General features: G+C 44.9%; 2 protein-coding genes and 2 long non-coding RNA genes across 5 annotated transcripts in view; all 4 read right to left on the reverse strand.

The window, feature by feature from the left end:
• Positions 1–1,403: 1,403 nt before the first annotated feature.
• Positions 1,404–29,317, reverse strand: ACVRL1 (activin A receptor like type 1). 2 transcript variants are annotated; one of them, XM_056798191.1, is made up of 10 exons: positions 28,892–29,317; positions 18,420–18,486; positions 15,430–15,687; positions 14,777–14,988; positions 14,335–14,434; positions 13,580–13,726; positions 12,910–13,185; positions 11,768–11,965; positions 4,940–5,070; positions 1,404–3,518 (listed from the first exon to the last, which is right to left on the reverse strand). In XM_056798191.1, exons 2-10 carry the CDS (start codon positions 18,460–18,462, stop codon positions 3,384–3,386), a joined length of 1,500 nt encoding a protein of 499 aa, XP_056654169.1. In that variant the 5' UTR covers positions 18,463–18,486; positions 28,892–29,317; the 3' UTR covers positions 1,404–3,383. The 2 variants fall into 2 exon arrangements, with proteins under 2 accessions (XP_056654169.1, XP_056654168.1); XM_056798190.1 differs by lacking the exon at positions 28,892–29,317 and adding an exon at positions 20,462–21,361.
• A 3,573-nt stretch (positions 29,318–32,890) lies between these two features.
• Positions 32,891–35,574, reverse strand: LOC103102653 (uncharacterized). Its single transcript, XR_472273.2, has 2 exons — positions 35,324–35,574; positions 32,891–32,997 (listed from the first exon to the last, which is right to left on the reverse strand). It is a non-coding gene; the product is annotated as an uncharacterized LOC103102653 (long non-coding RNA).
• A 14,152-nt stretch (positions 35,575–49,726) lies between these two features.
• ANKRD33 (ankyrin repeat domain 33) lies at positions 49,727–55,772 on the reverse strand. Its single transcript, XM_056798192.1, has 3 exons — positions 55,643–55,772; positions 51,898–52,038; positions 49,727–50,446 (listed from the first exon to the last, which is right to left on the reverse strand). The coding sequence occupies exons 1-3, from the start codon at positions 55,761–55,763 to the stop codon at positions 49,743–49,745; spliced, it is 966 nt and encodes a 321-aa protein (XP_056654170.1). The 5' UTR covers positions 55,764–55,772; the 3' UTR covers positions 49,727–49,742.
• Positions 55,773–65,641: 9,869 nt separating this feature from the next.
• Positions 65,642–70,476, reverse strand: part of LOC130454438 (uncharacterized) — a 7,136-nt gene continuing 2,301 nt past the window's right edge. Inside the window, exons 2-3 of the long non-coding RNA XR_008912047.1 lie at positions 70,273–70,476; positions 65,642–68,882 (exon numbers count right to left, since the gene is read on the reverse strand). The exon at positions 70,273–70,476 is cut by the window's right edge and continues 1,035 nt beyond it. This is a non-coding gene — a long non-coding RNA (uncharacterized LOC130454438). The remainder of the gene's footprint in view (positions 68,883–70,272) is intronic.

Genomic DNA, 70,476 nt, shown 5'->3' on the forward strand with positions numbered 1-70,476 from the left:
AATTCTGGTTGCTGGGAAAACCCCTCTATGGATGGATGTACATCCCTCACGGATAAAGGCTCATAGGATAATAGGACCACAGATTTGGAGTGAGAAGGGGAAGGAAGAGGAGGGGAGGAAAATCTCATAATACTATCAAGAGGGTTTTGTTTTTCTTCTTCTGAGGAATGAGAGAGGTGAAATAGGGAAATCGGAAGATCCTTTCCCTCCCACTCTCCAGCTTTTAGAATGTACTCCCTACCCTTTTCTTTTAACTCCCCCATAGTAGATGCTTAATGATTGCTATTTCCTTCCTAACCTGGGAAATTAGAGTGACTTATAGGAGCGTGAAATCACAGTGTACCAGCTGGAATGGACCTTAGAAGTCTCCTGGTCTGAGAACAATGGGATGGCGAGAAGGCAAATGACCTCCCCAAGGACACAAAGCAAGTTAGTGCCAGAGCTGGGATGTGAGCCAAGGTCTCCTAACTCCCACTCCAACATCCTTTACCCGGTTCCAACATGATTTATTGCACAGCTTAGAGAGTGCTCTCTTAGAAAAGGGACCAACACCCAACCCCATTCTAGAGAGACTGGAAGCATTTCCTGGCTGGAGGGAGCCATTCTACTCCGGGAGTTAGGGACAACAAACCTGATCAGATTCAGGACGAATAGAGTTAGTGTTCCACCTCCACTACTTCCTAGCTAGATGGATCCCTCCTGCCAAAAGTATTCTCCTCAAGGTCGATCTTGCCATGTCAGTCTCTAATCAGTAAACTCCATTGGTTCCCTCTCATTTCTAGGATGAAAGAGAACTTCCTCTGTTGAGCTTTTAAAGCACGACTCTGAATTGAGAGCTGGACCTAGAGATGGCCTCAGACACTTCCCAGCTGTGTGACCCTGGGCAAGTCACTTCACCCCCATTGCCTAGCCCTTACCACTCTTCTGCCTTGGTTTACAACAGAAGGCAAGGAGTAAAAAATAAGTTCTTCACTACCTTGCCCAACCTAGGTCCTACGGTCAGTGATCCAGGCAAACCAGCCTTCTGTCTCCACCTCATATACATGATATTCCATCTCTTGTCTCTGCCATGGCCACCCCCCATCCCTCTTCATCTCTTCCCCATCAAACTCCTCTCTTCATTCAGAATGCACACGAAGCCTTTTCTCATCTCTTCAATGGTTAGTGCCCTCCCTCTGAAACTAGTACATGACACTGTGGATAGAGCTCTGGACCAGGATTCAGGAAGATCTGAGTTGGAATCTTGTTTCACTAGTTGTGTGGCCATGGGCAAGTTATTTGACCTTTACTTGCCTCAGTTTCTTCATGTATAAAATGCTGATAATAAGGCTTGTTGTGAAGATCAAGAAGCAATATAGGCATAGTGCTTCACCATCCTGAAAACAATACATAAATTCTAGCCATTATTATCACTATTATTCATATTTATTTTAAAATATTTATTCTGCTTACATACATATGTACTTCTTGTCTCTGTTAGAATGTAGACAACTTGTGAGTAGGAATTACTTCAGCATCGTATTTGTATCACCAGTGCCTGGTATAGTGCCTGGAACATAGTAGGAGCTTACTAAATGCTTGTTGATGGATTGATTTGCCTTGCCTTCCCTTTGACTTTCCTCAGGGAGCGTGGGTAATCTTCACGTCCCTCTCCAGTGCTAGACGCTACAACGCTATGAGAGAAGAGAGCGGTGCGGCTTCTCAAGGACCCAGGAAATGTTTCTTGGTGCGAGCTAGGCTCTGGACCTGGAGTTTCTGCAGCCTGGGGTTGTCCTGGACTTCCAACACACCTGCTACTCCCCACAACCACCCTGGTCAGATTTCCAGGTCTTTGCACTCCATCCTATGATGCTGAGTGTAGCAGGGGACCCTGAGCCAAAGTGTCATCATGTGACAAATAAGGGTCTTGGACCTTCTGACTTTAAGTCAATGATTGTGTGCATCCTCTAAGCTAAGGAGAACTTGGGTCAAGCACTTGGGAGCCTTGCCAAGGATGTGGCGACCAGCACTAGAGCTGGACACTTCTCAAGGTCAGGGCCTTAGCCTGGGTTGTTTGACTGGACGGGGCCCTAGAGAGGATCGAGTCCAATCTCTCCATTTTCTATCTTCGGGGGATGGTGTGGGCAGCTGCTTTTTCCAATGAGTGGGATGGCATCTTTAATGCCAACTTGATGGTGGGCTAAAAGGTCCCAGGATGGTACCCCAAAATGGCAAGGAGTAAATGCCATTAGCCTCAGCATTACAAAGTGGCCAAGGGTTTTTTGTCCTCTCCCTAACTCAGATGGGAAGCACTTTTAAATGGACTATGGGTGGGGAATGTTGGTAAAGGACAAGAGAAGGAGATGAATTTGTATTGGGGAGGTGGGTAGAGCCTTAGATTCGGTGATCTACAGGGAAGGCTCAGAAGGTTCTAAACCCCCCCTTCTGTTTATTTTGGAAGCCCCCTCAGGCTGGGCACGAGCATTTGGGGACCTTTTGACATCATCGCCATCTTTCTCGTAGCTTGCCAACAAAGGCACCAGTCCCACTCACACGCAGCATTGGCCTGGGAGAGGCTTGAAAATTTGAGGTTTCATTCTAAGGTAAGTGATTTGGGGTGCAGGTTGCCCCTTGGTCAAGGCAGGGTTTAGCGGCATTCTGTTTCCTATGAAGGGAGAGGAAGGATGCAGTGGGGCCCCTTGAAGTTGAGCACATGAGGTCCCTTGGGCTGGCTCAACCCCAGGCTTTGATGCAGCCATATGACAAGGTGTCCAGGTTCTCATGGCACAGGGGGCATATGACGTGGCATTGTGCCCAAGGTGCTTTGCTTTGGAAGAGTGCAGTCTGAAAGGGATTTGGGGGTCCGCGCCCCCTCTGCTGACCCTGGGAGGTAAGGACACAAGCAGCAGGTGAGATGGAGCAGCCTAGGGTTTCTGTCTCTGTTTGTTCATACATGTGCACCGGGGGATTGGGTGGCAGGGAGAATACAAACCTCCATCCCTTCCCCCAATTAGGTGTTGGTGGCTTCTCTATGGTCCCATCCTGGGGCAGTGTTCTCTTGCAGTTGGGGCCAGCTGGGATCTAGACTTCCCAGGGAAGGAGGGGTCAGTGTGGGTGTGCTGGGGGTGGGGAAGAGCCAGGCGTCAGGGAGACTGTTCCTTCAGACTGGGCTAAATGCCCTGGCATCAGATTACAGACCCAGCAATATTTTTGGCTGGGAGAGCTGGGGGCTGGAGGCGTGGAGTCCAGCAGCCGGGGCTGCCCTCTCAGGGGACCACCCTCCCCACTCCCCTCTTCCTGAGATCCCAGATAAGAAGGGAAGCAGACTCTGAGGTTGCAGAGGTCCAACCCAGACAGCTCCATGGAGCCCTCCCCAGGGCATAGAGGGTATGGGCACCAGACGGCTAATGAGTCACTTTGGATTTCTCTACATTGGCACAAAGTTTCTGTAGGGTCTTCTTGATGCGCAGAGCTGTGAGGCGAGCTGAAGGATTGGGGTACCAGCATTCCCGCATGGTTTGTGCCAGACCTGAAAGAAACTGGAAGGTGGAGACAGGGAGGGAGACGGATTGCAAAAGGGAATTAGGAAGCATGGGAAATGGGAATAACAGAGAAAGGTAAGGAGAGGGGGAAAGTGGGGAATGGAGGAGGGGGAAAAGCAGAGAGAGAAATAGAGGAAGAAAAGGAAGGAGACCGATTGAGTGGCAAGAGAGAGGAAACACACACAGGAGAGAAGGAGGGAAAGAGGGAAAGAGGAAGAGAGATAGAGAAAGACAACAGGAGAAGCATTATTTTGCCATCTGAATCCTGCCCCCATTAACAATCCCTTACAAGAGATCCAAATTCCCCATTGCACATCTTTCCTATCCTTGGGGATTCGGTCCTGTCCAGAGTGCCCCATGCAGGCAAAGATGCCACAAAAGTAGGAGTTTGCTGAGGGTCTTACTGGGCTGGCCACAGGTACCCCGGCCCCTCTGACGATGCCACAGACTTTGGCCCATGGGGAGGTGAGACGGACATAGGAAACGCCTGCTTAGGAAAATATTGGGGCTTGGATCCCAGAGGAGAGAAATGTGGCTACTCAGCTCATGCATTCAGGGCCAGGCAGGCTTGGCTTACCCCATTCCCAGAAGCAAAGGAGGCCCAGGGGGAGCTAGTTCCAAAGACCAACCCAGGGCTGTGTGGATGTGTGTATGGAGCTGTCCAAAAGGGAAAGAATGCCTGGAGTCAGGAAAACCTGAGCTCAAATCTGTAGCTGTGTGGCCTCAGGGAAGTCATTTCACCTGTTTGCCTCAGTCTCCACTTCTGTAAAATGGGGATCATAAGAGCACCCACCTCATAGATTTGTGAGGATCAGATAAGATAATCATATCTTTGCTCAGCTCAGTGTCTGGCACATAATAAGTACTATATAAATGTTAGCTGTTCTTATTAGTGGGCTCCATGTTGGTTGTCAAACTAAGGCTGGATGACCATATGGAAGCCATGTAGTAAAGGGTTACCAGTCCCATACCTAATGGACTAGATGATGTCTGAGATTCCTCAACAAGACCAAGATTCGAGGATCCTCAATCCCTCTAGTGGGGTAATCTTTCTTGGCCTTTCCCTGCCAAGCTCAGATGGGAAGAGATATGTGCCAATGTCTGAAATAGATGTGTGTGTACATATACACATGTATATACATGCAGGATATATGTCCATGCCAGTTCCTGGCACATAATCAATGCTTATTGACTTGGCTTGACACGTGTACTGATGGGTTAATCCAGTCTTCCAGGATGGCTCCCACTTTCTTAGACCAGTGAATTGTCCAGCATCTCCCCATCCCCAGCCCACCCCCCACTACCACCCTGGCACTTGTTCATGATAACATGAATCTTCAAGTATGTTCACTCAGAAATTCCTCCTCCTCTTCCCCCATTCCTCTGAGCTCTGTCTCCTTTTGCAGCTGCCAACTCACCGGATCTGCAACAAGCCGGTTGGGAATATTGGGTGTCTGCTGGTCCACACAAACCACCTTTTTCATTTCCTCAAAACTGGGGTCATTGGGAACCATGTCAAAGAAGGGTGGTCTGTAGTCCTCCACGATGCCTGGGAAACAGGGCAGAAAATGGTAACACCATGCCCTACGTGGGAGGTGGGGTACAGGATGGGAAAAGTAGCATCTATAGTGGACACCAATCTGAGTCACCATTTTTATTTATCTTTTAAACCCTTAATTTCTGCCTTGGAATCAATACTAAGGATCGATTCCAAGGCAGAGAGCCATAAGGGCTTAGGAATTGGGATCAAGTTACTTCTCCAAGGTCACATAGCTAGGAAGTGTCTGAGGTCAGATTTGAGCCCTGTTCCTCCTGACTCCATAATCGGTGTTTAATAAATGCATGTTGGACAGGATTGCAGACAACTTACTGGAGGAGAATTTTTGAGGCTAAATTTGGTTCTACTTGGTCGAATGCTTTCATTTGGAATCAATTGAACAAAAAACTCCACGGGATGTTGTATTCGCTATACCTTTAATTTAAACAAATATGAATTCATATTTATATACACTTCATAGTTGTCCAAAGAGCTTTTCCCACCACTGCCTTATGAGGTAGGCATTACAAGTATTTTAGCAGTAGCTAGATGGTACAGTGGATAGAGTCCTGAACCTGGAGTTTAGAGAACTTGAGTTCAAATGTGACCTCAGATACTTGCTGGCTGTGTGACCCTATGCAAGTCATTTAGCTTCTTTCTGCCTCAGTTTCCACATCTGAAAAATGGAAATAATAATAGTACCTGCCTCCCAGAGTTGTTGTGCAGATCAAATGAGATATTTGTAGAGTTCTTTGCAACTCTTAAAGCACTATGCAAATGCTAGCTGTTATTATTATTTTATAGTTGAGGAAACTGAGGCTTAGGGAAGGGAAGAGAATTACTCAAGGTCTCACAAACAGTAAGAGAAATGGCAGAATTAGAACTCAGGTCCATTGACTCAAAGTATTGGACTATTTCCATTATACCATAATGACTCAGATCAGACTAGTGGTTCAGTTTGCTTTCTGCTGCCCTGTATTTTAAATCCATTCTCCACACAGATGCAAAGTGATTTTCCTAAAATTTGACAATGTCACTGCCCTGCTCAATAAACTCTAGTGGCTCCCTATTAACTTTGCAATCAAATGTAAAATGGTTTGGTATTGAACATGCTTTATAACATGGCTACAACCTTAACCTACTCTATTTACCTCTATGTACTCTTTAGTCTAATGATACCATGTTTTTTAAGCCCTTACTTTCTAAGTAAATCAATGCTAAGTATTGATTTTTAAGACAGAAGAGTGGTAGAGACAATGTCGACTTCCGGTTAAGATGGCGGCTTAGAGAAAGCTGAAGTTCAGATCTCCGGAAAACCCTTCCCGACCAATCTCAAACTAGAAGCTCCTAAGGCGCCGAAATTCAAAACGATCAACAGCACAGACCCTGGGAACCCTCCTCCTGGACCTGGACCCGGTTCAAAAGGTACGGCTCCCCTTAAAAGCCAGAACCCGAGATCCCTCGGACCTCAGGGGTAGGAGCGCAGAGTCCAAGGCTCCCGGGCAGCCGCGCCGGGCTCAGAGAGCAGGGTCTGAGGAACAACAACCCTCAGGGTCTTCTATCCGAGTCCCAGTCCGGGTGAAAGTTACTGCCTGGGGCCTCCGCTGCAGAGAGCTGGTCAAAACAACAGCAACCCTCAGGGCAGGCAAGACAGCCTCACGGGCTGGATCCTGCTATCCAAGTCTCAGTGAAAGTCTGTGCTCTCGGAGCTTGGGGAAGCGGCAGCCCATCCCCCCGCAGGCCGACGAAACAGCCTCACGGCCAGGGATTCTGAAGGCAACTTCCGGAAATCGAGCCAGGGGGAGAGTGTGGCCTCGTGGTCCGACCCTTCCATTCCAGTTCCAGTGAGGCATATTCAGTTTAACCCAGGGAACGCTCATAGAACCAACATCTGCCCAGGACTAAAGCCTCTGATCACCAGACAAAGACAAGAAAAGCCAATCCTCCACGTTCAGAGATGACAAACTCCACAGAAGCACAGAAGCCCCAAAATACCAAGAAAAATAAGAAGAAAGGGGCGACTCTGGACACATTCTATGGAGCCAAAATACAAAATACAGAGCAGATAGAAGAAGATATACAAGAAAATTCTCCAGAAGAGTGGTAGAGACTAGGCAATTGGGGTTAAGTGACTTGCTCAGGATCATCTAAGAAGTGTCTGAGACCAGATCTGAACCAAGGACAATTCATCTCCAGGACTAGATCTATCCACTGAACCACCCAGTTGCCCCCACTTTTTTTTTTAACCCTTCCCTTCTGTCTTAGAATCAATACTGTGGATCAATTCCAAGGCAAAAGATTGATAAAGGCTAGGCAATTGGGGTTAAGTGATTTGCCCCCAGGGTCATACATCTAAGAAGTGTTTCAGGTCAGATCTGAACCCAGGATCTCCCATCTCCAGGCTTGACTCTCCCCCATATTTAAAGAAAGCAATCAATTAGCAAGTATGTAGCAGTAGCTTCCTAGGTGCCAGGCACTGTACTAAGGGCTAGGAGATGCGAAGAAGAAAGGCACAAAATCAATCCCTGCCCTCTTGGAAGTAAATAGGTTCATGCAAGATTCACCCAAGAAAGGAGGGAAGATCACTGCAGAGGGGAGGGCTCTCGCGGATTTGCTGCTCTTCCCATACAATACTCCATCTCTGTGCCTTGGTGAGAGGCTGTCCCTCTTTACTTTGCCTATTGGCATCTTTGGCTTCTGCCAAGGCTCACCTCCTGCAAGAAGCCTTTGGGATGCCCCCATGGACCACTGGAGCCCCTTCTTCTCTAAGTTTCCTTCCCGTCTTTTCTGTATGTACCCGGCGTGCACCTATGTCTTCTCAAGTTGTTTTTTCCATTAGAGCGTAAGCTCCTTGGAGTCAAAGACCTAACCCCCCACTCCCCCAGGGCTTAGTATAGTATCTGGCAAATATATGTTCGATCATCTAAGAAAGAGTCTTCCCCAGCTCCAAATACCCCATTGCCTAGGGCCTGGGGCCATTTGAAAATGCAATGAAGTAAACAGAATTAGGAAATGTGTAGCCATAATGATCATAACACTAAAAGGTGGCCCAATTCTGGTTCGCTAGAGAACAGATGATGAGATAGAATTCCCTCTTCTCAGAACTATAGCTGTGGGATCCTACACTCTCTGTCCGGTGCCAGTTGGTCTCCTTAGTGTGTGTGTGTGTGTGTGTGTGTGTGTGTGTGTGAGACAAGGTCCAGCTCAAAAGGGGAAGAATATTTGGAGTTATATCAAGAAAGACTGGGTGGGGGGGGGGGGTTAGGTGGCTCAGTGATTTGGTGTGACCCTGGACAAGTCACTTAACCCCCATTGCCTAGCCCTGACCACTCTTCTGCCTTGGAACCAACACACAGTCTTGATTCTAAGATGGAAGGGAAGGGTTGTTGTTTTTTTTTAAGGATTGTGAAATAAAAACTTAAGAAAAGAAAGAAAACGCTTCCTCTAGAGCCACAGAGGGTTCCTGGGAAATCCTCGTTCAAACCGAAAGGCCCTCTAGCCCTAGAGATGGCTAGCCTTCCTGCCCTGTCCTCCAGAATCTTGGATCACAGACTCCAAGCCGGGGGCCAAGACCACACAGGCCACATCCCCATCAGGGCTCTGCTCCAGCTGTTCTGGAGGTGGCTGCTTTCCAACCAGGCACCTCCTGACTTGCATGTCCTAATCAGCACTGCACTGAGGCCAGAGCATGTCTAATGGGCCTTTAATCAGAGCCGGGGCTGACACCAGATTACAGTGTTTATAATGAACACTGTCTGGGTGAAGCTGAATGAGCTTGCCTTCCCTTGCCCTGAGGAGCAATCGGGCTCCTCTGCTCCTTCTGCTGGCTGAGAATTCTTGCCTTCCAGGATTCTGGGGAAGGGAGATTCATCTGATGCCTCCATTCCCCTCTGTCCCCCTAAAACCACTCCAGGCTTCCCAGGACTTAGAAAAGGCAGATGTGGTACATGGAGGCAGAGGAGCTGGTGTGACCCAAGTATTGCTCCTTTCAATTTCAATTTCCTCATTTGCAAAGTGAGGGGTTAGATTTGCTCTCTGAAGTTCCTTTCAGCTCTAGAGCCTATGATCTTCAAAGTCCTAGTCCCTCCCCTAAGAGAGACTTCAGCCACTAGGGCTTCCCCCTCTCACATGCAAAGGATCCTGGTCTGATCAGGATGCCAGTGGGAGAAAGATTGACTAATAGACCCATGCCATAAGCTCCCACCCAATAGTGATTCCCAAGACCACTCCACTAGCGCTCATCATGGTGGAGAAATGGAAGAAGGCAAAAGAACTGGGTAGAATCACTGTAGACAAGATATCAGAGAACTTTCTTCTCTACAAAAATGGCGGCTGCGTGGCACAATGGAAAGATAGAACACTGGTCCTTGAGTCTTTGAATCTAGTCTTGGATATTTACTAGCTATGTGACCTTGATCAAGTCACTTCATCTCTTTTTGACTCAGTTTCTTCTCCTTTTAAATGGGGAAAATAAAGCATCTATCTCCTGGGACAATTATGAGGATAAGATGAGATCATACTTGTAAGGTACTTTGCAAACCTTAAAGTTCTATATAAATGCCGGTTACTTTGGAGTGTTATTGTGAGAAAAACACTTTGTAAAATTTTTTAAACTATAGAAATTTGAGACATTGATATTATTATTATTATTATTACTAGTCTCTGTCCTTCCTTGTTACCCTTGGATGCCTTTCAGGGATACGTGCTTTCATGGGCTCAGAGAGCAATGCCCTTAAATGCCTCTTAGCCAGGGTAGACCCTAGCAGGTACTAAAATCCATCAATAAGTCAGCTTTAATATCTGTTAAGAAGGCACAATAATGGGAGCAGCTAGGTGGCTCAATGGATAGAGAGACAGGTCCGGAGATGGGTGGTCTTGGGTTCAAATGTGACCTCAGATACTACCTAGATATATGACCCTGGGAAAGTCACTTAAATCCCATTGCCTACCCTTTGCTGCTCTTCTGCCTTGGAACTAGCATATAGTATTGATTCCAAGGAAAGTAAAGGGTTGAAAAAGTCACAATGATGATGATAATGAGAAGACTAGCTGTATAATTTCATTGGGCTAAGGAACTCCCAGATGAGGAAAATCCCCCTTCCAATACAGGTCAGCATCTTCTCTATAATTTGTAATCTAAGTCTCCAAGAGCAGTGGAATGTTTAATGCCTTGCCTAGAGGCAGGACAAAAGGACCCAAGTCTTCTTGACTTCAGGAAGGAGTTCTCTATCCAATACGGCACATTACTTCTCACTAATAGTAATACGACGTAAGGGAATAGTAGAAACTAGGCAAATATTACTGCAGAGTCTAATAATTTAGCATCTACCAAATCAGTTAACCTAGTTTCAACAACTAGGTGGTTCAGTGGCTAGTGCACTGGCCTTGAAATCTGGATGACTCATCTTCAGAGTTCAAATCCAACTAGCTATGTGACCCTGGGCAAGTCCTTCCACCCTGTTTGCCTCAGTTTCCTCATCTGTAAAATAAACCGAAGAAGGAAATGCTTAAGTATCTTTGCCAAGAAAACCCCAAATGGAGTCAGGAAGAGTCAGACCCAACTGCAGAAATAACAACCCAACAGCAGAATATCTAATCAGATAACTTGGTGGCTAGAATTACACAACTCTCTGGCTTCAGTGGACTTTCAGAGGAGGGAGAAATCCAAATTCTATAAATGGAGAACTCAGCTAAGAAGCTGGACCGATAGCACATCATTATCACAAACCAAAATATTGCCAGACAGAACATTGATCCACAAAACAACTAAAAGCCACATTTTCCTGAATATCACTGTTTCAGCTCTCTGAGCTTTCCTAAACAATAAGAGACAACAGAGAACGGCATTCTGTGTTTGTAGAGCAAGGTGTTCACCATCACCATCATCCTATCTGCTCCTGGGAAGGCACCGAAGATGCTTTCTGGGAGCATGTATAGGATGGGCTGCCCTCTTAATAGCATGATTCAAAACCAAAAAGCAACAGCATCAAAAAAAGATGAAACTTCAGATCCTTCTTAACTGTGTGACCCTGCACAAGTCACTTAACCACTGTTGCCTAGCCCTTATGGTTCTTCTGCCTTGGAACCAACACTCTAAGACAAAAGACAAGACGTTATTTTTCAACTCCTCGCCTTTTGTCTTAGAATTAATACTCACATCTTCTAACCTCAGCAGTCTGTTGTTCAGTAGTTTCAGTCATGTCCAACTCTTTGTGACCCCGTTTGGGGTTTTCTTGGCAAAGATAGTGGAGTGGTTTGTCATTTCTTTCTTTAGGTCATTTTACAGATTGGGAAACTGAGGCAAACTGGGTTAACTGATTTACCTAGAGTTAATCAGGTACACTACACTACAGATGGGAACTCAGATCTTCCTGATTCCAAGCCTGCTGTGCCACCTGAGACTGCCTGTAGTCTAGTGCTTCTTTTAAGAAAATGCCCCCTTGATTCTCCATTTTTTTTATCCTTGTAACCAAGAAATAAAGGCCAAATCAATGCTTGGGCCATAGGTGCCATTTTGTATCTACGATCTGTTCTTTCTCTGCTGTTCTTTCCAGCACCACCATGGACACCTCCCAGAGACACCATTCCACTGTGACTGAACCCCATCTGCCAATGGCTCCATCCTCTGGCACTGAAGTCTAAGCCAAATACAGGGAAGGGTTGTTGACCCCCGAGTCCATCAGTCAGGATGAAACAAAATGTCACTCACCATTCACTATGGTCCGCCGGGCTATCTCCCATAGCACCAGCCCAAAGGCCCAGATGTCTGTCCACTTGTAGGATTCAAAGGAGTCCGTTCGAAGCTGCTCCTCTAACACTTCTGGCGCCATGTACCTCTTGGTGCCTACCCGAGGGTTGTTGCCAATGTCCAGGGAGTCACTGCCCTGGGAGTGTATTACCGCCAGGCCTGTGGGTACCAGGGCCTCAGTACCCGGGGCTCTGGGCCCCAGCACCCCAACATGCTCCCCAGGGCTTCTCCTTGGGGCACTCCTCAAGGCCTAAGGCCCAGAAGGGAGAATCAGGGAGAAGAGAAGGGAGAAGGGAGATTGGAGAGAAAGAGAGAAAAAATAGAGACAGACTGAGAAATGGAGGTAGAATCCCCCACATGAGACACAGGAGGAAAAGGGAAAACTATAACATCTCCTTTTTTAAACCCTTCTCTTCTGTTTAGAATCAATACTGAGTATTAGTCCCAAGGCAGACGAGCAGCAAGGGCTAGGTAATGGAGGTTAAGTGACTTGCCCAGGGTCACCCAGCTAGGAAGTGTCTGAGGCCAGATTTGAACCCAGGACCTCCCCTCTCTAGGCCTGGCTATCGACTGAGCCACCCAGCTGCCCCTTAATATCTCATTTTTATAATTTTTCAAAGTGACTTTAACTGAGACGATCACACAGAGCGCCATGAGGTAATAACAGCTTCTTGCCCTGCTTCAAATTCCCATGGTTTGGCACAGTGCCTGACAGATAGTAAACACTCGGGTTTCTATAGCACTTGCAGCTTTAGAAGGCATTATCTGCACAGTAACCTTGGTGTCACTATAGCCATTTGGCAGATGAGGAAACTGGGCCCAGCGCAGGTGAGCGACTTGCCCAGAGTGCATCACTAGTTCATGGCAAAGGCGCAACTAGAACGCAGCTCTCTTGATTCTAAGCCTGGGGCTCTCCATCAGGCTGACTCTCTCTGCAGACTAAGGAAGTCCAAGACAGGCAGAGACTGAATCATAGAAGAGACAGAAACAAGCAAAGGGAGCCAGTGAGAACCCCCACTTCCGCCAGCCCATCTCCCTTCCCTGAGGGGAGCAGGCGAGTCCCCACTCCTTCACGGAGACAGCAGGACCCACAGACTTCTCACCCAGGTCTGCTATGCAACACTGTAGGTTGCTCTTGACTAGGACGTTGCGACTCTTCAGGTCTCGGTGGGCAATGGCTGGTTTGCCCTGGGTGCCAAAGATCTCCACATGAAGGTGGGCCAGGCCACAGGCAATGGAGTGGGCCAGCCTCAGAGCCAGCCCTCGGTCCAGTGGCTGCTGCTGCAGGAAGTCATACAGGGAGCCATGCTCGTGGTAGTGGGTGATCAGCCACAGCTGGGTGCTGGAATTGCGGGATGTCATGTCAGAAGCAATGAAGCCTGGGAGGGATAAAAGGGAGTCAGGCTCTCAACTGAGGAGTGCCAAGGACTGGCTAAGGCTTTGGGGGTTCCCTCTTCTACCTGAAGACTCAAAGCAAGCAAGTAGTTGGCCTTTATGGGTTTCCTAATAGTAGTCACTCCCATTTCTTTGGCATTTAAGATTTCCAAAATGGCATCTTCACAAAAGCCCTTTTAAATGGGCCATGCAAGGGTTTATTGGTTTTACACATGACGGAACTATGGTCTAGAGAGTTGGGGATTTTCCCAAGGTTTCCAACAGCAGAGGTCAGACTCCACTGGGCAGTGCTCTGTGCTCCACCTTGAGTGTGTGTGTGTGTGTGTGTGTGTGTGTGTGATTGAGTCGGTGGTGTTGGGGGTGACCCAATCTGCTCACCAAGAACATTGTCATGTCTGAGGAGAACTGTGTTGTAGATTTCAGTCTCCCGGAACCAGGACTGTTCATCCCTGGAGGAGAAAATCTTGACAGCCACATTCTCGCCATGCCACAGGCCCCTCCATACTTCACCATAGCGGCCCTTGCCTGTGGGAAGGGTGAGAGGGAGGCCAGAATGGAAGAGATAGCCTCCCACACAAAGCAGACACTCTCAGGAACAGACCCTCACCCATATCTTTATCCTGTGCCTTAATAGGACCAATGATGGCCATATTTCTGATGTGAAGCCAATCTCCAGCCTCTTAATCTCCTCATCCCATTCCCCTCAACACCCACAGGGTAGCTCCTCTCTTGCCTCTTGCCAACCAAGTAAGGATGGTCCCTCATTGCTTCCTTCTCCCCAAAGAATGACCCCTCTCTTACTTCTCTCCCGCCCCATTACTCATAAGGTAAACCCTTTCTTGCATCCCTTTCCTTCCATAGGATGAACTCTGTTCTCTTTTCTCTTCTCTCCCATACAGAATGGTCCCTTATTTGTCTTCCTGTCCCCATTGGATGGCCCTTCTCTCACCTCTCTCCTTCTCATTCCACTCCCACACAGGGTAGCCTCCCTCTTTTCCCCCTCTCTCCATAGGATGGTCCTTTTCTTAATTCTCTCTCTCCCCTACAACCTATAGGGCAGTCCTTTCCTCATCTCCTGCCCCCACACACATAAGGGACTCCTTGTCTAACACTTTCCTTACTCCCCAGCTTACCCACACATTCCACCAGAGCAATTTGCCGAGCCACTGTCCGCTGAACCAGAAAGGGGAGGCCAGAGCCACTGCCTGTGGTACAGTCACTGTCCAGAAGGTCCTGGAGTCGTCAAGGAGAAAGTGTAAAAGGAGAGGTCTCCCCCGTCCCCATCTCTGTCTCCCTTTCCTGGAGACCCTAGCCAAGTTTGGGCTTATGATGGACTAAAAGTGCATAGCTGACTCTCTCCCCTTTTCTATCTATTTTTAAGTCTGCGTGATTCTTATCTCTCCCTTTCCTGTTCCTTATCAATTTTCTGTGTCCATATCTGTCTCATCTTTGCTTTATCAACATCTCTATCCATTTCTTTCTTGGCCTTTCTCCCCATCTTTCCATCTTTGCCAGTCCTTCACTCTGATTCCCTCTCTCCCTCTTTGTACATCTCTAAAATTCTGAGGCTCTCACCCCTAGTGTGCTGTCCCCCAGTTCTGAGGCCTTCAGGATGAGGCTGGATTCTCCCAGGTCATATTTCAAAGCTCTCTGTTTTTGACGCCTCTGACTGAAGTGCCACAGGCCCAGGGCTCCTAGCCCCAAAAGAACCAGCAGAGCCAACCCAGGGCCCAGGATCAGTGGCAGATGGTTAACTTGATGGGGTTCCTCTGGTGGGGCTGGTGTGCCTGGTGAAAGCAGAAAAACAAACTGAGATCCACTTTCTGTAAGGAATTCATTCCCCAGGGGACCAGTTAATACCCTACTGCATTCTAATAAATCTCTGTCCACTGGGCCTTTGGAAGCCCAAAAATGGGACTCGATAAACATGGATTGTAAGCTTTATTTTCTCTTAGGAAGAGAAATATGCCTGATCTCAAGTCCAAAACAAAGAGAAAACAAGTACTAAGATTGATGGCCTATACCTTCTCACTCCCAGAGGGCCCTTAGAAACCAGTGATGATTTCCACTAGACTGTGGATCAGGATCAGACAGGCCAAAGGGTCAAGACAGATTTAGAAGGTTGGACAGAAGAGTGTGGTATATATAGGGGTCATAGCTCAAGGAGAGCAGATGCTAGCTAGGTATGGTGGTGGCGATGCCCAGGACTGTAGGCAGGAGACCCGCACTTGCTAGCTTTAGGGAGATGTTTTGATTGCAGAGAGGCTGGTAACAGCAGTAGTGTGCAAAGGCTTCAGTGGGCAGTCCCAGGCAGGTCTCTTGATAGTGTTGGTTACTGCATCCTCGAGATTCCCGGGGTTGTCTCCCTGGTTCTTTTATCAGCCACACAGTGCACCAAGACCCTTGGCAGGTTGAAGATCCCTTGCAGTTGAAATTCTCACAGGCACAGGTCACAAGAGACTTGGATGAGGACAGTGCAGAAACACCTGATGGACAAATGGAGCAGCTCAGGGACTTGGAATCCCAACTCCAAACATAGGAGACCCTGATACATCCATCCCTGAAATTGGACCCAGGATCCCATAGCAGAAGGGCTCAGAGGCAACAGCAGCAATAAGGATTGCCCTATTGTTTGTTTGTTTTTTGTGAAAGATATTTTATTTTCCCAATTACATGTAATAAAAATTTTCAACATATGTTTTCCAAAATTATGAGCTCTAAATTGTTTCCCTCCCTCTCTTTCCTTACTGATCTTGAAGATGGTAAATAATCTGATCTGGGTTATACATGTATTATCATGCAAAACATACTTCCATATTGGTCATTGTTATATAAGAATAGTCATATAACACCCGAACCCTAAAATAAAACTGTAAATAAACTAATGTGAATGCTTTGATCCACATCTGACTCCAACAGTTCTTTCTCTGGAAAGTTGCCCTATTGTAATACCTTTCTGTCAAAATACCTTGTATCCTATGCTTGTAGTCCTAAGATAGGTCCTTTCATAGATCCATGCATTTATAGTTTGAAAGGACCTTAGAAGAAATATAATCCTACCTACCCCCATTATAAAGAAGGACCTGAAACCTAGAGAAGTAGAACGATTCACCCAACCACATGAACAGAGTGGCTGAATCAAGATTTGAATCCATCACCTCTAATTCCATTCCCATATTCTTTTTATTGTACCATGGCTACCTTCAAGTCTTTGAGGCATATTCCATCACTTCTGAGCCTCACTCTGGCTTTTAAGGGTTTCTCTCATCCCCATTTACCAACCAATTCTGGCTACTGGAGGGTCTAGAATCCCTTGGGGCTTCTCTGGCTTGGCAAGAAGCAAAATTACTTCCTCTCAGTCCCTGACTGAGATACTATAAGGGTTAAAAAAAATCAAAGCATACAGAAAAGAAAAATGCAATAAACCAACAAAATACAAGTTCAGAAAGGCAACAGGATGGTAGAGTATAAGAGGCCTGGGAGGCAGAGTTCTAATCCAGTCACATAACTATGTGACCTCCCTAAAATGAACCTTGATTTCCTTAATCTATAAAATGAGGATAAATAATGTTTGCACTAACAAACTCAAAGAGGTGTTGTGCCATTGTGAGGAAAGTTTTTCAAACCTTAAATCTCCATAAAGATGCGAGTTGTTTAGGGAGTAGGGAGACTTCTGATTTCACTGGCAAATGGTAATCCCACAGAAATGTGCTTCTACTGATGCAAATCTGTGCCTGTTCTTCACTTTGGGGCCTTTTAAAGAGGTATGTGGGGGGTAATTGGAGGTTTCATGAGAAGCCCTGGGCCACATAGTCAGTATGTGCTAGGAGTGGGACTTGACCCCAGGTCTTACTCTGTGACTGATCTCCTATCCATTGTCTGTCCTGGAAGCTGTTATTCTTACCTACTAAATGAAGGAGTTGACCACATGTTGCTATGAGACCCAAAATTCTGGGATTCTTTTTCTGGATGATCTTTGAGCTCTCTTCCACCTTGAATCCCAAATTTACAAAGGTTATCAGCCCTATTAGTCATAACCCTGCCTTAGCCCAGCTGAGTTAAGTGACAGCTATGAGAGAGATGTTCCTATTTCATAGGATCTGATGATATAGAATATATTATATTATTAGATTATAGAATGTAGTATGTTATCTGGGGTCCAATTGTGAGAGGACTGTTGCCTTTTCTTTCTCGGGCATTTTGGGCCTTTTCTTTTTACACTCATTTACATCCTCTCCCCTCTGCTTTAGTAGCCACCCACTATCTCTCCTCTCTCATCATCCTGTTATCTCAAGAGACTGATATTTGGGTAAGACTATCAGTTTATTGATTAGATCAGTTTATTCGTTAGGCCAGCATCATAACCAATGAAGTGACATGGGTCAGTGACCCTCTCTCAATGACCAGAAACCCCCAAACTTGGTCAGACAGCTCAATAAATAGAATTCTAGAAGCTCATTATTCAGCCCCTCCCTTGAACAGCTCAAAAAATCTCTAATGAGTAAAAGCTAGTTAAGAGTTGGTCCATCAAACTATCCATCCCTCCCCATTCTGATGTCATAGGGAACACATACCCAGAAAAGAACCCTTGTCCCCTTCACTTATTAATCAGGTTCTATTAAAAGGAAAGGCATTTCTTGGAATTCCTAAAGAAAATGCAAAAGCAGTAGCCTGGATAGAATCTCTGACCCAGATTCCAGACATAGAAATACACAGTAATTCTACCTAAGATACTGGAACTGGGAGCTTCCTACTACAGGGTCCTGATATAAGAATTAGAACAGTGTGTGTGTGTGTGTGTGTGTGTGTGTGTGTGTGTGTGTGTGTGTGTGTGTAGGCATAGACATAGACATAGACATAGACATAGACATAGACATAGACATAGACATAGGCATAGGCATAGATATAGATATAGAAAGATAAAATAAATTCTCACAATCCACCTGTCCCTTGTTCTATCAACCTGCCTTGCTTTAGTGACCCATTCATAATTCCTATAAGAGTGCTTGCTTCGGCAGCACACATACACAGTTCCTCCAAGAGATTCTCTCTTCCTGCCCTTAGCCCCCAAACCCAAGCCTAGCTGCCCAGACAAAGCTGGAGCAGTACTCCAAGATCCTCCTTAATAGCTCCCCAGGCCTCGATCTAGTCTTCCTCTCTGTCCCATGTATAGATGATGGGTTTCGTGGTCCTACTCCCCCACCTCATAAACACTCACCATCAGCCAGGCCCAGAGCCAGCAGCAGCACAAGTAGGTCCATCCCAGGCAGACTCAGGGTCTTGTCCTAGATGGGGTATGGGGAAGAAGGGCTGATCAAAACTTATCTCTCCTCCTGGGGCCTCAGACATTGGCCTTAGGTCCAGTCCTACATGGAGCCCCCTAAATGCCCTTCCCACTCAGAAGCCCTGGGAGTTGAATGTGGAGATTTTTTGAGGTTAGGTTATTTTTTTTTTTGCCATGGGGGTAGGTTGTCCTCCTCCCTTCCCATGTAGCTCACTCTGAGGAGTGGCCTTGTAAGGGAAGTCCGGGTCAACTTCCCCAATGGAAACCAAGCTGCCTGGGAGGAGTAAAGGGTGTTCGCAGGGGTGGGGTGAGGGGGAGACAGAGGCAATAGACTATCAGTGATTCAGAGGTTATGAAAGCGCCCGATCCTCTTATGCCCTGGCCTCTGAGTCTTGAGCAGAGCCTGGTAGGAGGGAGCCAGGGCATTCTGAGGTGTACAAAAGTCATTTCCTGCTTCTTGTTGGCCCTCCACTTTGTTCCTGACCTGATTCCTCCTCCTGTGTTTATCCTGCCTGCCTCCCTTGCTGCTTTTCAAGCTCCTCTTTCTGTCTTCTTCCCCCTGCCCTTTGCCTAATCCTCTACCCTTGCTTTCCCCCCCTGCCCCTGTACCACTTCCCCCCCACCCCAACCTCCCCCAGCCCTGGCGGCCTAAAGCATAAACAGGCGACTGTCTCCACTTCCTGCCATTCAAGGCCCCGCCAGGCTGGGAACAGGAATCAAGATTGTTTAGATTGGGGTCTGGATAGGACACAGAGGAGTCACGAAAGCACTTGGGGGCAGGGAAGGCACCATAGCTACATTCCTCTGGTGGCCCAGGCCATTGGAATCCAATATCAAAGTAGGCCTGGGGCCAACTATTCCCACTCCCACGCATTATCAGAGACTATTAGGGTGAGAAAAATCCTAGACATCATCTAGGCTTTATTTCATTTGATGAAGAAGAAAACTGAGACTCGGGAAGGAAGGGAAATGACATGACCAAGGTCATACAAAATCTTCTGAGTCTGCTTTAGCCCCTTTTATGTACAATGGAAATAACAAAGTACCTGGATTTAAATCTCAGCTGTTATTTACTACATGGGTGATCTTGAGAAAGCTCCATTTCCTCATAAGGAAAAAGAGGATGTTGGAATAGATGACCTCTAAAGTCCCTTCCAGCTTTGAATCATGTGATTCAATGAATTAGGGTCAGAAGGCAGAGGTTGGGCCTTTGGGTGACCCCCTCGATCATAGAATCATAAAGTCCTCACTCTGGAGATGGACCTCAGAGTCCAAAACCTTCATTTTCCAATTGAAGGAACTTGGGGAGTTTATGTGAGTCTTACAAGACAAGTGGCAAACATCAGAAGTATGAGAATGAGAAGGAAACCATACATGGTCCTCCTCCTGCCCCATCTCAACCACCTGGCTGCTAAGAGCTCAAGTGTACCTTCTCTGGACTCCCCCCACCCCCCCACCCCCTCTCCCCTTGGGGCCTTGCTGAGGGAGAGAGAAGTGAAACAGATTCTTAGCGTGGCCTTGGCTGGCTACCAGGTTGAAGGGTTGGAGGGGACTTTTGAGTGGTAGAGCGTGTTGCAACGAGCCCAAACTCTCACCCAGCACATCCTCCGCCATCCCAGCTCTTCCTTGGCCCTTACAGAAAACTAATCAAATGGCCATTTTACAAGGAAGAAATCCAAGCAACTAGCAGCCATTTGATCAAATCTCCCAATAGCTGATGTGCCATATAAGGATCTAAGATAGCCAGAGAAAGGAGAAGATGATTCACATGCCCCAAATTATTTATAGTTGCCCTTTTAACAGCAAAAAATAAATGGAAATAAAGGGGGTGCCCATTTGTTAGGAAATGGCTTAACAATATTTACAGTATGTCAATGTAATCAAAGGACAGCTAGGTAGCACAGTGGATAGAATGCTTAGCCTGGAGTCAAGAAGACCCATCTTCCTGAGTTCAAAATCTGGCATCAGACACTTACTAGCTGTGTGACCTTGGGCAAGTCACTTAGCCCAATTGGCCTCAGTTTCTTCATCTTCAAAATGAGCTGGAGAAGGAAATGGCAAACCACTCTAGTATCTGCCAAGAAAACCCCAAATAGGGTCATAAAGAGTTGGACACAATGGAATTGACTAAATAGCAACAACAACAACATTAAATCAAATATCGCATTGTTGGAGATGACGAAATAGATGGTTTTAGAGATTAGAAAGATCAGTCCTAGAAAACGGAAAAAACTAATGCAGAGTGAAATGCTCAGATCCAGAAGAACAATTTATACAATAACTACAAGATCGCTAAACAAACCAATTCTGGCATACTCCGTAGCTCTGATCAAACAGCTATTCTAGAGTGCTGAGGACAAATCATTCTATCCTCCTCTTGACAGAGAGGTGAATGAACTCACAGTGCAAAAAGTGACAGATTTCTTCTGAATGCAGCCAAAATGGGAATTTGTTTTGACCATGCGTATTTGTTATAAGAGATTTGTTTTTCTTTTTTGGTAGGGAATGGATGAGCGGATGAGGAGACATGGGGACAGGGTGGCAAAAGAAAGGAAGGAAGGGAGAAAGAAAGAAAAAGGAAGGAAGAAAAGAAAAGAAAGAAAAGAAGGAAGAGATCTGTTTACAATGTGGGGAAGGTCAAAAGGGGGCAAAAACAGAATGGCCTTAAAAGCTACAGGTTGAAGTTATACTTAAAAAGAAAAAAAAAAGGTGTACATAAGTCAGTGATGCAAATCTATGCCATGCATGTCAGCACTGACACACTTAGCCATTTTCAATGATACTCGGCCACATGCAGGCTCAGTGTGCCTTGGGGCCCAGGAGCCATCCAGGGAGCTGCGTGCCCACAGCCATGCCCTGGCCTGGCCAGGGACAGGGTTGCTCGACATACTGGTCATTGGGGCATGCAGGGGGGAGGGGAAGGCTGGGGGGCTCCTGTGGGGGCAGGGAGGAGGAGCTCTATTTTCCTATTATTGATATTTGCACTAGGGTGATCATTAAGAATCTACATCCCCAGTCATATCTCCATCGAACCATGTGATCAAGCAGTTGTTTTTCTTCTGTGTTTCTACTCCCACAGTTCTTCTCTGGATGTGAATATCGTTCTTTCTCATGAATCCCTCTGAATTGTCCTGGGTCATTGCATTGCTGCTAAGTCAGTTACATTTGATTGTGTTACAATGTATCAGTCTCTGTGTACAATGTTCTCCTGATTCTGCTCCTTTCCTCTGCATCAGTTCCTGGAGGTCTTTCCAAGTCACATGGAACTCCTCCAGTTCATTATTCCTTTGAGCATGATAGTATTCCATCACCAACATATACCACAATTTGTTCAGCCATTCCCCAATTGATGAACACTCCCTAATTTTCCAATTTTTTTTGCCACCACAAAGACTGCTCTCATCTTTAAATGGACTTAATAATCCAACTATGTCAGAATTGTTAAATCATAGGATCTAGATCTGGTAAGGACCTTAGCAACCACTTATGACACCAACAATTTACAGATAAGGAAACTGAGCCCCAGCATAGGAAAGGGATGAGCTAAAATCATAGTGAATAAGAAGCAGATCCAACAGGATTCAACCCCAGATTCTCAGACTCCAGAACCAGCACTTGATATCACAACATCTCTTAGTGAGGAGCGTGCTTGACGAATTATAATTATGGCCTGAGATTGCCACAAGAGGGATGGAGATTCACAGGGAGAAAGACTTTCTTTGAGGAAGGTCCAGGTGTGCCCTGGGAAGTGAGCATTCCCTGCCCCAGAGGTCCCAAGCAGTGGGAAAGGATTTCCTGTCTGTGGGAAGAGAGGGGTCCTCTTGAATGGAAAATGGAGTGAGGAAGGATGGCTCCTGTATCCAGCTCTTGCTGCATGGACCCCAGGGGCCAGTTCCAGTCTTCCTGGTTGTTCTGGGGACTGGGGGGGGGAGGTCCTCTGTTTCCTCCTGGCTTCACCCCACCCCCCATCTCAGGCCAACAGCTGAAGGAGGAAATGGAACCCAGAGCTGGATCTTCATATTCAGTTGAGTCTCCTGGACCTCCCTTTTCTTAATCACTATCCTTTCTGAGGGTGGACTCAAGGAACACTCTTCAGGTGGGGAAGAAGGTGAGACAGCTCTGTGGCCCTGAAGAGAAGGGCCCTCTTCTGCCTGGGGTGAGTGTTGTTGGCCCTTTCTGCAGGGACAGCTGGGGAGGGAGAGGGGAATCTGGGTCTGAACTCCCTCGGTTTTCATGGGGATCACTACAGCTGTCCCTTCCACATCACTGCAGTTCTATATGGGTGCGGCACAGACTTGAGATCTGAAAAATTGCTGGAAAACATTTTGCCCTCCCTTGGTACCAGAGAAGAAGTTTGAATTGTTTTCTTTGTCTTTTATGGGTTCTTTACAGTTTGACAGTGATGTCTGCATTTCTCTGTTGTCTTCTGGCCTTTGCATGTCATCTGCAGCTTCCACAAACTCCCCCCAAATTTCCATTTAATTTCTTTTTTTTAAACCCTTACCTTACTTATTGGAGTCAATACTGTGTATTGGCTCCAAAGCAGAAGAGTGGTAAGGGCTAGGCAATGGGGGTCAAGTGACTTGCCCAGGGTCACACAGCTGGGAAGTGTCTGAGGCCAGATTTGAACCTAGGACCTCCCATCTCTAGGACTGGTTCTCAATCCACTGAGCTACCCAGCTGCCCCCTCCATTTAATTTCTTATGTTGATATATTGATATTGCAATGGGAAAAGTCAAGATTTGGAAGGGCTACCTGTATATATAATTAGAGAATGGAAATGACTCACCTATAGTCCCACAGCTAATAAATAGAGACATTGGTAGATGGGGAAGTCAAAAACTTCACAAAAAAAGATTAGTGGGGTCTGACTTAGTAGCATAGTGACTAGAGAATCGTGCATGGAGATGAAAGGGTTCAAATCTAGCCTTAGACACTTCCTATCTGTGTGTCCCTGGGCAAGTCACTTAACCCCCATTGCCCAGCCCTTCCTACTCATCTGCCTTGGAACCAATACACAGTATTGATTCTAAGATGACAGGTAAGAGTTTAAAAAAAAGATTAGAGAATAGAGGTGGGAATGCTGGGCTAGGGATGTGGGGATGTAACCTGAAGGTGTTTTGTGTGTGTGTGTTTAAATGCTGCTAAAACTGTCCAATAAAGGTTCCAGAGGGGTGTTATCAGTGGCAAAAAATACTGCATTTGGAGTCAGAAGTCCCTGGATGCTGGCTTGAACAACTATTGACCACATGAGCCTAGGCAAGTCATTGTCCTTCTCTGAGACCGAATTTCCTTGGCTATAAAGTGGGGCTAGCACTACTTGTACAACTCATGTTCCAGTGTTTTTGTGAGGAAATCTTTTCTAAATCTGAAAGCACTGCCCAGTGCTGCTCTATAAGCACTTGGACTCTGTAGGAATATAGTAGAAGACTCAGATAATGGCCAGACTTGAGGCTCATAATAAGAACACAACAATAATAATAAACAATAACAGTTCCTTGCATTTGCATAGCATGTGGGGTTTGCAAAGTGTTTACATCGCTCATCTCATTTGAGCCTCAAACACCCCTGCAGAGGAGAGGATGATCCTGGGGATCCCTTGGAAGTGGACGTCAAAAGAAGGCTCTGGAGCTTTCCTCACTTTGGTCTGGCGCCACAAGCTAAAAGGGAAACGGCTCTATTTCAGCCATTGTCTGACCAAAATGGACCAGACGAGGCCAGGCCTGAATGCCGGATCCTTTTATGATAGCCACATTCCAAACCCTTCTGGGACTTTGCACCAGACTTAGAGTCAGGAGGACCTGGGATCAAATCTGGCATGAGATTCCTAGCAGTGTAACCCTGGGGAAGTCACTCACGCCCAATCACCTAGCCCTTGCCGCTTTTCTATCTTAGAATAGATTCTAAGATGGAAAGTAAGGGTTTAAAAAAGTTCTTCATACCCTTAACAGCCCAAAGCCACCTCCCTGACGGTTCCGTCAGCCTGAAGGGGTCAATTGGGACCGGATCTGGGTCTTCCATGAGCTCTCTCCAGTTTTCCCCAATCCCTCTGTGCTTTTAGTCACTCTGAGAAGCACCAGGGACTGGACTTCAATCCAAAGGCTGGGGTTTGAGGACTTGACTCAGATACTTAGTAGATAAGTAGCTGAATCTTCCCGAAACTCAGAGTTCCTCTCTGGAAAATGGAGATAAGCCACTTCAAAGGCTTGTGTGTTGGCAGCTAAGGTCTGGGGGTTGAAGGTCTTAGGGTGCAAGAGTTTGCCTCTTTTCTTGTTTGCCCCTTCTCCCTTGGCCAGATTGGCCATGTTCAGTGGGCAGGAATCCTCAAATGAGACAGTTAGACAGCAGATCATCTCTCTAATGTGCCTTCCAACTGTAAACCAATCATCAAGTCAAATGTATGAATCACCTACTAAGTGTAAGACACTGTGGATACAAAATAGACCCCACAGAGAAGTCAGAACAAAAGAATTTGAGGATGAGGAGTGAACTAACTAGGGAAAAGGTGTTCTGTAAGGAGTAGCATCTGAACTAACTCTCAAAAGACTTGATTATTAAATTTTCAATATGAACAACTGCACCTCAGAAACTGGAAAGTGCTGCAAATTAAAGAAAAATTAATGATGTAGGTTAAACTTTAAAGTATGTCTGAATACATTTGTGTTCCCCTAACCCTAGGAGATACTATTGTTAAACAATCTTAGCATGTTTATGCTCCATAGCAGTGATGGCGAACCTTTTAGAGTCTGAGTGCCCAAACTGCAACCCTCATACCACATATGAGCCCCTGCTTTACCCCAGACAGAGGAGGGAGAAAGAGCTCCCTTTGGGCTGCCGGACAGAGGAGTGGGTGATGGCAGAAATATCCTTAGGCACGTGGAGGAGTGGGGAGCAGCCCCCTCTGGCACACATGCCACCCACATGGCTCTATGGGATCCTAGCCTTGTGTCTGGTAGTCTTTCCCCATGGTTTCCCAGAATGGCTAAAAGCACAAAGGGATTGAGGAGACTTGGGAATTGTTCATAGAAACTCTAAATCCGGTGCTAATTTGCCCCATTAGCCAGACTAAACCTGTGCAGTTGGAATGGGATCTTTGAAAGCATCAAGTCCAACCCAGGGTATTGAGGCATGATTGGAGTCCAGCCCTCTATCTGCTCCACTGCTCTGGTTTAAGGAAAAGAAGGATTCTGAGAGGCAGAGAAGAGGAGGGAGTACATTCCAGACATGGGGGAAGGTCTGTGGGAAGGCATAAAGACAGCAGATGGAATTTTGGGAACATTAGCAGGCCAGTTTGGCTTAAATGTACAGTGAGTGAAAGGGGGGTAATATGAGATGTCTATAAAGGCACATTGGATCCAAATTGGAGAGGGCTGTAATGCTAGTTGAAGGAGTTTCTATTTATTCCAGAGGAAATAGGGGGACCCACTAGAGATTTTGAGCAAGGATAAGACCTGGGCTTTAGGAAGCCCATTCTGGCAGCTTTCTAAAAGGTGGATTGGAGAAAAAGATGAGACTGGAAACAGGAAGCTTCATTAAAAGGCAGTTGCTGGAGCAGCTGGGTAGCTCAGTGGATTGAGAGCTAGACCTAGAGATGGGAGGTCCTGGGTTCAAATCTGGATTCAGACACTTCCTAGCCATGTGACCCTGGGCAAGTCATTTAACCCCCATTGCCTAGCCCTTATCATTCTTCAGCCTTGGAACCAATACACAGTATTGATTCCAAAATGAAAGGTAAGGGTTTAAAAATTAATAAAAGGCAGTTACTGCAGTCATCTTGGGGGTGAAGAGGGCCCTCAACTAGAGTTGACCATGGGAATGGGGGGAAAGGCTGAGATGTGGGAGATGTTAGAGAATGAGAAAATGCTCAAGATTTCTATGTTCTTCCTTCCTTCCAATCTCCTGTCCTGGGTCCTTCCCCTCCCTGCCTTCCACCCAGGACAGGGACCTATTGAGAGAAGTGTAAACCTCACAGCACCAACATGTCACTTTTTCAGGCTAATTACTAACTAGAAGAAAAAGGATAGATGGCATCCATTATCCACAAAGGACTTATAATATGGCCCTCGCTGACTAGAGTCCTAAATTGCCTTTTGAGGAAGAGCAATATGCCTAAACCAGGCATATGTTCTTGTCCCTTAAGGAAAAGGAAAGAGTATGGCGGTCTATTGGACAGTCTACACAGGGGATGATGTTCTGCAGAGTTAAGGTGGTCAGGGAGAGTCAGGGAAGGAGAGTATCCCAAGCTGACAGGGAATGGTTTTATGGGAGATGATGTTGGTCCTCTCCAGGACCATGTCTGAGGAAGGGCCAGAGGATCATAGAATTTAGAGCCAAGAGGACTCAAAGACCATCTTTTCCCAACTTGCCCATCATAAGGAAACTAAGGATGAAAGAGGACCATTTGCCCAAGGACACAAACAGTATCAGAGTTAGGACTTAACTGTCAGTCATCTTACTGACACATGGTAATAAAAGGGTTGTGGCTATGAGATGAAAGTTATGGGATCAGGTGGTGGGTACAACCAAGAGAGGGCCCTGAAATCAAGGAGACGAGTTAATTAAGGTAAAGGTCAAGAAGAGAATTCCAAGGCCAGGAAAGAGTCACTACTTGTGGTAGAGACCAACTTGATTCTGCCCATACACAGGTCTCAGTATTTCAAAAAACCTTCTCTAGAGCCAATAGAACAGAAAGGAACTCCTGTTGGATTCTGCAATCTTCCTTGAAGCCCTCAAGAAGTCATCACTCCCAAAATGACTATAGTTTTGTTTAATCCTTTACTCTAAAACTTTCTGTAGCTCCCTATCATCTACCAAAATAAAACAAGAAACTCTTGGCCCTGGCATCCAAGGTTCTTTATCTAGTAATGTCAAACTCACACACACACACACACACACACACACACACACACACACACACACACAAAACAACTGGGATCACTAAATCATACATAAGGTAGTATTGGTGACATATTGACTAAGAAAACTACAAATTAACATTATCTGATGCATGGCATTTTTATTTCTTGCATTAAATATTTCCCAGTAACATTTCCCCCAATTCCATTTTATCTTGGTTCCTATAGAACTTGACCTCTGCCTATAATATAGTAATAAATGCCTTTATCTCATAGTACTCTCCTTCATGAGACTTCTCTCCAGTCCCATTCTCTGCTTGCTATCTCTCATCTGTCTCTCTCTCTTTCTTTCTTTCTTTCTTTCTTTCTTTCTTTCTTTCTTCCTTCCTTCCTTCCTTCCTTCCTTCCTTCCTTCCTTCCTTCCTTCCTTCCTTCCTTCCTTCCTTCCTTCCTTCCTTCCTTCCTTCCTTCCTTTCTTTCTTTCTTTCTTTCTTTCTTTCTTTCTTTCTTTCTTTCTTTCTTTCTTTCTTTCTTTCTTTCTTTCTTTCTTTCTTTCTTTCTTTCTTTCTTTCTTTCTTTCTTTCTTTCTTTCTTTCTTTCTTTCTTTCTTTCTTTCTTTCTTTCTTTTGCCTTTTTTCTTAGAACCAGTACTGTGTCTTGGTTCCAAGGCAGAAGAGTGGTAAGGGCTAGGCAATGGGGGTTAAGTGACTTGTCCAGGGTCACACAGCTAGGAAATGTCTGAGGACAGACTGGAATCTGTCTTTAGGTCTGGCTCTCAATCCACTGAGTCACCTGGCTGTACTTCACTCAACCATACCACATGCCTGAAAAGGATACCTCCACCCCTGCCTCCAGCCTTTTAATTTCTCTTTCTTTCCCAGCCTCCACCACCCCAAGAAATCTTCCCTGACACTGTCTCTACCTCCACAACTGGCCACCAGTGCTTTTTCCCTCCAGAAGCATCTCCTTGCCTTGCCTCCATCTCCACCCTGCCTGTCTCTCCCGCCCCTTCTCTCCTAGTTGCTCATATACTCATCCCTTGCCTCTCCCTGTGTAGACTATGCACTCCCTGAGATGAGGACTCCTTTCTTGTTCTCAGCACCTTGCAGGGCTGAGGCCTTTGGGGATGGGCAAGTGGAATAAATGCAGAAGAGGAGGCAAGTTCCAAAAGCGACTCCCCCTTGAAGGGCAGATGGTGGGCCAAGAATGTTGGAGGGTGAGATGGACAAGAAGCGAACATGGTCAGCAGACCCAAAGCCCCCCCTGCTCCTCAGCAAATGGGACCAGGGAGAAAGTGGACTTTGGCCCCATGGGGTGGGAGTGATGGACTAGGGTGGGAGGGATGATCCTGGGAATCTCAGAGCCTCCAGGTTATACTAGCGACCCCCCCACGCTAAAGTTTAGGCCTAGGGGTTGAAGTTGTAGGAAAGGCTGAGGTTCTCTGGGAATTGGGATGTCCTGTCCCCAGGTCACAGATAGGCTTCATGCCTGGAGATGGACCAGCCAACCCTTTGTCCCCTCTCCACTCCCGCAGTGCTGACCCCGACTCACCTCCCAGCTCTGCCCTGGGCTGGGGCTCAAGGGCTAGCAGCCCTGGGCCTTGGGGGGAGAAGTGGCCTCGGGCCAGCTCCTTTCCTCTGCCCCCGCCCCGCCACCTCCTCCTTCTCTGGATCTGGACTGCGGATGCTGGGCCGCCCGGCTGCCCGCTGGGCTCCTGGGGCCCCCGGAGGCGGGGGGCCAGCTTGGGGACGCTTTCGAACCTTTTCCTCCAGCCCCACGGGTCCCGGGGGGCGCTTTGTGGGCCAGCCGGCACTCGGGACAGACTGGGAAGGGGCAGGAGTTAGAAAGTGTCTTCTTCCAGCTCCTTCCTGCCTGGCCCCGCTCCGCCACTCCCTCCCTTCTAATAGACCGTTTCCTATTGCCAAACGCGTTCACATGGAGCGCGCTCTCCCTGTCTGTGGGGCCGCCTCCCCTCTCTTCCTCGCCAGCTGACCGTTCCCTCCGGTCTCCCCCGCACCCCCTCCCCAAGCCTCCCACATCCGCTGCTCCCTCCAGCCCAGCCCAGCCCAGCCCAGCCCAGCCCAGCCCTGCGCAGCCCCAGCTCCAGTTCCGTGACTTGGCCCCGGGATGGGGATGAGGGGGGTGTCGTAGGTCTCCCTTCCGTGGGTGCTTGAGTCACCAAATCCAGTCCCCAACTCAACAGGACTACTTTCTCCAAGTGAGGCTGAGGGTAGATGCTGAGGGGGGTCCCTGAGCCCCAGCTGCTCAAGGGAAGCATCTGGCTGTCAAGCATGACTCTCCAAGGCAGGAGAGTGGTCCTGGCTCTGTCTCTTAACGTGCTTCATGAAGCCGCTCGCTCGTTGGAACCTTAGTGTCCTAAGTTCTAAAAGGGGAGGGCTTAATTTTCAAGGTCCTTTTCAACTCTTTAAAGTATTTTATTTAATCAGTTCAGTTCTATGTTCTTCCTGAAGGCTGTGGGGGGTAGGTGATGGGGGAGGGAGAGGTTCAGGACAAGACAGCTCAAGCCTGAAGGAAGACCTCAATCCTAGGGTGTTGGAAAGGTTCGTGAGGAGAAGGTGCTCGGTTCCATATTTGGAGGAGTCAGAAGAGGAACCAGATTGAGCCTCCTGAGAGCCACTCCTGCTATCCTCTGGTCCCCATCATTGCTGGGAAGTCATCGAAGGATCATAAGGCACATAAAGGGAAAAAGAAATGGAGCTCTCCAAATAAGGAGCTGGGGCCATCCCTCCAAGGGGATGGAGAATGATCCACGGATCCCAGAACCTGACAGGCTCTTTGAGGAGTCGGTTGTTTCTGTTTTATCTCAGCTGCTTTGTGGCAAGGTTTTATTTCCTCTGTTGACACTTCATTATCAGTTGTGAAGAGTATGACTTTCCAGAGCCTGATTATGGAAGGGTTAAAAAAAATCCAAGTGTAAAAATTAAAGAAAAACACGGAGAGGGAAACCAGGTCAGAAGACTAAGCAGCTAAGGAGAGTGGAGCTGGTGGGCGAAGAAGAGAATAAGAGAGGCAAAGGATTCATCCTGGAGAGCTTTGGGGAGAAGAGAAGAGGGGATCAGGGCTCTAGAGGGGAAGAACAGACCTGGAATCAGAGGTGGGCAGAGATGCTGAGAGTCTCTCTGCTTTTTTCTCCATTTTAATCCGCCATAGCTGACCTAGTTTACAACTTTCTGCTCTGTCCTGGAAGAAGAGGAGGGACACAGAGATTGAGAAAGAGCTAAAAGTCAGACCTCTGAGGAAAGGGGAAAGGAATTAGAATCTGTGTCCAAGTCTACAAACATTTATGGTTCAGAGGGACCAGCTGCTCCCCATATCCACAGAGGAAGCAGGTCAAAGGCAGATATTGAGATTAGACATGCAGAAGAACTTCCCAACTGAGCCAGGCAGGAGACAAGGAAACTTGGGAGCCAAGGGAGGTTGGGAAATGTCTTTAGGGGATCTTAAAACCCAGGAAACATACTCAGATGTCTGAAGTGTGGGGGTGGGATCCTAGCTAGAGATGGAGAGGGTTTATCATCTTGAAGCCAGATTTGGAACACGATGGGGACAGAGTAGAGTGGAGAGAGTGAGGAAGCATTTATGGACTTCATTAGATGGGGAGTTGTCCCGAGTCCTCTTAGAAAGGAAGGAGAACAAAGATGAGACTAAATGGCCAGGGGATGGAGGAGGCCACATTGATCCCTCACTCCTCTGAACTCTCTCAGCATCTAGTGTTTTTACCCAGAACAGTTTGGCCTTTCATTATAGGTTGTCTTCCGTAATTGCCCCAGCCAGATAGTGAGCTCCCACAGGACAAGTCACTCAATCTCTCTTGGCCTCTGTCTCCTCTTATATAAAAAGAGATGTTTGAACTGGCTGACCTCTGGAGCCCTGGCTAGCTTTAAGTCTATGATCCTGTGGTCCACATTAATGCAGGGTGCTGACTCAGAGTGGATTTCAGTTTATTAGAAAGGAAGGGCCTCAGAGCAGCCATGTTCACTTCTCCCTTCCTCCCCAAGCCCCACTCATGACTCTCCCGACTTCTGTCTTCTATCTCCTTACACTCCCATTTCCAGCTTCCTTTTAGATCTTGTTTCTCCCCCTCAGGATGGAAGCTCCATAAGGGCAAGAGCTATCTTTCGGTCATCTTCTTCCTCTTTTTAATTTTTGGCTTCCATTTGTTTTCTCAGAACTTAGCAGAGTGACCAACACATTGCAAACACTCAATTTAATTGCACAGCGCTCTTGGATGAACTGATTTTCATTGATTGTTCATTGATAATAATTGTCTTATCCCAGAGGTGTTTGACCTTGTAGAATATAGAATCAAGGATATGCAAAGATAAAAGGTGAATGAAGGTTTGAGATCTCCTGAGGGACATCTCAGAGTTGTGCCCCAGTGGATATCCAGAGACCCCAAAGAAACACCCAGAAAGCCTCAGCATATACTTCATCATCATTACTGAATGAGATTATTTTTTTAAACCCTTATCTTCCATCTTAGAATCAATACTGTCTATTGGTTCCAAGGTAGAAGATTGGCAAAGGCTAGGCAAGGGGGGTTAAGTGACTTGCCCAGGGTCACACAGCTAGGAAATGTCTGAGGCCAAATTTGAACCCAGGACCTCCTGTCTCTGGGCCTGGTTCTCAATTCACTGAGCCACTTAGCTGCCCCCAGGAGATTATATTTTTTAAAGCTCCTAGTACAGTGTCTGACACATAGTAGGTGTTAATAAATACTTATTCCATTCCCATATTTCTAGGGACCCTCATAAAATCGTTTCCCATATTTGTTGGTCTGCCCTCATATTGTGGTATCCTCCCAAAGTCCATTGGGAGAAAAGTTATAGTCTGAAGCAAGTCTTTCCATCGAGGAACTCCAAGCACCAATTTACAGATCATTTATAATTTACAGCTTAATTACAGATATTTGCCAGATACCTAAGGAAAGGGAAGATCTGTGGGAGAGGTCCCTAGTGGGCTATATACCATCACTGTAGCTAACTCTCTTCCAGTCTCTGATATCCCCCTAATAATCTCAAGTGCCCTCCCATCCCCAACCTCCAAATCAGTATCACCTAGGGCAAGGGAGACTCTCCATCCTTGGCCAGGGATGATTCCTGCATTTGGTTATTTTTTTTTCCAGGCTCCATAGTATCAGAGGGATATGGAGACTTTGAGGTTGTAATCAGGACCAGGGGAGGGCCACGAAGACTGGGAAGCAGACCTTCCCAGTGGGCAAAAAGGAAAGAACTGACGGAGCTGGAAATTGAGGCTGAGAGACTGAGATGGGAGAAAAGACCATTCTAGATCACTGAGAAGAAAAGTCTCCCGGTGGGAAATTTAGCTTCCAGAAGGATGGATGAAGTGATCTGCTAGATCTCATCTAACTCCACCAGGGAGCATCCCCTGGAATGGGCTGCCCCAGTCCCATTCTCTACACCTGACCGGATGTTGAAGGAACCAGGATAGGAGATGGGGAAGGGCAGAGAATAGAGAGGTTTAAGGTCTTAGACGTTCATGAAAGGACTGGTAGACCAGACAAGGGGCCAATGAGTCATCCTTCCTCTTCTGTTCCCAGCTATTTACATCTCGAGATCTCTAAGCACTGCTCTTCTTTCAAGGTGGTGAAGCCTGGCTGCATTGCCTGTTCTCTCCTATAATGATTAGGAAAGAACCATTACTCACATTTATATAGCTAGCCCACATATAAAACAAGCCTGTGAACTAGGTAGAAGTGAGTGTGGCATCATTATACCCACTTTACAGATAAGTGAAGAATTCACGTTCATTTTTTCTGACTTCTTTCTCTTGTACCAGAGTGCTTTCTCTCTCCAGACTTCAGCCAGGAGCTTATATCTGGTCCCGGGTCCCTAGACATGCCCACTTAATGGGACCCCCTTTTACCCAGACTCTCCGGGTCAACTCTGCAGAGTCAGTTTCCTTAAACCAAAGATAACCATCATTTGTGCTCTTTGCATGCAGTCCTCCTGCCTCGTATCCAACCCTCAGGAGCTCATAGCACCAAAGGAACTCTATGTATGCCTGACTTTTTATAGTACACAGAAAGCAGGAAATGGAAATAATAATAAAATAAACAGATACAGCAACACAAGATATTCCCATAACTCTATGACACGGGGCTGGGATAAGCCTTGATTAAATAGTTCAACATCCCGCACTCCCATCTTATATAGCTGAGGAAACTCAGTTCCCTCTCAGAGAGGACAATTAATATGCCCCAAGCCAGAGATTTAATCAATATCATGGCTCATATTCAACCCCAGGTTTTCTTTTTTGATTTTTGATTTTTATTTATTAAAATTTTTTACCAATTACATATATCAAATTTCCAAATTGTTTCCCTCTCTCCTTCCCTCCCCTATCCCGGAACTGCCAAGCAATTCCACCTCACACCCAGGTTTTCTGAACACAGCTTTAGTTCTCTCTCCCTCCCTCTCCCCCCTCCCCTCTCTCTCTCACTCTCTCTTTCTCTCTTTCTCTGTCTCTATCTGTCTCCCTCCCTCTCCCTCTCCCGCTTCTTCTCTCTCTCTCTCAAATCCTTACTTTCAGTCCCAGTAACAACCCTAGGAGAGATGGGCAAGAGCTAGACAAATGAGGTTAAGTGATTTGCTTAGGGTCACACAGCTAGGAATTATCTGAGGTCAGATTTGAACACAGGTCCTCCTGACTGGGGGGGGGGGGGCTCTGCCACCTGGCTGTCTCTTACAGCTATAAATTCTCTTCTCATTATGTCATCCTCAATTTAGGTACCAAGTTGTCATCTATCAGCAGTTGTCTTAGGGCCTTTCCGTATTCCTCCCATATTTATCCCTATTCTCTCTCCTTTCCCCTCCTTGTTTTTAACCAGTGGGGCTGGACCTTTTAGCTTTGCTGTAGTGAAAATAGTGAATTGGAAATCAGAAGAACTGAGTATTGGTGGAAGGAAGGAAGCAAGCAAGCATTTGTTTGTTTATTTAAACTCTTTATCTTCCATCTTAGAATCAATACTGTGTATTGGTTCCAAGGCAGAAGAATGGTAAGTGGAGGTTATGAGAGTTAAGTGACTTGCCCAGGGTCACACAACAGGGAAGTATCTGAAGCCAAATTTGAACCAAGACCCTCCTGTCTCTAGGCTTGGATCTCAATCTACTCAGCTATTTAGCTGTTCCTAGAAGCAAAACATTTATTAAGTTCTTACTATGTGCCAAGCTCTAAGTACTATAGTAATCCCATTGTATGACTGAAACACAGGCAGATAAAGGTGAAGTGCCTTTCCTAGAGTCACACAGCTAGTAAATATCTGAGACTGAATTTGAACTTGGGTCTTCCTGACTCTATGTCAAAGGGATATGTGCACTGTGGCCCCACCTAGTTGTCAGTAGTTTCAGGAAAGAGAAGGTGAACATTCATTGAACATCTACTATGTGCTAGGTGCTTGGGAGACAAGGACCAAAATGAAATAATCCCTATCCTCAAGGAGGTCAGTGTAATAGCCAGTAATCTAGTCTGGATCAAAACTGGAGTATATGAAGGGGAATATAGTGAAATAATGTTGGAAAAGTTGCTTAAAACCAGATTGTGAGGGGCTTCTCATACCAGTATAAAGAGGGTCTGAAGAAATGTAGAGAGTCCCTTCAATGGCACCAGCCAACATGGAACCATGGGGATCCTACTCCCAAGAGAACCATAATGATGTGAATAGAGGTATCTTGGAGAGACTATGAATGATATAGGGAAATATCTCACCTGGTTCTCGTTTTCGAAATATGTGTGAAGAGGAGCCTGGTTTGCTGTGAGGCTAAAGGAAAGTATCCCTTTGTGCTACAATGGAAATTTAAGGGAAAGGGGAAAGGTTTGGAGGAAGGGAGATGAGGAAGGAAAGGGGATAATGGACCAGCTTACTATTAGCCCCAGATACTAACCCCACTATAGTTATTTTCTAAGCTTAACCTTGTCTAAACTAAACTAAACTAATGTTACCTAAAGATAAATCCAAATTGGCAGCCCAGATTCTCACACTGAGTCCTTGGTGGGTCAGACAGCAGAAATCCAGTTGTAGAGTCCTTAGAAGCTCCAGGGAAGGGAGAAATTCTTTTCCAAAATCACTCTGTCCACCAGAATGAGTGGGAAACTTCTCAACCTTGTCTTGATGTTATTCTAAGGCAGACTGCTTGAAAGATGGGTTTGTCCAGGGAGAGTCCTAGAGTCACACCTTCAGTCTTGACCTCCAGTTTCAGACTCACAGTTGAAAAACTTTCAACAGCTTGGAATTCTGACCCAGTCAGCTCTCATACAGAATCCAGGCTTGTCAATCATTCCTTGCAATCTACTTTGCACCTTCCCTTGCTACATTTGGAAGTAAATATTCCTTTTGTAAAAAGCTTCCTATTTAATCACTTTACAAAGCTTAAAGTCACTGACCTGAATCAATGAGATAACACAACCTGTGGGGGCTCAAGGAATTGGAAATGAAAAAAAGGCAACCTTCCTCTAAACCTCCCAGAGATTCTATAGAACCTGGGGAGGGGCAGACATAGCCTGCCTGGCTCTGGATACAGTAAGCCAAAGTGTTCACACTAAACCAGACTAATATTACTCACATTTCTATGAGCTTAAAGATTCATGAAGCTCATACCTCACCACAACTCTGGGTGGTGAGTAATGGAAGTATTAATATCTACCTTACAAAAATAGAGAAACAGAGCTGAAGAGGAATTTGTGTCCAAAGTCACAATCAGAAGTATTGGAGATAGGATTTGAATCCAGGTTTTCTGTCTCCAAAACTAGTCCTCATTCCATTATTTCATGTTGCCTCTCCAGATCTTAGAGCCAATAGGAAGCCACCAAATAGTCTTCAACAAAAGAACAAAATGCTTGACTCATCAATAAGGAAGATTGGGTTGGCAGGACTGTGGATGATTGCAGACAAGAAGACCAGTGAGGAGCCTATAGGAGTCTAGGGAGAGAGATGATGAGGTATGATTGGAGGTAAGGGTGTAAGTAAAAATGGGAAGCTTATTGATCTCCTATAGGAGCTCATATCTTCCATCACATCCCTTACTCTAATCTTTGTTCTCTGCTGTCTGCAAATATGACTAGATCTCCCACATCCTACATACATATTTACATAAAAATACACACACATACACATATATCTGGTGACATAGGTATAGAGAAGTATCCCCACCATCCCCTCAAACTGTCATCCTAGCTCTATCCTAGAAAAAATGGTCTATGCTTTTGTCCCCACTTCCTCATCCCCTCGGCCCCTTGATGGGCAAGTCTTCAATTTCCATTTCTTTGCCACCATGAAAAGAGTGAAATAATTTTTGTCCTTATAGATCCTTTGCCTTTTTATTTGATCTTTGGGATACAGACCTAGGAGCAGTATTGCTACATGAAAGGCTATAACAAGTTCTTTAAAAAAAACCCACAACTTTTTCAGTTACATGTAGAAACAATTTTTGACAATTGTTTTCTGACATTTTAGGATTCAGGTTTTCTCCCTCCCTTCCTTTATCCCCCCACCCCAGGCAGTAAATGATCTGACATAGATTATATGCATCATACGAAGCATATTAATATATTGCCTATATGGCACGTTCTCAAGGGATGTTTACATTTTTATCTTTTTATCTCTAGTACCTAGTAAATTTAAGCACACAATAGGTACTTGATAAATGCTTTAAAAAAAATAATCTTTTGGGACAGCTAGGTTGCACAGCAGATAGAGCACTAGACCTGGATGGGAGGATCTGGGTTCAAATCTAGTCTCAGCTACTTCCTAGCTATGTGACTCAGGGTAAGTCACTTAACTCCAGTTGCCTGGCCCTGTCAGCTCCTCTATCTTAGAACTGATACTAAGAGATAAGGTAAGGTTTTTAAAAATAAAAACTAATCCTGAAAGATTTAAGAACTCTGATCAATGCAGTGACCATCCAGGTGATGAAGAATGATAATCACAGCCTGATGGAGAGGTGCTGAACTCCAGATTCAGAATGAGACATACATTTTTGGTCATGTCCAGTGTCGGGATTTGTTTTGCTTAACCATCTGCATTTGTATGAAGAGTTTTGGTTTTCTTGGAGGGGAGCAGAAAGAGAAAAGAAATGTGTAATATTTGAATTTTTTTATTTCAATTTAATTTAATTATTTCAATTAATTCAATTCAAATTTGAAATCAACAAATTTAAAATTTGTTAAATTATATTGATGCAGGGGATAAGGGAGAGGGAAAAATGAAAGATGACCGAGTTTTTTTATCTTGAGTTGCTGTGAAGGTCCAAAAGAAGAGCATGTATAAAGTACTATGTCATATCATTGTATTATAATTGGGTTTAAGGTAGGAGAGGAATGGGCTGTGTAGAGGGACCTCAAAGGATTGCTTGAGGCATTTGTATTGGTTTAAGTTTGTAGAGGGGTATAAGAAATTAGACGCGTTAGTGAATGAGAAGGATGGAGTTTGGATTGGGGTGTTTGAGGCCAAAGTGCCGGCCGAGGCTAGGGCCAGGTTCAGGGAAGGAGAGGAAGAGGACCTTGAGAAGTCATTTAAGCCTCAGTTTCTGCATCTTTAAAATGGGAGTTGCAGCATTTGCACTATTAATATTATCAGGCTCTCATGGGTGTACTGCTCTGGAATCCCTAAAGCACTTCACATAAATGCTGGTTATTAATAAATTGGAAGAGGACCTTGGCGCTGAGAGCAGGAACAGAGGCAGACCGGACATCTCTCCGTCTCTCCGAGGCTAAGGTGGGTGGGGTTACACTGCTCACTTGGATACAGGAACCTGCCTTTGTTTGTAGCCAGAGCGGAAATTCCATTCAAAACCAGCCCCTCTGCCAGGCCCTCCCTTCCTATTACCATCCCCACTCCCCACCCCCAACCACATTCTCGGCTCTCCCCATCCGCCTGGGCTTGGTGGCACCAGCTAGGTGGGCTTATCCTCCTGTGCATCTCTGCCCTGCTGGAGGATGGGTAACCCCAGCCTCTCGGATCCTTCCTGCCACACAGGGGCATCAAGGAGAGAATAAGGAGGTCCAGACTAGGGAGGAGGAGGCTAAAAATAAATAACTCTGCTGGAGGAAGCCATAGGCAAAGGGCAGCTGGTCTTTTCCTATATCAGTGACTGTGTTATACACACAGATTTGTGTGTGTGTGTGTGTGTGTGTGTGTGTGTGTGTGTGTGTGTGTGTGTTTAAGAGAGATAGAAATAAAATCAGAGGCAGAGGCAGAAGGAGATAAAGACAGAGATAGAGAGACAGAAAGAGGGAGAGTAAAGGGGAAAAGAAGAGGAGAACAGAGAGACAGACAGACAGAGAGACAGAGACAGAGAGATAGAAAGAGGGAGAGGAAAGGGAAAGAAGAGGAGAGGAGACAGACAGACAGACAGAGACACAGAGAGAGAGACAGAAAGAGGGAGAGGAAAGGGGAAAAGAAGAGGAGAACAGAGAGACAGACAGACAGAGAGACAGAGACAGAGAGATAGAAAGAGGGAGAGGAAAGGGAAAGAAGAGGAGAGGAGACAGACAGACAGACAGAGACACAGAGAGAGAGACAGAAAGAGGGAGAGTAAAGGGGAAAAGAAGAGGAGAACAGAGAGACAGACAGACAGAGAGACAGAGACAGAGAGATAGAAAGAGGGAGAGGAAAGGGAAAGAAGAGGAGAGGAGACAGACAGACAGACAGAGACACAGAGAGAGAGACAGAAAGAGGGAGAGGAAAGGGGAAAAGAAGAGGAGAACAGAGAGACAGACAGACAGAGAGACAGAGACAGAGAGATAGAAAGAGGGAGAGGAAAGGGAAAGAAGAGGAGAGGAGACAGACAGACAGACAGAGACACAGAGAGAGAGACAGAAAGAGGGAGAGTAAAGGGGAAAAGAAGAGGAGAACAGAGAGACAGACAGACAGAGAGACAGAGACAGAGAGATAGAAAGAGGGAGAGGAAAGGGAAAGAAGAGGAGAGGAGACAGACAGACAGACAGAGACACAGAGAGAGAGACAGAAAGAGGGAGAGGAAAGGGGAAAAGAAGAGGAGAACAGAGAGACAGACAGACAGAGAGACAGAGACAGAGAGATAGAAAGAGGGAGAGGAAAGGGAAAGAAGAGGAGAGGAGACAGACAGACAGACAGAGACACAGAGAGAGAGACAGAAAGAGGGAGAGGAAAGGGGAAAAGAAGAGGAGAACAGAGAGACAGACAGACAGAGAGACAGAGACAGAGAGATAGAAAGAGGGAGAGGAAAGGGAAAGAAGAGGAGAGGAGACAGACAGACAGAGACACACACAGAGACAGAGACAGAGAGACAGAAAGAGGGAGAGGAAAGGGAAAGAAGAGGAGAGGAGAGAGAGACAATGACAGAGAGTGTGTACTTCAGAGCTATTCCTAGAACCAGAAGAGGCCTTAGAGATCACCTAGTGAAACTTTTGCTCCCTAGTTTTATAGGCGAGGAAATTGTGTTGCAGAGAGGTATCATAACTTGCTCAAAGTTCTAGAGGTGGTAAATATCAAAGCTGGGATTTGAATCCAGTTCTTTTAAAGCCAATCCAGTACCCTTTCTATAACATTAGTTGGCTTTATGTATAGTTTAATGGATAATGAAAGGTGGTTTCCCCCCCAATTTCCTCTTCCCATCCTCCTCCTACTATAATCAGATGAATAATCCCACTGTTAGTCAGTCTCTGGGGTTAGACATCAAAGATGGGGCTGCAAGTTCCAGAAATTCCCTAAGAAAAAGTACAAGTTTCTGAGTAGAGTAGGAAGGGCAAGAAGGAAGAGAAGGTGAGTAGTGGATCTAACCCTTTCCCATAAACTCCATGCAGTTGAGTCACTGAGATTAGCTAGCTGTCATCCAGCAGAGGGTTTGCTCCCAAGGGGCTAAAATTCAAGGCTAGGAAATTTTGATGGCTGGGGCTCAGGGGTGGGTGTAGGGAAGAGTGAATGGAAAACCTCCAGAGTTTAGAGAAGACAAGTGCACACTGGGTGTTGAAGGGGTCCTGGGGAACCTTTAGTGTTTCAGAGGTTGCTACCAGAATGGTGCAGGTTGGTATAGATCACTATACTTCTCTGGAGCTCAATTCCTTCCTCTGTGAAATAAAGGCACTGTCATATATTACATCAAGTATTCTTAGCTGCATTTTGTATGGTAGAAAAGAAAAAACACACCCAAAACTGAAAATCAAATGGGTGCCCATCAGTTGGTGTAAAAATTAAAATTAGTCTCTAGTAATAGAAATATTATATTTTTTGAGGGTTATTAAGGATTTTTAGAAATCAAGGAATAAAGAAAATACAAAATAATAAAACCATGTACCTAGGGCCAATTAGTACATTCAAAGCTTACTTACTACATCTTGCAAAAGCAGGAAGGAGAAGAGGAAGAGGTAGGCATTACTGCCAGTTAAAATACTAATTGTGATCTTGCCCAGGTGGAGGCTTAGGTGAGATTATAGGGAATTCTGGGAAATACCAAGGACTTCTAGGGACTGAAGTTTAGGGTTAAAATCTCCATTTTACATTGGGAAATGACTGGACCAATTAGTGTATGAATTTGATGCAATAGAATGGTACAATGAGGAATGACAACCTTAAGAAATTCAGTGAAACTTGGGAAGGCTTATATGAATTGATAGAAAGTAAAGGAGAAGCAGATGAACAAATATAAGCTTAAAAAAATACTTTAAGAGGAGGTGGTTCAGTGGAAAGTCAGGTCTAGAGACAGTAGGTCCTGGGTTTGAATGTGAACTCAGATTTTTCTAGCTGTGTGACCCTGGACAAGTCAATTAACCCAAATTGCCTAGCCTTTAACACATCTTCCTTGGAACTGATATTTAAGAAGGCAAGGGTTTAAAATTTTAAAATGCCCTAAAAGAAGATGAAATTTGAGCAATTGTTTTGGCCAATTTGGTCCTGTCCAACAGATGATGAAGCACACTTTCCTTTTAATGGCAGAATGAAGGGAATCTATGGAGATGGAATGTCATATTCCAGACTCAGTCACTGGGCCAATTAATTTTGTTTCCTATTTTCATTTGTTTGAGTAAAGCTCAATGGTGGAAGCACATGGAGGTTACATCTACAAGTAATTGGCATAAAAAACAAAAAGGTATTCATGGAATCTGTTTTTTAAAAGAAGAAATTAAATATATAATTGGGGACCTTCTATGAGCTTAAGATTGAATCATTTTGCCTTTCTTGGGCATAAAAATTATTGGTTAGTATAATTATCCCCATTTTACAAATGAGAGGTAAAGGTCAAACAGCTGGTAAATGTCAGAACTGAGATGCTAAAGCTGATTTCCTGATGAGGAAATTTTCCACTTACATCATTATGCCTCTCATTCATTGGTGGCTAATCAATATCAAGGGACCTGGAGAAAATCCCCAAAGCAAATTGGTTGGGGGTGAAAGTTTTACAGGAAGCTATGAATGAGAGTCATAAGATGAGAAGACCTAGACAGGTCCACAGCTGGACGGATGACTTATATCTCTGACATCCCAGATCCATTCAGTTCTGGAAACTTTATGTGAATATGAGAGTTTGGATGGCTGGTGGTGGGTTCAAAAAGATCTTGTAGTAAAAGCTTTCTCCATCTCCTGAGAGCATGCCCTGAACCATTTTTACCTACCCAAGGCTCTTTTGGTCTGGTGTGAAAGGGGAATGGGAACTGCAGATGGGTGTCCCATCCTATGCTACTTCCAACCTCTTAGCATTAATCAAAAACAGTCAGAACAGGAATGGAACATTCCACCCCTAGCCCCAACTTGGATCTACATGGACCCTAAACTAATCAATATTGCAACAGCATCATTGCAACAGCATCAAAATAGCAACAGAGATGCTAGGGAAGGATGACCCTATTAGACATTAGGGAAGCAGTATTCAAGATGAGAATTAAAAGCACTGGGTTTTAAATCAAAAGACTTCTCAATTTCAACTTAGATTCTTTGCTTTCTTTCTTAAAAAAAAAAGTTTATGTGTTTTGAACAGCAAAAATTCCTATCCCAACCCCACTCCAGCTGAGAAGAAAGGAAAACAAAACCCATTACAAACGTGGATAATCAATCAGAATAGATTTCCACATTGACCATAACCAAAAGAATATTTGTCTCAGTCTGCACTGACTCCCTTCCCTTCTTTGTTCTTCATCAGGAGATAGGTAGCAGGTTTCATCATTAGTCCTTGTTAGTAATTATGCTGCTCTGAAATTCTCTCCATCATTTCTTGTAGTACAATGGTGGTAGTGGTGGTGTTCAGTCATTTTCAGTCATGCCTGACTCCCCATTACCCCATTTTGGGGATTTCTTGGCAAAGATGGTAGAACAGGGTGCCATTTCCTTCTCTAGCTTATTTTACAGATGAGGAACTGAGGCAAACACAATTAAGTGACTTGCTTAGGGTCACACAGTTAATAAGTGTCTAAGACTAAATTTGAATTCTGGAAGATGAGTCTTCCTGATTCTAAGCCCAGTGTTCTATCTACCTGGCTCCCCCAGACAACATAATAGTATCCCATCACATTTATAGACCATAACTTGTTCCTCCATTCCCCAGTTGATGGGCTCTCCCTCCTATTCTTGTTCTTTGTTGCCTAAAAACAAAATGGATATTTTTCTTTTCTTAGGACTAATCCCTCCCTTAATTCTAGCCCTCTCTTCCCTATCCCTCTCACCTCTTCTCCCTGTTCCTTCCTATTTCCCTGTTGAGTGAACCCAACTGTATGGGTGTTTATTTTTCCTTCTTTTGACCATTTCAGATCAGAATGAGGGTCTTTGATTTTATTAACTTAAATTCTAGTGGTATGACCCTGGCCAGATCATTTAACTTCAAAGGATTTGGAGTTGGAGACCTGAGAGGTTCTCTTTACAACATCCTCAGTATGCAGATGAGTAAATTGATGCTTGGAGATGGAAAATAGAACTTGCATTTGAGCCCAGGTCTTCTGACTCCAATTCTTTGCCACTATATCACATTGTCACTGCTCTGAACCTCAGTTTACCTCCCTGTAAAATAGGAACAATTCCTCCCGTACCAACTTCATGAAGTTGTTTGTGGGTTAACTAAGATGATCTCTGCAAAGTGCTTTGCAAACTGGAAAATGTCATAATAAATACTATGCAAATGCAGACTATTATTATCTCCAATTCCAGTAGGCAGGATAGACAGGAGTTGCTTTCCTCCAATTATTTCTGGGAAAATGTCCCCCAAGGAGAAAGGGTTGAACCTGGCAATCCCCAGCATGGCTGTGGGTGACTCATTGCCTGCCATCCCTCCCCCTTCCAAGGGCAGCCCAGGGGAGTCTGCAAGTTCCCAACTGTATGAACAGGAGTTTAATAAGGTGGCGCTGGGGGATGGGAGCACATCAGGAAAACACCGAGGCTATGGTGGGAAGGGAAGAAGACTGAAGGCTACGCCGGGTTTTCTGAACAGCGACAGTAAGGGTTTCCCTTTCCTATCTTAAGCAATCCCACCCCTGGTGCAGAGTCCAGTCCAGCCCACTAAGGAGAGAGGGAAAGAGAGCCAGAGGAGCTCCCAAGACCAGAGTGGAGACAGACAGAAAAGGATAATTGGGGAACAGAACTGAATGTGAACTAATATTGGAAGACTGCCTGGGGGAGGAAAGACCACAACAGGGCTTAGGTAGAGGATTCAAGGTCCCTATTCTACGACTTAATCACAGGATCTAGTAGGGGAAGATTGGTTAGAGGCCATCTAGACTAATCTCCTCTTTTATAGAGGAGGAAACAGGTCCAGAAGCAATTTTGCCCAACATCATACAGGCAGTAAATGTTGGAATCAGGTTTTGAACCTGGACCCTCTGACTCCAAACTCATTTTTTCCAAAGAAATCTTCTATTCTTCCCCCAACTATCTCCACCCTCACTCCCATCTCAAATGATGAGATGGCCTTTCCCCTTGCCAAAGACAACTCCTGGACATTTACCCTTGCTCCTTTCTCCCTAGGTCTTCTCCACTATCACCCCTGCTTTCTCTCCGATCTTCAGTCCCTCCCTATCTACTGGCCCCTTCTCTGCTGCCCATAAGTCTCCTCCATCTTTAAGAAACTTTCGCTTATTACCATCCCCTGATAGCTAAGATCCCCTAGCTCTCCTCTGGGCTAAATTCTTTGAGAAAGTTATTTACCTTTAAGTGCCTCCACTTCCTTTCCTGTCACTAACCTGGTTTCTGCCCTTACCATTCAATTCAAGCTGCCTCTTCAAAGCTGCCAGCGATCTCTCAGTTGCCAAAGCTCTTCTCAGTCCTCAACTTTCTTCACTTCGGCAGCACTGGACACCATTGACCGTCTTTTGCTTCTTTTCCTCTCTAGGGCTTTCTTCTGACTCTCCTCTTACCAGAGTGTTTCCTGGATCTTCATCCAGATCATCCCCATAAACAAACCATTGATGTCCCCAAAGTCACTCTCTTCCCTTTGCCGTCTCTGTTATCTGGCTTGGTGATTTCATCGACTCTCATGGGTGCAATTATCACCTCCAGGCAGCTGATTCCCAGACCTGGCTAGTCTGTCCTCATTCCTCTCCTTGCCAATGGCCTTTTGGACTTCTTGAAAAGGATGTCCTATAGAGATCTCATAGTGAACACGTCTAAAGGAGGACTCCTTATCTTTTCCTTCCAAGCTCTCCCCCTCGTCCTGACTTCCATATTATTACACTGTCCTCCCACTCACTCAGACCCACAACCTGGATGCCATTTTTGGTCCCTCACTTTCACTTTCCCCAAAGTTGATCATTAACATCATTTCTCATAACTGTCCCCTTCTCTACTCTTATATAGCCACCACCCTAGGTGAGACCCTCTTCTAGGCTATTGCAATTGCCTGTTTTTTAAACCTTTACCTGCCATCTTGGAAGCAGTAGGTGGATGGGCAGTAATAGCCAGACAGTGGGAGTTAAATGACTTGGCCAGGGTCACACAGCTAGGAAGTGTCTGAGACCACATTTGAATCCAAGATCTTTCAGCTCCAGCCCTGGCTTTCAATCCACTGAGTCACCTAGCTCCCCACCCCTCACCCCCACCCCAACACCATTGTCTTCTTTCTTTTTCTTTTTTATTCAAAGATATTTTATTTTCCTAAATATGTGTAATAACAATTTTCATCATATGTTTTCCTAAATTATAAGATCCAGATTGTTTCTCTGCCTTCTCTTGGAGATGTCAAACAATCTGATCTGGGTTATACATGTATTATCATGTAAAACATGCTTCCATATTGGTCGTTGTAAGAGAGTACTCATATAAAACCAAAACCCCAAAATAAAACCGTAAATAAACTTATGAGAAAGATCATATGGTTTGATCTGTATCTGACTCCAACAACTCTTTCTCTGGAAGCAGATAGCATTCTTTGACACAAATCCTTCAGAATTGTCCCAGATCACTGTATCTGCAATTATCTTCTATCCGTTCTTTCTCTCTCCCTCTCTTTCTCTCTTTCTGCCTCTGTCTGTCTGTCTGTCTCTCTTCCCCCATCCCTCCTCCCACTCTCTGCTTGCAGTTCTTTACACCTCTCCCATCTCCATGCCTTTGCACAGATAACTGATTTCCTGAGACAACTGAGAGCAATGCTTACCTCTCAAAGAAACAGAAAAGGGATTATTGGAAAGAGATTTTAATTGCTAGCCAGAGAAACCTGAACTGAGACTGTTTTCAGAATGGAAAACCTGGCAGTTAATGGTGAGGGTAAAGATTATTTTCTCAAAGTTGAAATATTATAAATAAATAATTGTCTTCATTTTAATGTTTTACCGTGTATATAAATGGGATATCCAGTAATCCCGATGTTTATTTAAGTCTAGGAGGTTGGGAGGAGTGCTAGATATAGAGAGATGTGCAAAAACTCATCTGGAACTTTTGGAGTTTCCTGTTTTATTTATTTTATTTTCCTGTTGATTTTAATCCTTAATAAGAGTATTTAAGTGACACAGTGGATAGAGTGCCATATCCAAAGTCAAGATGACTCATTTTCCTGAGTTGAAATCTAGCCACAGACACTTTCTAACTGGATGACTTGGGCAAGTCACTTAGCTCTGTTTGCCTCAGGTTCCTCATCTGTAAAATTAGCTGGAAAAGGAAACAGCAAACCATTCCAGTAATTTTGCTAAGAAAACCTCAAAAGTAGTTACAAAATGTCGAATCTTACTCAAATGTCTGAACAACAACTTTCCTTAATAAACTGAGGATTGAATACTAGCTGTAGTGATTAGAGAAGAAAAAGAAATTGAAGGTATTAAAATTGGCAAGGAGGAGACCAAGTTATCACTTTTTGCAGATGATATGATGGTCTACTTAAAGAATCCTAGAGAATCAACCAAAAAGCTAGTGGAAATAATCAACAACTTTAGCAAATTCGCAGGATACAAAATAAACCCACATAAGTCATCAGCTTTTCTATATATCTCCAACACATCTCAGCAGCAAGAATTAGAAAGAGAAATTCCATTTAAAATCACCCTAGACAATATGACATACTTAGGAATCTATCTGCTGAGACAAACACAGGAACTATAAGAACACAACTACAAAACACTCCACAGAATTAAAACTAGATCTAAACAATTGGAAAAACATCGACTGCTGATGGGTAGGATGAGCTAACATAATAAAAATGACAATCCTACCCAAATTAATTTACTTATTTAGTGCCATACCCATTGAACTACCAAAAAACTTTTTTACTGAATTAGAAAAAAACATAACAAAGTTCATTTGGAAGAACAAAAGATCAAGGATATCCAGGGAAATCATGAAAAATATACAAAGGAAGGAGGACTTGCAGTCCCAGATCTCAAACTATATTATAAAGCAGTGGCCATCAAAACAATTTGGTACTGGCTAAGAGACAGAAAGGAGGATTAGTGTGATAGACTTGGGGTAAATGACCTCAGCAAGATAGTCTATGATAAGCCCAAAGATCCCAGCTTTTGGGACAAAAATCCACTCTTTGATAAAAACTGCTGGGAAAATTGGAAGACAGTGTGGGAGAGATTAGGTTTAGATCAACACCTCACACCCTACACCAAGATAAACTCAGAATGGGTGAATGACTTGAATATAAAGAAGGAAACTATAAGCAAATTAGGTGAACACAGAATAGTATACTTGTCAGATCTTTGGGAAAGGAAAGACTTTAAAACCAAGCAAAAACTAGAAAACAAATCACAAAATGTAAAATCAATAATTTTGATTACATCAAATTAAAAAGCTTTTGTACAAACAAAACGAATACATCCAAAATTAGAAGGGAAGCAACAAATTGGGGAACAATCTTCATAACAAAAACCTTTGACAAAAGTCTAATTACTCAAATTTATAAAGAGCTAAATCAATTGTACAAAAAATCAAACCATTCTCCAATTGATAAATGGGCAAGGGAAATGAAGAGGCAATTTTCAGATAAAGAAATCAAAACACACATGAAAAAGTGTCCTAAATCTCTTATAATCAGAGAGATGCAAATCAAAACAACTCTGAAGTATCACCTCGCACCTAGAAGATTGGCTATGGAAATGGAAATGGAAAGCAATGGAAAGTAATGAATGCTGGAGGGGATGTGGCAAAATCGGGACATTAATGCATTGCTGGTGGAGTTGTGAATTGATCCAACCATTCTGGAGGGCAATTTGGAACTATGCCCAAAGGGCTCTAAAAGACTGTCTGCCCTTTGATCCAGCCATAGCACTGCTGGGTTTGTACCCCAAAGAGATAATTAGGAAAAAGACACGTACAAAAATATTCATAGCTGTGCTCTTTGTGGTGGCAAAAAAAATTGGAAAATGAGGGGATGACCTTCAATTGGGGGAATGGCTGAACAAAGTGTGGTATATGTTGGTGATGGAATACTATTGTGCTCAAAGCAATAATAAAGTGGAGGAATTCCATGGAGACTGGAACAGCTGATGCAGAGTGAGAGGAGCAGAACCAGGAGAACATTGTACACAGAGACTGATACACTGTGGTACAATCAAATGTAATGGACTTCTCCATTAGTGGCAATGCAGTGATCCTGAACAACTTGGAGGAATCTATGAGAAAGAATACTATCCACATTCAGAGGAAACACTGTGGGAGTAAAAACACCAAAGAAAAACAATTGCCTGACTACATGGGTTGAGGAGATATGGTTGGGGATGTAGACTCTAAAGGAACATCCAAGTGCAAACATCAACAACATGGAAATAGGTTCTGATCAAGGAAACAAATAATACCCAATGAAATTGTGTGTCGGCTGCGGGAAAGGTGGGTGGAGGGAAGGGAGGGAAATGTTGTGATTATTGTAACCAAGTAATAATGTTCTAAATTGACTAGATAAATTAATTCAAATTGAAAAAAAAATAAGCTGAGGGTTGGGCTCAAGACTGACTTTAGAATTGTTTCCAGAACAGAAGGTAAGAGTTTAAAAAGGAAAGAGAGAGAGAGAGAGAGAGAGAGAGAGGGAGAAAGAGAGAAAGAAAGAGAGAGAGAGAAAGAAAGAGAGAGAGAAAGAGAGAGAGAAAGAGAGAGAGAAAGAGAGAAAGAAAGAGAGAAAGAGAGAAAGAAAGAGAGAGAGAAAGAGAGAAAGAGAGAAAGAGAGAGAGAAAGAGAGAAAGAGAGAGAGAAAGAAAGACAGAAAGAAAGAAAGAAAGAAAGAAAGAAAGAAAGAAAGAAAGAAAGAAAGAAAGAAAGAAAGAAAGAAAGAAAGAAAGAAAGAAAGAAAGAAAGAAAGAAAGAAAGAAAGGAAGGAAGGAAGGAAGGAAGGAAGGAAGGAAGGAAGGAAAGAAGAAAGAAAGAAAGAAAGAAAGAAAGAAAGAAAGAAAGAAAGAAAGAAAGAAAGAAAGAAAGAAAGAAAAGAAAGAAAGAAAGAAAGAAAGAAAGAAAGAAAGAAAGAAAGGAAGGAAGGAAGGAAGGAAGGAAGGAAGGAAGGAAGGAAGGAAGGAAGGAAGGAAGGAAGGGAGGGAGGGAGGGAGGGAGGGAGGGAAGGAGGGAGGAATGGAGGGAGGGAGGGAGGAAGGAAGGAAGGAAGGAAGGAAGGAAGGAAGGAAGGAAAGGAGGGAGGGAGGAAGGAAGGAAGGAAGGAAGGAAGGAAGGAAGGAAGGAAGGAAGGAAGGAAGGAAGGAAGGAAGGAAGGAAGGAAGGAAGGAAGGAAGGGAGGAAGGAAGGGAGGAAGGAAGGAAGGAAGGAAGGAAGGAAGGAAGGAAGGAAGGAAGGAAGGAAGGAAGGAAGGAAGGAAGGAAGGAAGGAAGGGAGGGAGGGAGGGAGGGAGGAAGGAAAGAAACAAACAAACAAACAAACAAACAAAAGGAACATAAAGAGAAGGGAAGATGGGCTGTGGAGAGGCAAAGTCCAGGGTCCTATTCCAACTCCCTGAGTTGCCTGCCTATTACTTAGGTCCTTCCTAGCCTATCTTCTCTAGAATTTCTTGCCTCTTGCTTCTGCCAGTTTCTTTTCTTCCCTGAGTTTTTGGTAGTGCCAGGAAGGGGGTACCAGCCCTTGATGCCCTGTAGGAACTGGAGCCTTACCCTTCTGACAGGATGGGGATGGAGCCTTGGTGAGGTGGATTTTGGGGACCCGTGTCTTAGAGCTACCACCATTCCTAGCCAGCAGCCAATCTGGGCAAAGGCTCAATACCCCTGAAGGGCTCTGATGTGGAACTAGAGCCTGATGGCCAGAAGGAGGCTGAGAGACACTTGGGGTTTGGGGTCGAGGGGGTACTGTGCCCTGGAGCTCAGGCACAGATGGACGAAGCATGCCCAGTTCAGGTGGGAGGTCTGGGCATAGAGTGTGGCAGGCAGTGATGATGAATGGGCTGGCTAGACTTGTAGTTACTCTCACCAGGTGATCCAGGACACCACCCTCCTGGGGAGGCTGGGGGAAGGAGACACTGAAGGCACTCTGGAGTCTCTCCAAGAAAGATGGAGTGATCGGGTTCTGGGCCTGTGCCACAAGTCCAGCTAGGGCCGGCCATTCGAGCCGAAAATGCCTACTGAGCTGCTCGATCCGGGGGTGCTTGGCCAGCTGATGGATTCTTATCACAGTCTCAAAGTTATCCGTCAGGGCTGCCCATTCCAAAGCTGTCTTCTTCCGAGCCGGGTCCACGGCTGTCAGGTCAGCTCCTGAGGAAAGGAGAGAAGAGTTTCTCCAAACAAAAAGCTTTGAGGTTAGACTTCAGAATCCAGAAGAGAGTGGGTGGTTTTAGGATCATGGAATTCAGAGACATTGGAAATCATCTAGCCCAACCCATTTATTTTGCATATGAGGAAACTGAAGTCTAGAGCATCTCTTTATAAGAGACATTCTCTTCTATTCCTCCTCCCACTCTAATCCCGGAGGAGCTGAGATTAGACTTCAGAAAACTGACTGGGATTTAGAATGAGTGTGTCCCTGGCAATCTCTTAGCAGGAGAGAGCCCCCCCCCCCCCTCGCAATCTGTCCTCTTTCCTTAATATATTATGCCACAGCAAAGGAGGGGATGAGATTCGGTTGGGCTTCCCAAAGTAGGAAGCCATTCTCAGAGGTAGATGGACTTTGAGGGGCTTCCCCAGATCCCCTGTCCTTTCCCTCTGCTCCAGAGCATTGTATGTCCTAGATAGGAATAAACTGGCTGAAGCTCCCTCACATCCCAATGTGGTTATAGCTCTGTACTCCCTGTCTGTTTCCCTCTCCCTCGGGGTGAGTAGCATGAGATCCCAAAGAATGAAATTAGGGAAGGGGCTTGGAGACTGCTTCTAAATACCATTTTTGGCTAGGCAGCCTCTAAAATCCTTTCAAGCTCTAAATTGGTTGCATGTTCCTACCCTAAAAACCAAGTCTAGGAACAGCTAGGTGGCTCGGTGGATTAAGAGCCACGACTAAAGAAAGATGAGATGTCCTGCATTCAAAGTTGACTTCAGGCACGCCCTAGCTGTGTGACCTTGGGCAAGTCACTAACCCCCATTGCCGAGACCGAACTTCTGCCGTAGAACCAACATATAGTTTTGATTCTAAGACAGAGGTAAGGATTTAAAAAACAAACAAAAAAACCCGGAGAAAGAGGATGACGTTTCTGAGCGTGGCCACAAGGGGGAAGCACCTACCCAGGGAAACAGAACAAGCTCGCCTTGGAGTTTCTGACTATCGACGCCCTAGACCCTGTTTCTTTGGATCCGTGGCTGCTGTCGCCCTGTGGGAGGCTCCGTGGGACCTTTTTTCCTTTCAGAAGGAATCTCAAGCCTCTTCGGGGCTCTGCCTGCTCCCTTTCACTGATTTCTTTATCAGGACATGCATTCCGAGTCTAATCTCAGCCCTCTGTCACGACTGAGGACCAAAGCGTCCCCCTCCACCAAGAAGCCCTCTCAGGACTCTCCAGCCTCAACTCCAAGCTCAGCTGGATGAGCCCCCATTCCTCCCCAGCCCGGTGCTAACATCTAGAGCTATCCCTCGCTGATTCGTGCTTCTCCGCCTTTATCCTACTGGCGTGGCCCTTCCCGAGGAATTGGGTGACTCAGAGCGGGGTCTCCTCCTCCCTTCCTGGCAAACCTGGGGAGGGACCGAAAGGTGCGCAGCCCGTCAGGGCAGCCCCACCCACCTGCCATGAGAAGGGCAGCCACACATTCTGGGCGACCCTGCACCGCAGCCTTCATCAAAGCCGTCAGACCTCGGCTGTCCCTCTGGTCGAGCTCCAGGCCAGGGTAGTAATTCAGCAGGTAATTCACCAGGGTGACGTGTCCTGGAGGGGCACAGTCAGACAACAGCCAGGGCTTTCTCGAGCATCCTCGTAAGCTCCAGGGAACGGACCCTGAGGACTGGGGGAGAGGGGAAGGGGAGAAGCCTGGCTTCTCTGTCCCCAAGGAATCCCCTCAAAAGCGAAACCACCAAGTTCCCACTCCCCTCACTCTACTCAGCAAAGGAAAACTGCTTCCCCCTGTGCCTAGGCATAAGGAGGGAGAGGTACTGGGCTTAAAGCAGGGGTTTTTAACCCAGGGTCTGGGATTTTGTCAATGTTTTCATGGAACTGGCTTCCTTTGAACGTGGACCTTTTTCTGCCTTTCAAAGCATTTCTCTAAGGGAAAAGTCCATAAACTTCACTAGATTGCCAGAGGGGTCCAGAGCATGAAAATGATTAAAGATAATGTTGGAGTTATAAGGGACCTCTAAGGTTAGGTATTCCACATTCTCTTTAATTTTACAAATGAAGAAACCAAGGCCTTGAGGAGGAAAATGACCTATCCAAGATCACACAATTATTACATGTGAGCTGGGATTCAAAGCTAGGTGTTTTGAGTCTAGATTCATTCTCTTTACAAGGTCTACTCAGAGAACTTGGATTCAAATATTAGCTGTCCATTACTATCTGAGTGACTTTGGACCCTTAATCCCTCTGGGCTGAGACCCAGTTTCCCCTGATGATCTTCCTCTGACACTGATCCCTGAACAAGTAATTTGAATTTTCATTAATGTCTCAGTTTCCCCATTTCTCATATGAAGAGTTGAACTGGATGAATTCTAAGATCTCTCCTAGCCCTAAATCAATGATGCCAAGAGATCTGATTCCTCTGACACTGACATCTGGGCAGAATATTTTCCCCTCTCAAAGCTGGGGTTTCCTATTTTCTTTTACGCCTGCCCTAGAGCCCTGGAGTAGAGAAGATTGTTGTCACAGAGTACTCTGAATGTGAATGGGGGAAAGAAGAACGAGACCCTTGAGCTGGCAGGGGCCACAGAGCCTGGGCTGCAAGAAGGCTGGGTGTGTGAAGAGGATGCTCCCAGGGCGGAAATGTCCTATATTCTGTGTGTGAAGTTGTTCTGAGTTTGGCTAAGAGGATTTCAGAATCTTGAAGTGGCTGCATGTAGAGGTGAGTCTAGGGAGGGCTGGGAGGGCTCAGGGAAGATGCCACAGTGTTCAATTCTGAATGACCAAATGGGGCTGCAACTGGGGTTTGGTTCCATGCGGTCAACTCCGGTTGCAAAAATTCCTCCTGCCGGACATTAATTCATTGCTGGTGGAGCTGTGAACTGATCCAACCATTCTGGAGGGCAATTTGGAACTATGCCCAAAGGGCGACAAAAGAATATCTACCCTTTGACCCAGCCACAGCACTGCTGGGTCTGTACCCCAAAGAGATAATGGACACAAAGACTTGTACAAGAATATTCATAGCTGCACTCTTTGTGGTGGCCCAAAACTGGAAAACGAGGGGATGCCCATCAATTGGGGAATGGCTGAACAAACTGTGGTATATGTTGGTGATGGAGTACTATTGTGCTCAAAGGAATAATAAAGTGGAGGAATTCCATGGAGACTGGAACGACCTCCAGGAAGTGATGCAGAGCGAGAGGAGCAGAACCAGGAGAACAATGTACACAGAGACTGATACCCTGTGGTATAATCGAACATAATGGACTTCTCCATTAGTGGCGGTGTAATGTCCCTGAACAACTTTCAGGGATCCAGGAGAAAAAAACACCATTCATAAGCAGAGGATAAACTGTGGGAGTGGAAACACCGAGGAAAAGCAACTGCCAGAATACAGCGGTTGAGGGGACATGACAGAGGAGAGACTCTAAATGAACACTCTAATGCAAATACTATCAACAAAGCAATGGGTTCAAATCAAGAAAACATGTAATGCCCAGTGGACTTATGCGTCGGCTATGGGGGGGATGGGGGGGAGGAAAAGAAAATGATCTTTGTCTTTATTGAATAATGCTTGGAAATGATCAAATAAAATATATTTTTAAAAAAATTCCTCCTGCCAAGCAAGTCTGGAACTCATCTGCTATAGGTAATCTTAGAGAGATACCTAGGGGTGCTAAAAAGGTAAAAGACACACTTGCACTCGCACAGCTATTGTGGGGTTTATTTTTGTTGAATTTTCTTTTTAAAACCCTTACATTCTGCCTTACAATCAGTATGGAATACTGGTTCCAAGGCAGAAGAGTGGTAAGGGCTAGCTATTGTCAGGAAGTGTTTAAAGTCAGATTTGAACCCAGGTCCTCTGGACTCCAGAACTGATGTCCTAGCCACTGAGCCACCTAACTGCCTCTGTCATGTGTTATAAGAAGAACACATCCCAGGTCTGTCAGACTATGAGGTCTCTCTCTATCCATCTGCCAGGCTGCTATGCCATATATATATATAGTATACCTCAGTAAGCTTCTTGGCATTTACATACTATATGTGTGTGTGTACACATGCGTGTGCTATATATACTAAACTCCTTAAGGTATATATGTAACATATACTATAATATAATAAGCATTCTATATTTTGATAGATAAATAATATAGTTCAGTAAGCTCCTTGCTATATACATGGCAGATGTAGATGTAGCTATATAGATGGATAAATGGATAGAGGGATGGGTGGACAGTTGGATAGATATACTCTTCAGTAAGCCCCTTGAGGCCAGGAATTGCTCCTTTGTTTGTTTGTTTGTTTGTTTTAGGGAGCTTTCTGTTTGTTTTTTGCCCCTGCATCTTCGTAGTCAGTCAATAGCTGATAGACACTTATTATGTGTCACTTAGGTGCCAGTCACTGTGCCAAATGCTGAGGCTACAAAGACACGAAGGTAAGTGCTGCTCTCTAGGAGCTCACAAGGTGATGAGGAAGATAATATGCAAAGTGTTGTACAAATGTTCTTTACAGGATAAATGGGAGATAATCAACTGAAAGAAGACACCAGAATGAAGAGGTCTCAGAAAAGGCTTTTTGTAGACTCATATCACTGCAAGGACCTGGGTAGTTCAGTGAATAGAGAACCTTGCCTGGAGTCAGACAGATCTGAGTACAAATTCAGTGTCAGAGACTTACTAGATATGTGATCCTGTCCTCTGACCTCAGTGTCCTCAACTGTAAAATGAGAATAATGGTAGTACCTCCCAGAGTTTTTTGAGGATCAAATGAGACAATAATTGTAAAGTACCTGGCACACAGTCAGCATTACATAAATGCTAGCTATTGTTATGCATTATTATTACTATCATTATTATCGAACACAGGGCGTTCCAAAAGTCTTGATGCAATTTTAACCTTTAATAGCTCAAACTGACCTTTGGGACATCCCATGCAGTAGAATTAGACTGAATAAGACAAGGAGTGTGAGTATTACTTCTCCCATTTTACAGATGAGAAAACTGAGATCCAGAGAAATGATGGAGATCCTTTGTAGTCACACAGCAAATAAGTGTCAGAGCCTGGGTTTGAATCCACAGTTCCTGACTCTAAGTCCAATCCTTTTTCAGCTACACTAGGATTGAGAAAATGTTCAGCCTTTTGCCTCCCTGCTACATTCCCCTCTGCCTTCCCTCCCTCCACCTCCTTGCTCTCCCACCTGCCTGGGCAGCCAGCATGAGGGCTGTGTCCCCTTCTTTGTCCTGGTGATTGACATCGAGAAAGGGGCAGTGACTGAGCAGGACCACGATGCTGCCAAAGCCCCTATAGCAGGCGACCATGAGACCTGTCTGAGGAAAGGGCACCACTCAGCAGAAAGGGCACAAGCTCCTTCCCCATCCCCTCTTCCAGACCTCCGGCTCTTGGTTCCCTCCCCAAGAAGCCCTTCTCATCCTTTTCAGCCTCGAGCCCCAGCCAGCCTAGCATGTGCAGCATCTTTCCCTGGTTCCCCTCTCCTCCCCCCCCCCCCAGAACCCCTGCTTCTGCACATCTTTGACCCAGTGCCTGTCCTTGTCCTGAGAGGGTTCCCCTCAGCTGATCACTCCATGCCCTAGATTAGCTTCCCAAGGGGCCAAAGCACAAAAGCCATTATCCCTAACCCCATCCTCCCCTCATTCTCCTCAGGCCCCCTGGGGGACTCAGTCTTTCTAGTCTCTGGAGTCAGGGACAGGAGTGGTCTACACGGTCAACCCCTCTTGGCTGGCCCTCTGTGGAGGCCCACCTTGTTACTGCTGCCCATTTCCTCTCGTTCCCAGACCAGGGCTGGGCGGGGGGGAGCTGGTTTGCTTACCCTTCCATTTTTGTCCACCTGGGTGGCCTCTTCAGGGCTGACCCCCCTATTGAGAGTTGCTTGGAGTTTGGCGGGGTCATTGTGGACACAAGCCCAGTAGAGAGGCCCCAGCTCACTGCTTGGGGAAGGGTTTTCAGGGGGAGTGGGGTCCTTGTCATGGAGTTGCACAGAATCTTTGGACAGTTCACTGCACATGGCTGCCCCTTCCCACTCTGCCTCTCCCTTTCTGAGCCTTAGGTTGTGGGGTTTGCCGTCTGTTATGGCCCCCTCCTCACCCAGGAAGCCATCTGAAATACAAACAGATGCTGAGTGAGTGAGTGTGTGTGTGTGTGTGAGTGTGTGTGTGTGTGAGTGTGTGTGTGTGAGTGTGTGAGTGTGTGAGTGTGTGTGTGTGTGAGTGTGTGTGTGTGAGTGTGTGTGAGTGTGTGTGAGTGTGAGTGTGAGTGTGTGTGTGAGTGTGTGTGTGTGCTCAGAGAGTGAAGGGTGGTTCTGGCTGCAGAAGGCCTCCCTCCCACTCCCCTCTCCCAGTTGGATACCAGGTGTGAGTGGGCACAGGCTAGAGGTGTTATTTCACCCTCCACCCCCATCTCCATTCCACACACACAGGATGGAGGTATGAGGGAAACAATGACAATGCCCCTTCTTTGTCCCTAGAAGGAAAGCTAGCTGGAGCAGGAGGGAGGTTTGACCCATAACCCTGAGAGGCTCAAGAAATCTCCAAGTGGCCATTTAGTCAGAGGCTTGGGAGCACCAGGGCGAGAGCCTTGGGAAAACTATGGAAGAGGCACAGGGTGGAGCTACTCAAAGAAGCTCCCAAGAACCCCCCCCCCAATTCCCACAATAAACTCACCCAGCAGACTCGTCACCCTTGAACTCCTTCCTAGTGATCAGCACTGGTCAGCAGCACAGACTAGTCGTAGCAGATGGCAAGGGCTTAAGGAAATTGTCCTGAGAATAACTCCCAGTGTCTGAGCTAGATCAAGACTGGGTTAGCCAGGGATTGAGAGGATGAGTGTGGGTAAAGCTAGGGAGAGACAAAGTGAAGAGGACAGTCACACAGGGCTGCTCTTGGCACTGGACAGGCTACAAAGACAAGTTCCCTCGATCCCAGAGCCCTTCCCCCCATGGAGAAGGTTTTTCCTTCTCCTTTGGGAGGAAAGAGGAGAATGTCTTGGTGGCATCAATCTCTGCCATGATCTTAGTAAACTCCCAAGCCTAAAAGAAAGAAAAGATCTATAACAATTTCAGCCGTAATTCTGGCAAATTCTGGCATTTTCCTTGTCCAGTGAATTTGCTGGGAGAAACTAAGGATTCCGCCCCCCCCCCCCACCTACCTGCCCACCCAAATTCATACATCTATGAAGTGGTGAGGAATGAGAAGAGCCTAGGGACCAAGGGTTAAAGTGAGGGTGGGATGAGAAGGAGAAGAAGAGAGAGCTTAGGAAATGAAAGAAGGAGTGAAGGATGCTGAGCAAAGGAGGGAAGGAAGCTCTTGGAACGGGGGAAGGAATGCAGGATGATTGGCAGAAGGAAAGAAGGGAACAAAGCTCAGGAGCAAGGGAGGGAATGAAAAAGAGTGGTGCCAAGAGGGGAGCTCAGGGAACAGTGGAGGCAGGTGGTGGGAGGGTGGCTGCATAGTACCCTTCAGAGAGCAGGCTGAATCATGGGGTGACTGCTGTCATCTGGGAACCAACTTGGAGAGAAAGCCAAGAAGACAACCTCTCTTCCTTGGGCAAAGCAAAAGGCTGGGATTACCCTCCCCCCCCCCACCTTTCAAAGCTGCTTAGTTGGAGGTCTGTTTTTTCTTTCAGTCTGGCTTTACCTGTATAAAACTGGGGAGGTGGGAACTCCTCAAGAAGCAACAGAGCTTTGCATTTCTGTCTCTTATTTATAACAACAACTGGCATTGATGTTATCAGTCTACAATGGGCTGATTGTTTTACAGACCCTCCTGTGATGCCACCCTCTGAGGTAAACCCTGAAGGTATTATTCTTCCCAGCTCTATAGGTGAAGAAACTAAAATTCAGAAACATTTAATGACTTGTTAGTGGTGACAGATGGTAAGCACATAGTGAGCATGTGCTGGTAACAGTTTAACAATGAGCTCTTCAAAAAAGGTGTACAATGTGATATACGAAATTAAATCTGCATTAGTAACATTTATAATATATGTATAATATATATGATCTGTATAATAACTTTCTCCATCACTTTCTTACATTTAGACAATCACCAAAAAAAAAAAAACAAAGCAAACCAATTTTCTAGCCTTTACTGACTTCTGAGATACAAATGGTCACACACACAACATTTTTTTTTTTATTAAACTCTTACCTTCCATCTTGGAGTCAATACTGTATATTGGCTCTAAGGCAGAAGAGTGGTAAGGGCTAGGCAATGGGGGTCAAGTGACTTGCCCAGGGTCACACAGCTAGGAAGTGGCTGAGGCCGGATTTGAACCTAGGACCTCCCATCTCTAGGCCTGGCTCTCAATCCACTGAGCTACCCAGCTGCCCCCTTACACACACAACATTTAACAATCAGCTCTCCAGAGGTTTGAGCTGGTTCCAGAATGCCCCTGCTAGAAAGGGTCATGAATGGGTTTGGAACCCAAGTTTCTCCTGACTTCAGATTTGGCACTTTTCCCACTGTACCACATCAGACTTTTATTGTTATGATCAGGATGCCATAAAGAGGAACGAAGCCATTTAGGTCATAAATCATCCCCTAGGCTTAGAGGATATAACTCTTGCCCAGAAACCCTTCACTTTAGAGTTGGGGGCATTGGGAACCTCTCCGCACTCACAACCACTCTATTTCCCACTGGTGGTCTGCCTTGAGAGTTCCAGGATCACATGCCCATAAAGCTCCAGGCCACTGGAGCCCCTAGACCAGATAGGAAATGGGATGTGAAGGAAAGACAAGTGGACAGTCGGGACTGTGGGGTATTAGTGCTATCTCTTCCTCTTCCTCCTTGGGAAAACCTCTAGCCTCAGTGTGTCGTATCATTTCTTCTGACCTCCATTCGCTCCCATGGAAAAATAAGGGTTTGCCATAATGGACCCTAGACAGGCAGTCATGAAATATGGCTCCTTCTTCATAGTGGGGAGGAGAGGAAGGTGGGCTGTGTTAAATGCCTTCTCCTTATTGCCTTTTTGGTAACGAGAGCCGCTTCAAACTGGAGGCAGGAGGTAGGCACAAGGGTTGTGTTTGGGGTTTTGGTTTTTATTCCCAGACCTGACTGTGATATGAAGACAGAAAGCACCAACACAACAGCCTTTGAAAAATAAAAGCACGGTTTCTGAGGTCCTCGCCACTTCTGCCATCCTGTGAGATTCTATGAAAGGCCAGGTCCTGCAGCATGAAAGACAACGGGCACTACCAATGTAGGACAGCAGGTGGCAGCCCGAGGCAGGGATGGAGAGCTAACGCCTGCTCCCAGAGAGGAAGAGTCAGGCTAGAGTGACCCCAACAAGACCCCAGCATCAGTGTAGATGGACCAGAAGAATGTGGGGACGGACTGGAATGGGGAAACAAAGGCAGAGGGCTGCCGGGCACATGGTGGGCACTTAATAAATATTTAAGGCACTGAAGGGAGCCATCCTAACGGCGTCCTTAGCACCTATGGATGGGATGCTCTTCATACAGAGCAGGAGCCTAATAAATGATGGTTGGACTGGTTGATGCAGATGACCTTTAAGGTCACGTCAGCTGACCTCTGATTTTGTTAGACTTACCCATATGTCTGGTGGCTCGTCCACATTCTCTGTCTCTTTCCTCCCTCTGCTGATACTTCTACAGTCTGGGAGATGGGTCCAGCTCAGCCTGATACTCGCCACTTTTCTTTCTGGGGCCATGGGACCGTGCTAACATTAGTAGTCTTTGCTGTTTCTGGCAGGGCCAGGACAAAGCAATAAAACTGGTAAACTGCTTGGCAGGCCACCACACTCAGTACTTCCCCCGGATGTCTTGGGTCCCCAAAGAAGCACTCAACCCAGTCTATCTTTCCCCATATTCACATGTTCCTGTCAGCCATACATCCTATGTTCCAATTCAGGTCTTGTTTTCACCCATAAGGATCTGTGCTTAGGGGAAGTGATGCTAGCTTTACTAAAAAACTTTACTTTTTTTTTTTTGCTATACTTTAACATGGGTTTCAATCAATCAATTGTTAAGTCTTAAGACTAAGTGCAAGAGGGAAAGCTGAGTAGCTCTGCAGAGAAAGCCAGGCCTAGAGACAGGAGATCTTGGGTTCAAATCTGCCCTCAGACACTTCCCAGCTGTGTGACCCTGGGCAAGTCACTTAACCCCCTTGCCTAGCCCTTACCCCTCTTCTGCCTTGGAACCAATACACAGTATTGATTCTAAGATGGAAGGTATGGGTTTAAAAAAAAGAGACTAAGTGCAGAAAGTCTTTGAAAACCATTGATGTAGTGAAATGACTGCAAGGAGATATGTTGCAAATGGTGGAGGGATTTTGCTAAAGCCTTTGGGATTTTGAATAAAAGCATTGAATGAACTGAAATGAATGAAATGAAAAACGTTGAGATACTGAAGCTATCCTAGAGCTAAACCCCCCTACGAGAGATTGACTTTGAAAAGAGGGGAGAATCCTGGCTTTGGATTTGAAAGATCTGGAGGATGTTGGACTTCCCGAACTCTTCCCAACTGGAGACAGTGTCAGCATCATGGGGAGCCAAGGGCAGACTGAACTCAAGACACTACAAGGAGATGGCCAAAGGGACAGCCCCATGACTATGGGGTAATTTCTCCAGTATTCCTTGGAGGAGAGAAAGGGATTCTAGCAACAAAGAGCTGTGCCTCATAAGCTTTCTAAGCTCAGTTTTTGGAAAGGAGCTATTTCGACTCACTTGGTATTATTTTACCACCTTAATAAATACCCCATTCTAAAAGGCAACGAGGTGGTACAGAGCACTGGAGAGTCAGAAATTGAGTTCAAATCCAGTCTCAGATACTTCCTAGCTATTGATTCTAGGTAAATTTACCTTACTTTTCTCAACTATAATAAAGATAATAATCGCAATTACTTCCTATGGTTGTTGTGAGGATCAAATGAGAGAATATTAATAAAAACGCTTAGCATAGTAGGCACTTAACAAATGCTTGTGCCCTTCTACCTTGTTCCCTTCTCCCTAAAAACTAAGTAAGGTTGACTCACTAATGATTCCTATCTGATTATCTTGAGGGGGAAGCACATTGGTGGGAGGCTCAAGCAGATCATATTAGAGAAGGATCCCTGGCTCCTCAGGGGTACTCCTAGAATTTCAATGGGGAGATAGAGCCAAGCTCTGAGGACTCAAGTCATAAACAGGAATAGGAATTGGTATAAGAATGCTCCAGAGTACAAATCGACTGGAGAAGGAAATGTGTAGAGTAGCTGTAATAGTTAAAAAGTTGCCAAGTTGTAATAATTAAAATTAAATTATGAGGCTGTTAGTAGCCCTTTTAAGTCAAAGTAATGATAGTAAAGAGAAGGAAATATAGGAAAGAGGTAGAGAGCAGTTTAGCTAAATACCCTAATTGCCATTCTAATGGAATGAGGCTCATCACCAACAAAAGCTCCTTCAGGTCCAATCTCCAGTCAGAAGTCCAAGAGAGTCTCTTCAGAAAGAGTCACCAGCAAAGTAGTGTTTTTAGCAAGAGTGTCACCAATGCAAGAATGTATTTTCGGCCCTCTGAAAACACCTTTATAAGTAGTTTTCTCCACCCACTAGTTCTCCCACTTCACATCTCAGGAACCAATCATAGTTCCTTAATTTGCCTGGCACCACTCATGGGAGCAGTGCCTGTGGGATCAATTTCCTGTCTCTTTGTTTTCAACTTCCTGTCACTGTGGGCATGTGTATCCTTGCACATTTCAAAGGACCTCCAGGTCCCTGATTGATTAAATTTAAAAGGAGGGGAATTCCAAGTTCCTGATTGATTAAATTAAAATAAAGGGAAATGAATTCCAATCTCACATAGCTATCCAAGAAGCCCCTGTCTTTCAGCTCCTCATAGGCTAACACCTCTATGTTGAGCCATACTACCTTGAGCTAGAGTCAGGGAAAGTTAACAGAAGGTAAAAGCAAAAGGGAAGAGTTAAGCCGAAGACCTAGAGATGGACAAGTAAATCCCGAAGGGAAGATGGAGATACATTTATTCCAATTCATCACTTTTCTCATTCACTACCACCTACATTCTGAAACTACAGGGATCCGGCCACGTCATCTTACTCAACACATACTTCTTGGTGAATTAAAGCACTGAGAGCCATGTAGCCTAGACAGAGGTGCCATTATTACTACCAATGAAGCTCCTCATTTCCCTTTCCCAGGGTCAAGTTAGTATAGAAGGATATGACATACCTGAAGATGACTTAAGTTGGTTTTTTATTCAGTCATGGCTGAATCCTCATGACTCCATTTGGGATTTTCTTGGCAGAGACAACTGGAGTGTTTGCCATTTCCCTCTCATTTTACAAATAAGGGAACTGAGACAAATAGGTTTTAGTAACTTGTCCAGGGTCGTGCAGCTAATAAGTGATTTGAACTCAGGAAGATGAACCTTCTTGATTTTAGTTGAGACACTCTATCAACTGTGCCAGCTAGCCACCCGAGGTAGACAAAATGAGGCTCTTTAGCATCAAGATTAAGCTGGCCTAAGTCCAAAAATGGCTTGGTGATGAGTGTCATCTTTAACGTGGGTCTTCCTGACTCCAGGTTTAGTACTGTCTCTCCCTAGACACCTCTGGCGTCAACTTGTGGAAAGTCAGGCCAATACTTCCTTATCCCAGGTGTTATGGCTCATCTCCCAGGACCCACAGCTCCTCCACGCCCTGCCAGAGGCTTCTTGATTATAGCTTCATATTCTTTTAGTAACCGGCAACACTTTGGAGAGACTTGAAGAGCCAAATTTAATTAAGTTCAAAGTAACTTGAATGAAAACTCCTGGGTGCTCTTTTACTAACTTTGCACTTAAACTGGACTGAAGTGCCCACTTACCTATAATTAGCCAGGTATGGGTATGCTTCCATTGAAATATTTGGGCTCATTTCCCCGTTAGTAGGGAAAAGGGATTCTAAACCTAGCTGGGAATTCTGGGGCTCGAAGTCTGGAGGGATATTGTGTTGCTCCCAGCCCAGGAAGAGCCCGGGACTACTGCAAGCTTTGAGTCAGGCTAGGGGGACATAAGTGGCTCTAGGGAATTTTGATCCAATCAATCAGCAGATAGAAAAGAAAGGGAGAGAGAGCAGAAGGGAGAGAGAAAATGCCAGAGGTGTGACTGGGAGCAGCAGCAGTCCTGACCTGGTGATGGAGTCCCAGCAGGGAGCTTGAGATGGACCCCCTAGGACTAAAGGCTAAGAGCAGAGCAGGCTGGCTTTATCAGTCACCACTCATTGGAGCAAAAACTCAGTCTGAAACTTCAAGTTGCAACCATTCCTTTGGTGGTTAAGAAATGTGGAAAGGCTCCTCAGAAGGGTTGGGGTTTTTTCAATACTATGTGTTGGTTCCAAGGCAGAAGAGTGGAAAGAGCCAGGGCAGTCTGATGGAAGATATTATAAGCCAAGCAGTGTCTGAGGTCTGATTTGAACCCAGAACTTCCTGCCTCTAGGCTTGTCTCTCTATCCATTGAGTCACTTAGCTGCCCTACCCTATCCCCATTTTCAAGGCAATGAAACTGATTCCAAGATGGATAATATGACTTGCTCAGAGTCACAAGGCTAGAGGCAGGATTTTAATTCAGGTCCTCCTTTCTCCAAGGCAAGTACTGCACAAATAGTTATCTCATTTCTGTCATTCTCCATATAGTGCAGTGGAAAGACATCTAGACTTGGAGATGATTTGGGAGAGAGAGTGAGGCTAATAACTTTGTGCAACTCTGCCTCTCTTCAATCCAATTCACAAACACATCACTCGTGATGTCATTGGTCCTCTTATGAACAACAATAACAGATCGAACATGATAAGACCTGGGTTCAAATTCCAGCTTCCTCTAGGACCATTTATCCATGTTGGGTCATTTGCCTCAGAGAAAATGAGACAATTGGACTAGACCAGTCTAATTTTCAAAATGTTGTCATTTAGGGTTAGGGTTAACCCTAACCCCCATTGGTGGGCATTCCTCGAGTGTCTTTCAAAACTATTTCCATAATAATACTAAAACATTCTAATTTCTAATATAATAAATATTGATGAAAACAGAATATCCTGGGAATGCTTTAGCAACCGGATCATGTGACCCATTTTTGTGTGTGTGACATTTTTAAAAATTTAATCTTCAGTATTAACATGTTCTCCTTGACTTTCTTAAATGGAGATAAAATCAACAAAGCAGTAAACCGAGCTCTGATTGGTAGGGTTTGTTGATTTCCAAGGAATAAATACTTGCTCTGAAAATTTAATATCTAACTCTTGCAAGTCAGTCTGAACTGGCTCCAGCATGCCTCTGGAGATGATCCACCTTTTTAAAAAGCTCTTTGCAGGGCCCACAACAATTTTTAAGCATATAAAGGAACCTGAGGCCAAAATGTTTGAGAACCACTGACTAGAATCTAGTCGCGAGTTGATCTGTAAGGTCTCTCCTAGGAGAGTGGGAAGAATATTGATTCTGGAAAGTAGATTCTAGATTCAAACCCCATCTCTGATCCTTACTTCTTGTGTGACCTTGGACAAATGACTTCATCTTTCCAAGACTCAGTTTCCTCAAAAGTAAAGAAGGGGATTGAACTAGGAGGTTCTAGCTCTAAATCTATAATTCAATAATATATTAACTTCATACCATTTGCAAATTCCTGACTAGGCTGCCACAACTTAGGAAAGGTCGAATTTGGGGTGAGGAAGGGTATGGGTTTGGGTATGTCCAGAGCTTGCTCCTGGGGAGACACAGAACCTCCAGGGAAAGCTGATGGAAGATGTTATAATATAACAGGTGTAGCAAGGGAAAGTACAGGGTGCAAAGAGTTTGAGTGACAAGCCCTCAAGACGCAGAATTCTCCCAGGGCTGTCAGAGCTCCAAGGAACAGTTTTGCCAAATGACACACTGGAGCTGAAGATGAAGATCTCATCTCTCCTGGACTCCCCTGGACAGCTAGCAAGCAGCCTCTTTTAATTCCACCATACAAGGTTGAGAGGACATATCCATACACTCTGGTGGACAGAGTGAAACTGGAGAAACCCTGTTTTCCCTGGTACAATTGAGAACTCAACTGGATCCCTGTACCTGAACCACCAAGGACTCTCTGTGTGTGATAAATCGGGTCCCCTGTTGGACTTAACCATAAGAAACATAGGTATTTAGATTAGAGTATTTAGATAGTAGGTTTAATAACTGGGTTAACTGTCAGATGCTAATTTTTTCCCCTCATCCCCAAAACCTTACCCTTATCTGTTAATAAATTCGATATTTATATGTTTATCCCTCTCGGTTACTTTCCTTCCCCCTATCCAAATTATATTTACACAGGGAAAATCTTGGATCCAGAGTCAGAAAAATCAGGTTTAAATCCCAATTGTGCTATTCATTGTGTGACCTTGGGCAAGTCACTACACTACTCTCTGGTTGTTTCCTCATATATTAAATAAGGAGGTTAGATTTGGAGATCTTGACAGTTCATTTCGAAGATGACATTTAAAAAAAATTAAAACCCTTCTCTTCCATCTTGGAAACAGTATAGTATATTGGTTCCAAGGCAGGAGAGTGGCAATGGGTAGGCAATTGGGTTTAAGTGACTTGCCCAGAGTCACATGGCTAGAAAGTGTCTACATCCGGATTTGAACCCAGGACCTCCTGTCTCCAGGTCTGGCTCTCAATCCACTGAGCCCCCCAGCTGCCCCTGTGTTGACCTTTTGTTATCCCAGTCTGAACAAACAGGAAAAGGCTGCAATTGCAACTGGACAGATGGAAGATAGATCTCAGGAAGGACAGCCTGACTTTCAGGGGATGACAAAGTACAATGTAAATCTTGGATCACCCAGAGCTTTGCATCTTTTGCTCAGGATAGACCTTCCCATCCCATCCCACTCCAAAGCCTCCAAAGATGGATTCGAGTTCAGGGTAGGGAAGGGGAGGTTCAGGAGATGATCCAGGATCCTAGGGGGAGGCTGGCAAAGGGCACAGGGAATAGGCTCCCCTTTCCACCCAGGATAGGGGGAGGAGCAGGAGCTCTGGCCACTGGCAGATTTATGGTGGCTGTGGGTGTGGTAGACTGTTACTCAGCAGCTGACTTTTTAATGTGCATCTCCCCCTCCCAGTCTCCAGGTCCTCAAGTCTTTGTGCAGGACAATAAGAAACCTATAAATTTGGGGGGACAGATAGCTGGGGGAGGGGAGCTCTGCTCTGGCATCTCTCTTCTCCAACACAGAAGAGCACATTGTCCCCTTTGCCCAGGGACGGATGAGAAGAAGAGGATGCTGGATTTGTGTAAGAGGGGTAGGGAGGGATGTCAGAGTCAATTCACCTTTGTTATCCCACTCCTGGGCTTCTGAATTGGAGGAGGGGAGGGGGAAAGGCTCATCATGGCTGGGAGCAAGAGGAGAATACATCCTGACCACCCACTGACCCTTCTGACTAAACTGAGATCCAGAAGTCATGTGTATGCTTCTAAGGAGAACAACAATAATAATAGATATCATTTATAGAAGGCTCTGAGATTGGCAGCCTGTTACCAATAGTATCTCATTTGCTCATCACAATAACCCTGGGAGGTAGTTTCTCTTATTATCTCCATTTTACAGATGAGGGAACTGAGTCTGAAAGAAATCAAATGACTTGCCCAGAGCCATATAGGCAGTAAGTGTCTGAAGCAAGATTTGAAATTAGGTCTTCTTAATTCCAGGTCCGGCAGTTTATCAGCTATAGCGTGTGTGAGTTGATGGGGCAGAAGGCTTTGTGTTGGTTCCTAATGGCCAATATGGAATAAGACAGTGGTCTTGGGTTGAAAAGGCCCATGTTTCAGATCTGGCCCTGAACTACTTTTTTTTTCATTGTAAGTTATTTATTTAGTCATTTTAGAACATTATTCCTTGGTTACAAGAATCGTATTCTATTCCTCCCTCTCCTCTCCCCACCCTTCCCATTGCTGACATGCAATTCCACTGGATATTACATGTGACCTTGATCAGAACCTACTTCCATGTTGTTGTTTGCACTAGGATGTTCCTTTAGTGTATATATCCCCAATCATATCCCCCTCGATCCATGTATTCAAGCAGTTGTTTTTCTTCTGTGTTTCTACTCCCACAGTTTCCCCTCTGAATGTGGATAGTGTTCTTTCCAATAAATCCATCTGAGTTGTTCAGGATCATGGCATTGCCACTAATGGAGAAGTCCATTATGTTCAATTGTGCCACAGTGTATCAGTCTCTGTGTACAACATTCTCCTGGTTCTGCTCCTTTTGCTCTGCATCACTTCCTGGAGGTTGTTCCAGTCCCCATGGAATTCCTCCATTTCATTATTCCTTTGAGCACAATAGTATTCCATCACCAACAGATACCACAGTTTGTTCAGCCATTCCCCAATTGATGGGCATCCCCTCATTTTCCAGTTTTTTTGCCACCACAAAGAGCGCAGCTATGAATATTCTTGTACAGGTCTTTTTCCTTATTATCTCTTTGGGGTACAAACCCAGCAGTGCTATGGCTGGATCAAAGGGCAGACAGTCTTTTAGCGCCCTTTGGGCATAGTTCCAAATTGCCCTCCAGAATGGCTGGATCAATTCACAATTCCTCCAGCAATGCATTAATGTCCCAACTTTGCCACATTCCCTGCAGCATTCATTACTTTCCTTTGTTATGATGTTAGCCAATCGTCTAGGTGTGAGGTGATACCTCAGAGTTGTTTTGATTTGCATTTCTCTGATTATGAGATTTAGAGCACTTTTTCATGTGCTTATTAATAGTTTTGATTTCTTTGACTGAAAATTGCCTATTCATGTCCCTTGCCCATTTATCAATTGGAGAATGTCTTGATTTTTTTGTACTATTGGTTTAGTTCTTTATAAATTTGAGTAATTAGACCTTTGTCAGAGGTTTTTGTTATGAAGATTGTTTCCCAATTTGTTACTTCCCTTTTAATTTTAGTTACATTGGTTTTGTTTGTACAAAAACTTTTTAATTTGATGTAATCAAAATTACTGATTTTAATTTTGTGACTCTTTCTAGCTCTTGCTTGGTTTTAAAATCTTTCCCTTCCCAAAGGTCTGACATGTATACTATTCTGTGTTCACATAATTTACTTATAGTTTCCTTCTTTATATTCAAGTCATTCATCCATTCTGAGTTTATCTTGATGTAGGGTGTGAGGTGTTGATCCAAATCCAATCTCTCCCACACTGTCTTCCAATTTTCCCAGCAGTTTTTATCAAATAGTGGATTTTTGTTCCAAAAGCTGGGAACTTTGGGCTTGTTTTGCTGAGGTCACTTACTCCAAGTCTATACCACTAATCCTCCTTTCTGTCTCTTAGCCAGTACCATATTGTTTTGATGATCATTGCCTTATAGTATAGTTTGAGATCTGGGACTGCAAGGCCACCTTCATTTTTTTCTCCATTATTTCCCTGGATATCCTTGATCTTTTGTTCTTCCAAATGAATTTTGTCATGGTTTTTTCTAATTCAGTAAAAAAAAAAAATTTGGTAGTTCAATGGGAATGGCACTAAATAAGTGAATTAATTTGGGTAAGATTGTTATTTTTATTATGTTAGCTCATCCTACCCATGAACAATCAATTTTTTTCCATTTGTTTAGATCTAGTTTTAATTGTGTGGAGAGTGTTTTGTAGTTGTGTTCATATAGTTCCTGTGTTTGTCTCAGCAGATAGATTCCTAAGTATTTTATATTGTCTAGGGTGATTTTAAATGGAATTTCTCTTTCCAATTCTTGCTGCTGAGATGTGTTGGAGATATATAGAAATGCTGATGACTTATGTGGGTTTATTTTGTATCCTGCAACTTTGCTAGAGTTATTGATTATTTCAACTAGGTTTTTAGTCGATTCTCTAGGATTCTTTAAGTAGACCATCATATCATCTGCAAAGAGTGATAGCTTGGTCTCCTCATTTTAATGCCTTCAATTTCTTTTTCTTCTCTAATTGCTACTGCTAGTGTTTCTAGTACAATGTTAAGTAATAGAGGTGATAATGGACATTCTTGTTTCACTCCTGATCTTATTGGGAAGGCTTCTAGTTTATCCCCATTGCAGATGATGTTTGCTGATATTTTTAGATATATACTGTTTATTATTTTTAGGAAAGGCCCTTCTATTCTATACTTTCTAGTGTTTTCCACTTCTAGTCCTGCCCTTTCTTCTTTCACTATTTCCTTCTACACGAATGTTTTGTTTTTAATCAGTCCCCCTAATTCCCATCCTTATTTTACTTCCCTTTCTACCCCCCTCCCTTCTTATTCCCCTCTTATTTTCTTTACAGTCTTTTTAAACTACCCCCCCCTCCCTCCCTTGTATTACTTCCCTCTCTAACAATCTGTTTGTTACCCTTCTACTCCCCTATAGGGCGCAAATCAATTCTCTGCCCCAATGGATTGGATTGTTCTTCCCTCTTTGAGTCAATTTCAATGCACAGAAGAATTGAGCGTTTCCTATCTCCACCCTCTTTACCCTTCCAGTGTATTGATGTTCTCCCTCCCACCATGTGCTTCCTTGTGACATATAAATTTACCCCATTTTGTCTCTTTTCCCATTTCTTTTAGTATTAACCTCTTTTTTTAGCTCTAGTTGTGTGTGTATATATATATATATACACACATATATATATATTTATGCATAAATATATCTATATACATATTTATGTTTTGGCATTTCATCCTATACAGTTTGTCACTGTTCCCTCTAAGTATAATTCTTCTAACTAGTCAGGTGATAATAACAGTTTTTAAGAGTTATCAATGACCTCTTTTCTTATAGGGATACATATCATTTTAACTTATTGGATCTCTTAAGAAAAAAGGGTTTTTTTGTTTTTCTTTTTTCCTCTCTTAATTACCTTTTGATGATTCTTTTGAGTTCTGTGTTTGTGCATCAGATTTTCTGTTCAGGTCTGGTCTTTTCTTTACAAATGCTTGGAATTCTTCTATTTTGTTAAATGACCATACTTTCCCCTGTAAGAATATAGTCAGTTTTGCTAGATAGTTGATTCTTGGTTGTAGACCTAGTTCCCTTGCTTTCCAGGATATCATATTCCATGCCT

This window comes from Monodelphis domestica, chromosome 5, assembly GCF_027887165.1.
Source record: "Monodelphis domestica isolate mMonDom1 chromosome 5, mMonDom1.pri, whole genome shotgun sequence".
Taxonomy (NCBI): Eukaryota; Metazoa; Chordata; class Mammalia; order Didelphimorphia; family Didelphidae; genus Monodelphis; species Monodelphis domestica.

Excerpts from the sequence above, each read along its gene's own strand:
- ACVRL1 (XM_056798190.1), bottom strand. The coding sequence starts at position 20,635 with ATGTTGTTGTTGTTGCTATTTAGTCAATTCCATTGTGTCCAACTCTTT. Across the intron at positions 18,487-20,461 it reads TGCCCAAGGTCACACAGCTA|GACAAGACCCTGAGTCTGCC; the intron begins GTAAGTGTCTGA and ends TACCCCATCTAG. Across the intron at positions 15,688-18,419 it reads GGCTCTGGGCCTGGCTGATG|GTGTTTCTGCACTGTCCTCA; the intron begins GTGAGTGTTTAT and ends TTTGTCCATCAG.
- ANKRD33 (XM_056798192.1), bottom strand. The coding sequence starts at position 55,763 with ATGGTCGCCTGCTATAGGGGCTTTGGCAGCATCGTGGTCCTGCTCAGT. Across the intron at positions 52,039-55,642 it reads CATGCTGGCTGCCCAGGCAG|GACACGTCACCCTGGTGAAT; the intron begins GTGGGAGAGCAA and ends GTGCCCCTCCAG. Across the intron at positions 50,447-51,897 it reads GGCTGCCCTTCTCATGGCAG|GAGCTGACCTGACAGCCGTG; the intron begins GTGGGTGGGGCT and ends TCCTTTCCTCAG.